Below are 72,089 nucleotides of genomic sequence, written 5' to 3'. Positions count from 1 at the left end.
GGTCCGCACTCCACTAGGGAAAAGAAAAGGCGGCTCTTTCAGTATTCTTCTTCTGCGTCTCCGATAGAGATCGGCGTCGTTGTCCGTGATTTCCCGGCCAAGTAATGGGCGCCAGCAGCGATCCCAACCAGGACGGCTCGGACGAGCAGCAGAGGCGGTCGGAGATCTACACCTACGAGGCGCCCTGGCACATCTTCGCCATGAATTGGAGCGTCCGACGAGACAAGAAGTACCGCCTCGCCATCGCCAGCGTCATGGAGCAGTACTCCAACCGCGTCGAGATCGTCCAGCTCGACGACTCCAACGGCGAGATCCGCTCCCATCCGGACCTCTCCTTCGAGCATCCGTACACTCCGACCAAGGTCATCTTCATCCCCGACAAGGAGTGCCAGAAGCCCGACTTCTTCGCCACCTCCAGCGACTTCCTCCGCCTCTGGCACGTCGTCGGCGAAGAGGGCGACCAGCCGCACCGCGTCGAGATGAAGAGCCTCCTCAACAACAACCGCAACAGCGAGTTCTGCGGCCCGCTCACCTCCTTCGATTGGAACGAGGCCGAGCCCAGGCGCATCGGGACCTCCAGCATCGACACGACCTGCACGATCTGGGACATCGAGCGGGAGACGGTCGATACGCAGCTCATCGCGCACGACAAGGAGGTTTATGACATCGCCTGGGGCGGTGTCGGCGTCTTCGCCTCCGTCTCCGCCGACGGTTCTGTTAGGGTTTTCGACTTGCGGGACAAGGAGCACTCCACGATCATATACGAGAGCTCGGAGCCGGACACCCCGTTGGTGCGGTTGGGATGGAACAAGCAGGACCCGAGGTATATGGCCACAATCATCATGGATAGCGCCAAGGTTGTGGTGCTGGATATCCGCTTCCCGACGGTGCCGGTGGTGGAATTGCAGAGGCACCAGGCTAGCGTGAACGCAATTGCGTGGGCGCCGCACAGTTCGTGTCACATTTGCACTGCTGGGGATGATTCGCAAGCTTTGATTTGGGATTTATCGTCCATGGGTCAGCAGCCGATTGAGGGCGGTTTGGATCCGATTCTGGCTTACACTGCCGGGGCGGAAATTGAGCAGCTGCAGTGGTCGTCTTCCCAGCCTGATTGGGTTGCTATTGCTTTCTCAACCAAGCTTCAGATTCTGAGGGTATGATTTTAGGTTTTTCTTTTGTTCCCCCCCCCCCTCCCCCCGGGGGGGGAGGAAGGGGACGGGGTCTTAGTTTAGCATTCATTCCCTGTTGGAAATGGTAAAGCAACTAATGGTCCTTTATCTCAGCCCTTTCACAGACTAAATAGTAAAAAAAAATAGTGTATTGCTCTACTGGTGCTATTGCTTTTTTTAGCTTTGATAATGGCAACGCTTGTGCATTCCTCTCTTTAATTGTTCCATCTTTGATGCTTGTGCATTCTTCTCTGTCCAATTGTACCCATTGTGCCTTTCCAGTTAGATGTTATCTAGAGAAAGTTGGTGAGGTATAGTCTAGGTTGTTCTGTGGTTGAATCCTTATCTGAGTTCAAAAAAGTTGAGAATGTGCTCTTCCCATTAAGTATCAGAAATTATTTTTCTTCCACAGGGTTTGTGTGAGCTTTTCACGTGAATAACATCAGTTGGCATAAGAGAGACAATTTGTTTTCTACAAGAAATAGAGTTTTAGGACTGGTTGAAATAGTTTTGCAAAGCAAATTGAATTGGATTAGAAAGGAATTTGTTTGAAAAACATCATCTAGTTGTTAATTCTTGGACACACAATGGGAGGAAAAAAAGGCTTATTTCTCTTTGTTACTATCTATTGCATCTCTAGTGATTATAGTCATTTGATATAAGAATATGGTGGAGGTCAATCATTCTTGGCTGTGCCTTTGTACAAGAAAGGATATTGATAGAACATTTCTTTGCAATATAAATCCAGAAATGTTTTTAGTGATTTTGCTAGGATCTCTATGCTGTCTGTGGACACAAGCATCCAAGGAAGGGTCAGGTTTCCTGGGTACTTCTTGTAGGAGATCAGCTTTATTTTTCTGAACACTTTTATGTATAATCACAAAATCATTTTTCTTTCCATTCTCTATCAAAAGAGTGAATGTGGTCTCTCCTTGAATTCTATGCAACTATACTTAATTTGAATTGTTTATTAGAGTATTGCCACCATCCTCATGGTGACAACATTCCCTTTTCATAGAGACATTCCCTTTGCATAGAATGGGAGAATGCTAGACAAGCAACTAAGTTTATATTTAAACTAAAAGGAGTAGCTGTATAACGAGCAATTATACACTATATTATACACTGAAGTACTTAAATTCTTAATGCTACTCTTAAGTTGGAGCATGTATCTTAAATGTTCTAAAGTTACAACGACATACCAAGCTGTAGTCTCACTAGGTGGGGTCAACTACATGGATTTCCCGCCAACCTTTTTTATCTATGGCTATGTCTTCTATTAACTCATTATAACTCGTACCATGCTAAAGAGTTCCTCACAATTTTTTTTTTTTGGTTTTCCTCTTTGCCTTTTTGTTGCAAACTGTTTCTATTTTATCTACTCTTTTGACAGGGGCATCTACTGAACTTCTTCTTGTATGATCAAATCATCTTAATTGTGTCTATCACATTTTATCTTTAATAAAAGTCACTTTAGCCTTATGATGGGTCACTTTTTTTTTTTAATTTTATACTTCTATCATATATATATACATATATATTTAGGCCACACATCCACCAGGACATCCTCATCTCAGTTACACTATTATTTTACATATGTTTGTGCTATGCTATCTAAGCCTTTGTGCTATACAATAGAATTGGTTTTATGGTTCAATAGCTCTAAAGCGATTATACTATTGCATAAAATTCTGGATGCACTTCTCCATTTTCAGTAACCTTGTCTTAATTCTGTGAGTAACATCCCCAATGATCTCTCTTATCCTTTTTAACAATTGATTCAAGATATATAAACTGATATTTCCTTGGAGTGACTTAATTTTCAAGTTTCACCATAATATCATCCACACTTTTTTATTTTAACAATACTTAATATTATGTCTATTTGATTTTTGATCTGCTCAATTTGAAGCATTTGGATTTCAAGGTTTCCCTCTATATCCTGAGTTAGTTATTCTGATTTTCTTTTGTTTCATCCACAAAGATATTGTCATCTACAAATAATATATGCGGAGACATCTCATCTTGTTTGTGTTTTGTGAGTTTATTTTTCCACACTGAGGAAAACTATATACTTTTTCTGCTTGTATATTACTAATGCTTGTTTAATTATGTTTAGTATTGTATTGTAGGTAAAATAACAGTGGTCATAGTTTTGAAATTGTAATAACCTCAATTTGTTTCTGTTATTTGTATTTACCTGTCTTCTCAATAAAGCAAGGAAGATTAGCCAGCTTTTGTTGCACTGCATATGTTGATTGGAATCAATATTCAATCAAGTAAACAAGTCCTTAATCATGGTCTTGTCTGCATAAATGTTTGTCTAATTGGGCACATACGATATACTTGAAAATAGTTTTTCATGTTTTCCATTCATTTGCTATTGAAATAATGGGGTTCTGTTGATTCTGATATCATTTTCAATTTTTTGGTTTTTGGAAAACAGAAAATGAACACTTTCAGCTTTTGGGGGAAAAAAAATGAAAACACCAAAATGGTGCCTTTGTTTACATACTTTTGTTTCCATTCAATCAACTAATCACCCCCATAATCAACTCAACCTCTAGCAACAGACCCAGCCACACACCCTTCATCAATCTAAACCAAAAAAACAAATAAAAAAGGAATATTGAAAACAAATAAGTAAAAAATGACAGCAAAATTGAACAGACAGTAATTCTGCACAGATTTTCTGTACCTAATTTTTTATATGAATACGCCAAGTAAAATGATTTATAATATTTTTGTCTTGATTAGGATATTTTAGGAATCACAAGAGAGAAACATTGAAAGTAGGATGAATTGAAAACACAATAAGATAAGGACATATTGAGAGGGAGGTGAGATCTGGTGAGGTTAGGGCTCTGCCTGGTTTTGCATTTAATTCAAATTTTTCCAATGTGTTCCTTTTCTTTTCTTTTTTCTACTTACTAAATTCTCTCTAAATTTTGACGGTGAAAAGTAATAGCTGGACTTCTTTGGTTGACTTGATTTGAGTTGTGGGCAAGTCACTTAAGAGTGATGGCCAACTCACTTGGAGTGATGGCTGAGTTTTAGAGGGCTATAATTATAGCATTTTGGAGGTTGACATGGGTAAGCGAAAAATTTTGAGTCACTTATTTTGGATGTGAAAACATTCAAGGGCTTTGGGAAACACCTTGTGCACTTATAGTATTTCTTGTTCTGTAAGGACTCCAGAGGGATGAGAGAATATTTTTCAGTTTATACAAGCAGGTTATAGAAGAATGTGTTGGGTTTTGGGGTTGGGATTAACTCAAGAGAAGCTATAATTTTCTTGTATTGTATTTTGTTCTCGCGTGATGAAGAATTTTTATCTGTTCATGGGCGTAGGTAAATCAAGAGCCAAACCACATAAACCTCGTATGCGCTTTTTTTTTTCTGAATTTTGTATTTGTGATGTGTTTCATGTTCTTCCAAATAGTTGTTTCCCTTTTATTTTTGGGGATCTGTTGAAGAATTGGTATCTGTTCACTGATGTATGTAAATTAAGAGTCAAACCATGAAAATCATGTATGCATTTTTTTTTTTCCTGAATTTTGCATTTGTGGTGTGTTTCATGTCCTTCCAAGTTGTTGTTTCCCTACAATTGTGGGGATCCATTGCCCCCCCCTCTTCCTCTGTGGAAAGGAAAAAAATCCTACTGAACAACCTTGGCCTTGACTATAAAATGATGAATGGTTGATCGTAGTTTTTGTATTTTTGAAGATTGTGTAGCTCCCCTATGTTCCTTTACGGCTATTTTATTTTCTTTTATAAATTTTTGTATCAAATTGTGGGAGAGCACCCAGACTTGACAGTATGAAAACATTTGACTATAGTGTTCAACTCTGTTTATTAATTTGTGGCTTTATTTCAAGTTAAGATGCTCTCTACTGTTGATTTAACTGGCTCATAGAAATGCTGGTCACCATATTATAGTTTTGCAACATGGAAATAAGTTCACACTGATGACTGAACTATAGCTGCATATAATTCCATCACAAAGGGGCTTTAAGGGCAAGCACTTTCCATTCTCTGTTGTGTTTTGTACACCCCTTTTGGGTAATATATTAGTAATTTAATAATATCTTTTAGAAGTAATAAGTTGGTGAACCTTATTTGGCTTTCTGCATACCCACCATACGGGTCATTGTATTCGTTGATTACTTGGTACTTTTATCTGTTCTGATATAGGAAGAGTACATTTTTTATTTGCAAGAGCTTTGTACAGCAGTGAATGCTTACAAAAAATTGTGAATTGCCTAAACAATGGCATGTGAATTGTTTTTTGTTCGCCTATATTCTTGAAAATATTTTCACATTTGCAAAAATATTACCCAGGGTTCTTGAGAGGAAAAGTTGTGGAAGAATCTGAGTCTTACTAGTAGCCTTCTTACACCACTGAAGTCTATTGGACAATTTGTAAGCCATGCATTTCCCTTAAGTACTTGATGTCACAACCGTGTTCTTTGTATCAAAAAATCATCTATTGCTGTCTAAGTGAAACAATCCTGTTTGGATGTTGTTGAATTCCATTCATGGCATTACTCCCCATACTACCTTCTGTTCATGGCCCATTTTGATGAAATTAGTTGGTTTTATCTATCATGTAGACTAGGAAATTAGTGCCTCACCGAGAATTTGAACCTGATGAGACAAGATTACTCATGATGATGAGAAATGCTAAATAGGTAAAATCTTTGTGAATGTGGCTGTCTACTGGAATAGAAACTCATTAAGAGACTACAAAAAGCTTTGGTGGTTCATCCATAAACCCTAGTATTGAAATTTTCCCGACGTTCAAATGAGAAGAAAGCACTCTCTTCTTCCTAAAATTGAGCACTGGAGACTCACATCACATTGCATCCAGAGGTGTTCTCATCACTGAAATACTCTCCAACTGTCACAACTGGCATCTGGATATATGGTTGAGATTCTGGCCCTCCATGGTAGCAGTAGTGGTGGTAGTGGCAGTAGTGTTCTTGGCTGCAACATGTTGGCAAACAAGGAGGTGCTTGATGTGAATGTGCTGCGTAACAAGGTGAAACAGTAGTGCTAGACTCGACCATGTTGCCATCCTCTATATTTGTCCTGGCTTTACCCTTGTCAGACAACATGCTTGGATGCACAGAACAAGTTACTTCTGGGCGTGGGGAAAGAACTTTTTCACTTGTAATGACTTTGGAGCCAGGTGCATTGGCTGTGCAGTTTGTATCCTTATTAGAGGATTTGTTACTACCTTCCTGGCCTCCAGTTATACTTTCTTTGATCATACGAATGGGAGTGGTACTTGAATTTGAGCATTTTGCTGGGGCACCCTCTGATTTTGATTCTTCTTTGTGTTGCTCTTTTGTAATCACAACTTCTACATCCTTTTCCTTTCCTGCTTTCTGATTCTCATTGCTCCATATTTCTGCCTGTTTTCCAGCTTTTACTAGCTTCCTTATTACAGTTTGTGGCTCCACATTTCCTAGAACTATAACTTTGGGCTGCAAAGGGTCAATTTCTGTCTTGTAAACCCCTGAGATCCATAAAAATATGAACATTAGCGAGATGAGGAGCTTTAAGAAGATCGAAAGGTGGTCTGGAAAGAAGTACATCTTGCTCCAAACCTTCAATACTTCGTAGTGCTTTCTTTACTCTCTTCTTGCATCCGTCACAACAGTTGACTGAAACTTTCAATTCAATCTTCTGGAAGAAGGGCAATAGTTTGGCTTCAGACTACTAGATATGAAAAGTTGCATACAAGAATAGAAAAGAAATGGAAATAGTAAAGTTGAGAAAGGGGTTTATCAGCCTTATCGTCGACCTTTAGATCTGTTTCCTTTGCCATGCCTTGATTCAGTTTCTAGTTGGAAGGGCTTGAAATAGAGGTCAGAAGCAAAACAGAGAGAGGGAGAGAGAGAGTGAGAGAGATGTTTTTAACTACTAGCTGGATTGTCTGCCTGTATATATTTATATTTATATAAATGAAAAGACTTATTAAAAAAAGGACAATCATAATGGCCTAGGTAGGAGGGTTTTGAAGGTTGCATAATACCTTTCATTTTTATACATAATTGTGTGATGCTGTGGTGTTATTCAAAGCAAAAGGCATTTGTGGACAGCTTTCTCCGTAAGCAAAAGTATGCTGCAATTTCGTCCTTGGAACGTTCAGAAGAAACCTTTTGCATATCCTTCTTTACTACATACCACACTTTTTTATGCCATTGATTTAACTGAGATGTGGTCAAGGCGTCAAGCAGCAGTGGTGAATCATATATTTCCTCTCTCTCTCTCTCTCTCTCTCTCTCTCTCTCTATTGCTTCATATATTTCCTTAGGAACTTGACATTCTCTCTCTCTCTCTCTCTCTCTCTGTCTATTGCTTCATATATTTCCTTAGGAACTTGACATTCGCATTCACTATTACATATATTAGTAGTTCAGTCAATTTTCCAACACATTGGAAGCTGAGATGTCTCCAGATCAGGGGAAGTCCTGTACTGCAGGGTTTCTAGTTGGTGGTTATGTTAATCTTGGAATGACCATGAGGAAATGCAAATGCGTCTCTGATTGCATGCGCGGTGTCTTTTATTTGCATTAGCATTTCAGCTCTACCTGCTACTAAGTTCTTTTGGTATCCACTCTATTTGCTGTTCTCTTTATTCCACCTTTTGTTGGGCACTTTTACTTTGCAAGACTGTTTTTGATGACTGGTTTTGATTTGGGGCCTTTGTAATGACAGACAACTAGGGGGCATGGTTGGGCCAATATTCGTTTGTTTTTTTTATTATCAAAATCACTTTAATTGGTACCTTGTTTTATGTCCCAAATTCGTCTATAAACCTGGTCTGTGCATATCTATAGCCATTTGTCTATATTGGAGTGGTGGAGTATTTTAGCGTTGCATCCCTTGTCTTATTATACTCCTTTCTTTGCTGCTTTTGCTGTTGCTTTCTTTTTTACTTCTGAGGGTTGGCTCTCTGCAACTTGTCCCTCCCAAGAGGATGAGAGCCATACACGTGGACGGATTGAGGTGTCAGCTTCTTGGAAAAGTTGTCAGAGAAGCAGTTCAAAGCTCCAACGGGTGTAGCGATTGGCTTTGATGAATTTTACTTCAAATCTTCTATTCTATTCTATATTGGATCTTTGAAGCCGGCAGGTAGGTCCAAGGCCTTCAAAACCTGCCACTAGACTTAGAATAGAAGTACTCTTTTATATGCCTAACAATAGTTTCGTTGATTGATACATCGCAAAAATAATTAGTTAACAGTATTTGAATAGACTGATTGATTAGTTTGTTATGTTCTTTTAATAATTAAAAAATATAAATTGTGTTCTATTTATTTTTTAATTTTTAGTTTTGAATTTTAAATTTATTTTTAATTTTTTATTTTAATAGTTTATTTTTAAAATATTAAAAATATTTTAAAAAATTATTTTTTAAAATAAAAAATTAAAAAATACATTCTCTTTGAAATTTTAAAAATAATTTTTTAATGATATTTTATTTAATAAATTTGATTATTTAGTAAATTAAAAATATTTAATATTAATATATTATTAAAAATATATATATTTTTTAAAATTAATGAATTTTATAATATTTTTTCTCATTATAATAATAAAATATAAATAAATAAATATATTTTGAGTTTAGAATTTGTTTTGGATGAAAATATTTAAAATAAATTTTTATTGTTTTGAGTTTTTTTATAATTTTTTTTATTTTTAAAATATATTTTTAAAAATAGTGAAGATAATGCTTTTTTATTATTTTAAAAAATTTAAAATTAAAATGACTTGAAATGTAGTTATATTTCTTTATTTTTAAATGTTAAGATTTTGTACCTTTTAATTATTAAAAATTATTATTTTAAGTGTAACTTTGGTAAAGAATTTAGGAGTTGGAGAATGGATAAGAGATAACACTCTTAGCCATGCCACTATTACAATTCATCTATGTAATTTACCAAATTATCCTTTACAAAGAACAGTTACCTAATTCCTAACAACTTAAAACATAAAATTAGATAACAAATGCACACAATCTAGCACTGTTATTTAAAACAAATAAATTGTTATCTAAAAACAGCATAAAAAAAGAAAAGAAAAGAAACGAGCAAACAAATTAGTTATAACAAAAAGATAAATTACATTGCTAGTTTTTAAACTTTGTATTTTATAATAAATTAGTTTTTATCTGTGTTATCAAGAAACAATAATAAATTTATTTGTAGTGGAAGAATATCTTTGGTATAGTCTTTGAGAGATTTGTGGAGAAAGAAATTGAGTAGGGGCATGGGTAAGCCTCTTATGCAAATTTTCCGATGCTTGATTAGTCTTATGTCTAAGGTGTAGAATGCAAAAGGTAAGTGGAGTTCTACTATGAGTAGAGTTGTGAACATATATTTACTAAAGGTGGAATCTTTTATTTATAGAGGGAGAAGAGATTAATAGGTAGAGAAAGAGCCATGATCTCCAACGGACATCTTTGGCTCTTTCTCAGATTTGTGAGTGAGCATTTTGAAAGTATGATTGATTATGTATTTCATGATCTCGTATGAGTAATATCTGGAGATTAAGTCTATCGGGGTTTGTCATTTCCTGAAAATGTCTCTTGTGCAATTGGGAAAGAGGCTTTCTCGATCTGAGTGGCACGCCAAAATTTTCTAAATAATTGTTGTCGAGTGACTCATAAATTATAGAGAAGGTCTTTTGAAGGCATCAACAGATGCTCTGGATAAGGTCACTTGATTTCTATCTCAATCACTCAAGTGAAGGTCCTCGATCTTGGTCTCAGTCATTCGGATTGAAATCCCTTGATCTTGGTCATTCAATGACTTTATGCATCTATGACTTATTTTAGTGAATTTTTTTTTTATTAGACTTTTGGGCCTCTTTATTTGGATTTGGTCTTGTACTTAGACATGAACTCACTTTCTTGGAGTTACTTTATTTTTATCACTACAATCACTAAATTTTGATTTTTTATTAAATTTTGTTAACAAAAATTAATATTGTATTTGTTAATATAAATTTCAAAATCACTTAATTGTGATTTTAACACTAACTTTATGTTAATTTTAATGTTAAGTAATTCTTCTATTTATATGAGTATATATTACAATAATTTTTGTTAACGGAATTTGATAAAAAATAAATGATATTATAATAAAAATTAAAATTTAGTGATGGTAATAACAAATATAAAATATAACATTTAATTGATAACGAAATCTAAAATTTAACAACTAATGGAATTTATCCCAATAAGTATGACGTCACCATGACACTTACCCCAACTCGCCAAGATCATATTTTTAAAATTTTTTGAGGTTTTGCTTTTGTTTTGAAATATGATCGAAATATTAAAATTAAAATAATTAAATTTAAGTTAAAAATCAAACTGAATTGACAGAACAAATATAAAAATTGAACAAATTTAAAATCAAAAAAATTAAAAAAAATATGAAAAAAACGAATTAACAAAAAAAATAAAAAATATTTTAATCAATTCAATTATTTTGATTGTTTTAATATAGAAATTAAATTGAATCGAAATAACTAAAATTGTCGAACTTAAAAATCAAACTAAACCAACCCTTAACTTAATTAAATCGAATTGAATTGATAATATTAATTAATTTAATTTAATTATTTTGATAGAACTAAAATTTTGTACAAACCTAATTATAACTAGAGAGGCACTTAAATTAAAAATCTTAATTGATTATAATAAAATTATTTAGTTTTAAAAATTAGATTAGTTGTCTTCCTTTTATTAGTTCAGTTAGTTTTGTTTGATTATGATTTTTTTTTTTAATTTAAAGATTAGATTAGATTTATTAGATTAAATTAGATATATTAATATATTTTAAAATAGATGCCGGCCTGGCCGGGCCGGCTGCTTCCTTGGCTACCGCCGCCACAGCCGCCGTGGTTTGAAGTTTCCACTTCTACCGAATAGCGACGGCGCGGTCTGGCTTTCGCCCGCCATGGTGACGCCGTACAGGTTCTACAGGTGTTTCTGTCGGCGCGGACTCGGAGGCGATCGGGTCCCTGAAGATGCTTATTTTTTACTGGAGGATGGACGAGATAGCGGCGGTGGAGAGGAGAGGGATATGCGGAGGGCGAACTACGTGCTGTATTTGGCTCAGCAGCGGCTGGCAGAGGAGGTTGCGTGGTTCGTCGACGGCAGGTGTCCAGGCGACTGATGATGCAGAGCGGTGGTTCGGTTTGTTGTTTGGGCATCGCAATCAACTTCAAAACATTCACGGTTTTTGATGTTATGCTTTTCTAATTTGCAAAGAGAAACAGTAAAAAAGAAACGGGTTGAGAATATTGAATGATAAAAATGGCTGTTTTGTGCAATGAAGTTGATTTAATCTTCCCTTTGATATAGTTGCAGTAATTGAGCATTCATCTCCAAATGTGCCCATTGTGCCTCCCCAGTTAGGTGTTATCTTCAGCAAGTCGGTGAGATATTGTCTAGGTTGTTCTATGGCCGGAATTTAAATCTGGGCTTCAAAAAAGTGGAGAATGTGCTCTTCCTACCAAGTATCAGAAATTGTTGCTATCTACTGCATCTTCAGCATCTTCAGTGATTCTTGGCTGGTTGAACTTTTCTTCACAGTTTAGATTTGGAAATGTTTTTAGTGATTTTGCAAAGGACGGGGAGCTAACACAAGGATTCCATCTACTTTCACCTCTTAACTCAATGCCTAGGACAAGGATTCTACCAACATTCCTCAAGTCTAAAAAGTAGAAGGTCTCTTACATCAATTTTATTAGGATTTGGGATTTGGGATTTTAACTTGGAAAGACTTTGCTTATTGTTTGTTCTCATAATTAAATATTGTTGGCTTTGTTGAATATCTTTCTTAAGTAGTTTATTATTAAGCCTATTAAGATTGCTTTACTATTGGTACAATTAATCAATTTTATTTGGTGTTAAGGTCTATTTATATTTACTTTTATGATTTATATCCTCATTCTAAATGAACAAATTCTGTTCCAGTTGAGACTGAATTGCATTCCATATAAGCAAATTGTGTTTGAAATTTTTAGTAGGAAATGTTCTGTGTTCCTTTTTCCTATTCCCTGTTCTTGTTTTGTAATACCTCAGGAGTCTAGAGAAGGGTAATATATATCGAGGATAAGTAAAGAAGAAAACAACATTAACTGAATATCTTTTGAGCTGAATGTAGGCAAATAACTCTTGGATTAAGCGTGCTTAAGGTGGGGAAGCTGAAGGATAGGTGACTCCTAAGAAATTCACGTATGCTTATTAGGGTAAGTTGTTCTGATCCTTCCTATCGCTCGATGCAGGATGTTACATGTTTCATGTTTCCTGTTCCTATTTCCGTTCTTGATCCGAAACAATCCCCTCTCTAGCTAACTCTGGTTCATCCATTATTAGAGCAATGATATAAAGCATTTAGTGTAGATCCTTGATATAATTCAATTGTAATGGAAAAAGTCTAAATATCTCCTATACCAATTTTAGCGCATGTTTTGTTCCATGATACATGTAAATAATAATCTGTATATAAATAATTTACTCCCTTCTTATTTGAAACATTTTGTAAGATTCTTTAGAGAGTTATAAATTTTTCTTGTTAAATCTATAAACACCATGTACAGATCCTTTTATTTATACCTAAACCTTTGCATTAGACACTTCAACAATTATATAGCTTCCATTTTTTAATTACCAAACATGCAACTAAATTGACTTTTAGACACCTTGCTTTTTAACTGTTGCTTAACCACCATCTCGAAAAATTTCAGTGTAGTTCATTAGCTTGATTCTTTATTCTTGTAAATGGGCACTTACTTACTCCTCCACTAATTTAAAGATTAAATTGAATAATTTTGTTAATCACAAAAATGCTTTCGTCTCTCATGCATTTCCATGCCTATATTAGAATATTATCCATTCTAATTGCTTTTCCATTCTTTGTATTTTTATGGTTGCTTTTTCATGAATAATTTTTACACATTTAATCATCTAATAACAATAAAACAACATTTTTTATCAGGCATCATTTTCAGTTGTTAATTTTAAAATTTTCAAAAACAATATTATCAAACGAATATTTAGTTTCTAATTTTTAACAGGAAAAAGAATACGAGACATGAAAAAGAAAAAATGTTTCTGTACCCACTTGTTTTTAATAAGAAAATGGAAAGTAAAATGATTTAAAGATAATTTTATCTTGATTAGAATTATTTTAAGAGTCGGGGAGAGACATTGACAGAAGATGAATTGAAAACACAGTAGATAAGGGCATACTGGAAGGGAGGTGGAGATCTACTGAGGTTAGGACTACGCCCCATTTTGCATTTAATAGAAGTTTTTTTTAATAGAAGTTTTCCTTTTATGTTTTTCTAATAATTAAAAGAAAGTGTTATTGGTACATCATGGGTTACACCTTAGATTAAAAATGGTGAAGCGGCATGAGCAGATGAGACACGAGGAATATTTTTGTCATTTGTGATGCATTGTGTAGCCCAAATTGCATCTCAAAAAATATCAATAACATGGTCCATAACTAAATTCCCTTCAAATTTTGATGGCTAAAAACAAGAACTGATCTGAAATAAGTAAAGTTGGTGTTGGGTTGACTTGAACTGAGTCATTGTGATAGGGATTGATTTATCTTGTTTTACTTATTATTATAGTTTAGATGATAGAGTTATATTTGATTCATGGATTAAAAATCATATTTTGATATTCAAATCGTATTTTGATTTTAACGATTTGATTTAGCTTAGGACTTTGTTTTCTTGTTATTTTGATTTGTTTCTGTTTTAGATGATAGATATTATAGGATTTGAATTGAAATCATATTAGATAGGTTCCTAAACATACTATTGGCCTATGAATAAGGTGTGCTGCTGTTTATCACAAAGAGTTGTTTCCCCACTATTTTTGGGATCTTTTTTCTTATGTTTTATAGACAAAGCTAAACAATCCATCTATTGTCATATTTTATTGGAATACCCCCTCCCAAAAAAATAATATAAAACAAATTTTGCCTTGTCTATATAATGATGAATAATTTATCATATTTTCGAAAAGGGAGAAAGTCCTCATTGATGATTGGGTCGACTTGAATTGAGTTGTTGTGATAGGGATTTATCTTGATTTGATTTATCATGATTATTTAGATGATAGAGTTATATTTCATTTATATATTAGAATTATAGGCTAAATACATATTTTAGTTCCTCTATTTGCATGTTTTCTCCTTTAGACACTTGAACTTTTTGTTGTTTTAAGTACACCTCTGAATTATGCAATTTCACGTCAATTGTATCTTTGAATTTTTTATTGTTTTAATTATACTCTTGAACTATACAATTTTGAGTCAATTATACACTTCAAAATTATGGAGAATAATGAATTCAGGGTGTAATTGAAATAATAAAAAGTTTAAAAGTGTAATTAATTCAAAATTATAAGTTCAGGGGTATAATTAAAATAACAAAAAGTTTGAGTGTCTAAATAAAAAAAATGTGTAAGCATAGGGGTTTAAAATATATATTTTGCCTAAAATCATATTTTGATATTTTTTCGTATTTTGATTTAAAAGATTTGATTTAGATTAGGATTTATTTTGTTTTCTTGTTATCTTGATTTGTTTCCGTTAAGAGTATTATAGCTGTTTTAGTTTTTAAATTGGATTAATATTAAAATTTAAATTCGTAATCACACTATATTTAGGTTAAGTTTTTGCCTATAAATAAAGGCTTATTATGTAACTTTTATTCAGTTCTCATTATTGATACGTTGGTACTAATTTCCTCTCCGAGCCATTCTTCCTCTTCTCTTCTTCTCCTTTGTATTTACTTCTCTCTTTTCAAGATTCCTATTCTTCTTCTTCTTTCTAATCTCCTGTTTCTTCTCAACTTTCTTCAATTTTCCTTGTTGTCCCGCATCAGGTTGTCAAGTAGTTTAGAGTAGTGGCTACTGGTCAAGTCTAGGGATTGATTTTTCTTTTTTTGATTTATCAATATTATTCAGATGATAGAGCTATATTTAAAATCATATTTTGATATGTTTTCCTATTTTGATTTCAAAGATTAGAATTAGAGTAGGATGTATTTTGTTTTCTTGTTATTTTGATTTGTTTCTATGTTTAGAGGATTGTAGATATTATCGGATTTGGACTGGAATCATATTCTGATGTAACTTTTTATTCAGTTCTTGATTATTGATACGTTGATATTAATTTCCTCTCTTTCCTATTCAATCTCTCCTCTTCTTCTCTTTTGGATTTGCTTCTTTTCAAGGATCTTCCTTCTTCTTCTTCTTCTCCCTATTCTCCTCTTTTTTCTCAACTTTCTGCAATTTTCTTGCTGTCCCGCATCAGGTTGTTAAGAGTAATATATAGACTGATGGTCAAGTCCCTTCGAGTAGTGGCGACTGGTAGCATTTTAGAGGTTCACAAAGTAGAGAAAAAAAAAAATTGAGTGTTAGGTATTTTGGGTGTGGAAATTTTCTGGAGGGGCTCAGAGAATATTTTTCAGTTTATATGAGTGGGTTATAAAAAAAAAAGGCTTTTTTGGGTTTAAATTAACAAGAGAAGTTACATTTTTCTTGTTCTGTATCTTGTTCTTTTATGTTAAAGAATTGGTAAGTTGTCTTTATGGACGTAGACCTATTATGTGTTCTTATTCTTTTTTCTCTAAATTTTGTATTTTATGGTGCGCTGCAGTTTATTCCAAACACTTGTTTCCCCAATATTTTGGGGATCTTTTTTCCTATGTTTTATGGACAAAGCCAAACAATCCATCACTTGTCATATTTTATTAGAATTCCCCCTCCCAAAAAAAATAAAAAACTAACTCTTCCCTGTCTATATAATGATGAATATATCATATCCTTGGAAAGGGAGGAAACCCTCATTGATGATTGAGCCGACTTGAATTGAGTTGTTGCGATAATGATTTATCATATGATTATTTAGATGATAGAGTTATATTTGATTTATGTATTAGAATCATATTTTGATATTTTTTCCTACTTTGATTTTAAAGATTAGATTTAGGATTTATTTTGTTTTCTTGTTATCTTGATTTGTGTCCATTTTTAGAGTATTATTGCTATTATAGGATTTAATTTGGAATAATAATATAAGAATTTAGATTTCTAATCTTACTATAGTTAGGTTTAGTTTTTGCCTATAAATAAAGGCTTATGATGTAACTTTTTATTCAGTTCTTGATTACTGAATACATTGGTATTAATTTCCTCTCTTGTCTATTCTTGCTCTTCTCTTCTTCCCTTTTGGATTTACTTCTCTCTTTCAAGATTCCTATTCTTTTTTTCTTCCTAATCTCCTCTTTCTTCTCAACTTTCTGCAATTTTCCTTGCTGTCCCGCATCATGCTGTCAAGTAATATACAGGTTGATTGTCAGAGATTTGTGATAGGAAAAAAGATATGATGAGTTGATAAAGAAGACCAAATTAATCTCTGGGAACAAGTTAAGCGATCATTACTATATTGTCAGTTACCTTGGTAATACACAATTTGTTGACAAGTCAGACTGGGATCCGCCTAGGATATCTTCAGTTCAATTGGCTGCTGCTACTACTGCTTCAGCTCGTATTCACATGTATAAGTTCGTTAAGAGACCAGACTGTTATTATACCGATACTGACTCTGCAGTTCTAGGAAGTCCACTGCCAAGATGATGAAATTTCTAGTGAATTGGGTAGCTTTAAGCTGGAGTACTTTGTAAGTAAAGGTATTTTCCTGTCACCCAAAACTTATTCCTTAAAAAATCCTAAAGATAATATATAATTAAGCATAAGGGTTTGGCTAAAGAATTCGTTGATGCTGAATGGTTTGTGGTTCAATATGCCAATAAGTCGCTTAGAGTAGTGGCTACTGGTAAAGTCTTAGAGGGCTATAAATATAACATTTTACAGGTTCACAAAGTAGAGAGAAATTTTGAGTGTTAGGTGTTTTGGGTGTGGAAACTTTCAAGGGCTTTGGGAAACACCTTGTGTGCTTCTGGTATTTCTCGTGGGTGAGAGAATATTTCTCAGTTTATGAGTGGGGTATACAAAAGATTGTGTGCTTTTAGGTTTAAATTAACTCGAAAAATTACATTTTATTGTATTGTACTTTGTTCTTGTATGGTAAAGTGGTCTTCCTTTATGGACGTAGGTCTATTATGTGTAATTCTTCTTTTCTAAATGTTGTATTTTATGGTATGTTGCAGTTGTTTTCCCCACTATTTTGGGATCTTTTCCCCCATGTTTTATAGACTTAAGCCAAACAATCCATCACTGCATCATTTTTTTATAAAACAAACTTGGCATGAACTGTATAATGATGAATAGTTTATCATATTTCTGGAAAGGGAGGAAGTCGATCTGATTGAACATTTGTGCACACTTCCCATTCCTATATTTTCTTTTGACATATTGTCTAGAAATTCTTTTATATACTTGAGAGTATGGAAACATTTGACTACAGCATTCAACTCTGTTTATTAATTTGGCACAGTACACGCACAACTTCTAAGAATAATAGTTTGGCATAGCACAAAATGTTGCTGCTCCATACAGCAAACCCATTGACGCCGGCATACTGAGGTCCCAACATCACGGGACTAGTTTGATTGATCCATGTATGTTGGTTTAAATTTATGAAAGATGGAATGCATCTTCTTTTTGCAGCAGAGCAGCAATGAAAGTATTATCATTGTGATGAATTTGTTGATAATCTGCTTAACCAGAAATCAGTGTAGGAAATGCAAAAGGTCATGGATGGTTTGTTTTACTGGCCATCATAAGCCCAATGATGCAACTGGATTAGTAGTTTCTATTTCCAGGATTGTAAAGTTGGATAGGTGGCCCTATAAGATAAAACAAAATAAGAAATAAAATCATACCTAATAAGATTAGAATGATGCCTATTGAAGATAAAATGTTAAATTTGTGATTAAGATGGTTTGGATATGTAAGAAAAAAGACTAATAGATGCAAGTCAAGCAACTGTAAGGTGGGTGGATGAAATAGGGAGTTTGTGGCAAAAGTGGGAGAAGATCAAAACAAACTTAGTGAAAAACCCTTTAACATGACACATGATATAATAGCTTTACAAGGATATGGCCGTGAATAGAGATGGTTGGAGGTCCAGAACTCATGTAGCCAATCCAAAATAGTGGGATTTAAGGCTTGTGATTGTTGTTGTAGGTATGATACAGGACAACGGCTAAAGGTTATTGTGAAGAAGGCATCCTACCACTCAGGTTCTTATTCTGCAACTCAATTAACACACTAACCGCAGTAGTTCAGATGCTACCTCTCAGGGTTTTATTCTGTTTCTCAATCCTTACCAGAAGATTGCAATTAAGTTCCATTTCATTAAGGATTTTAATCTCCCTTTATGAAATACCATCTTTAGGTTTGGGAGAAAGTTTTGTACCCTCAGGAGTGTAACACAAACCAAAACAGGTTGCAGGGGACATTAATTCTAGCCTCACAAAATGCACGAGCATAAAAGATTTTTGGCCACTAAGGAACTGTTCTATAACAACCTGTTTCACGGCCTCTTTGCAAACATGCTTGTGATACTCGGGCGACCTATACATCTGGTCTGAGAGAGCACAAAACTGCCAAAAAGAAAAAGAGAATTGAATTAACATCTAATTAAACAATAGTCACTACATTACTGCACAAACCTGACGATTGTCTATAACACCAATTATTACAAAACAGCACAAACCTGTCAATTGCCATCCTCAGAGACCTTCACTTCATACAAACTATAAACATTTAATCTGGAAAAAGAGAGAAAAGGAAACCTTATTTTAAGAAAAAGAGCCAAGATTATAACCACAATGATACACAGCTACCTCACTAGGTTCTAGCACTTAAAACAGGAGCTATAACTTCAAGTAAAGGAAGCATGAAACTGTGGTTCCTGCAGCACTGTTAGGCACAGTCATTGTGAAGCTTTGGGCTCTTGAACGATTGCATCAAAAAGATAAGAACAAACACAGATGGATTGAACAGAAATAATATATCTTTCTGAAACAGGCACATTTGCATGAGCATATGTTTATCACACCCACACCGAGGGGGAGTGAGTCGAGGGGTTATATTCTCTACACAAACCCCTCTTCCCCAAGGAGCTGATTTGGTAACTTCGACTTCACAGGTAACATTTGACGAAGAATAGTGATCTTGAGGAACTGAAAGTAGTCTTGAAAACAAATTATTACTGACACCTACATGCCCAACCATTGCTGTATATTCATAGAATAACAAGATCTGACATGATTTGGAGGTAATAATTTAACGAAGAATGACTGACAAGATCTCACTTCATTTATACGTAACAATTGTCAGATTAGAAAATATGTCTTTTCTATAATTGAAACCTCTTAAGTAAACTATCTATTGAGTAATATTCAGGAGGAGTGGGTTAAGAATGGATAATATTTTTATTCAGGTTTGGAAGTGCCTGGGCAATGTAGGTCTGGTTTGGTCAACAAGACTATTGAATGAAATTCAAGAATTAAGAACCAGACTAGATATTGGAGGAAAAGTCATATAATAACTTTATATAGAAACAAGAGAAATATACATCTGAGTAATTAACAAAATCCAAGATGAAAGGAAGAAAAATTTCAGAAAACCAATTTCAGTTTATGCCTACAGGATGAACAAGCAATTCGTCAATTGAGGAGCCTAATAGGAAGGTATAAAGAGAAGAAAGATTTCATATGGTTCGAACATTCTTGGAAGAAACCTATATTAAGGTTCCTTAGAAATTAACGTGGAAGAATTTGCACAGAACACACACTCACACACACAGAGGAACATGTGTATGTTGAAGTGATAAAAGATTTATGGAGCCACAACAATAGTGATGGAAGCCATAAAGGAAATCAATGCATTAAGCCCTCATCATTTTCATTAATTATTTATGGATGAAACAAGTACCATGATATATATTCTTTACTAATGGTTATTGTTTTAGTGGATTAACGAAGTATGGTAAATGCTATAAAATACAACTTTGGAGCAACAACCAAGAACAAAGAGGATTCTATGTAAATAAGACTAACTAGAAGCGCAACCAATTGAATAAGACACGGAATATTCAGAGGCCAGCTGGGGAGGGTCAGCCGTCCACTTATCCCCTCATGGGAAGGAATTTTTTTGTCATTTGAGGACACAATGGAAGAACGTCCACCATCACTACAAGGCAACCCTTCAGACAAATACAAAGAAAACTGAATATATCGCTTAACTGAAAAACATAAGTATTAATGGTGTGGAAGTCGGTACAAAGTACAGAAAGTGAATAACTTTATACTTGTGTCAACATACATAAGGAAGAAGAATTCATATAGTGGAGTAAATAAATCAATCTCTAGGTGGCATGTGCAATTGATATTCAATAAAGCAAAATGCAGTGAAAGAGTATTAGTCCATGACACTAAATAATATTGTGACTCTCCCAACTCCAAGTCTAAATCTATCCCAAAAGAGTGGGGGCAATAGAGAGTTACCTCTAACCTTTATTGTTGGCAATCTCCCAATCTCTTGTAAAACAGCAGCCACCAAATTGTACAGCCCATCCTTTTTTAGAAACATTTGACAACATGCTAATTTTGTAACTTTTTTGAGTCTTTAATGTTCTAAGATTTCAGAATTTATTTATAGGAGAGGGTTACATTCTTTGATGCACCATTTTTTCCAGAGAAAAGACAGCTTCAAGACCCTATTAGTTTAGAGCTTAGCTAAAAATATGATGTGATTTAAATCTTATTTTCAGAAACTAAAAGGAATATGCATTACATACAAAAGCTCTAGCAATAAAGTAAAACTTTGCAACTAACACATATGGGACATAACTCTGCATCTACCGTTGGTGATTCAAACTAGCATCATTCAGATTGGGGATGAATGAATTTATTCTTGGGATGTGCTGACAATTTTCAGAAACACCAACATTAGTAGAACATTTACTAGAGGTCATTCCAAAACTGAAAACCTCTAGTAAAACTATAAGAGAACTACAGATTCTTTTTTATGCAATTAGTACACATAGCTTGCTATCAAGGATAAACCATCCCAAAAGTCTTGTTTTACATCAACACCCCACAAGCAGAGTTTGGGTGTCAGTATGCCAAATGATGCTTATTTCACGAATACCATCAAATTCCAAGATAGCAGCATTCTTGACCTCCAAGCATAACTTGCAATAGTTTGAGGCCTTGGGGTTCTTTATAATATTCAATTAGCAAATGTACTAAAGCATCCAATGATGGATAAATAGGACAAAATATGCACATCAAAAGCAAAGGATGATGGCCTCCATTTGCATGCCCAACAAATCAAGAATCACTTGCCACAATTTTAGTACACAACCTCTTACATTATAGTCATAACTCATCCAAAAATAATGTTTTATTTCGTATAAGCTAGGGAAACATAAACTTGTTTACATTAATCATCAGGCCAATTACAATTATGTAATAATAAATAGTATTTGAATACCAACTGTATTCCTTGGTTAAAGAGTTGATAGCTTTAACCCAGGACCCAGGAGCAAAGTTGTTATGTGAAGGCATGGGCACCATAAAAGAACTTAGTTGACATAAGTGAAGGCTATGAAAATTGGAAAAGAAAAATACAACAAATTTCTTCTGCCACCCGGCCAAAAACAAAATTGAAAAAAACACTTGAGGAGTATGTGCAAACATTGTATCTGAAACCGGGATTGGATTTAAACATTCAGTAATAAGAATAGCATCTGCCGTGGATTTTAGTTTAATAAAGCATGAAAAGGCCACTTTCAGTAAAGTGAAAAACAGATTTCTCATATTCATTTTACTTTTCCCTTTTATGTCAATTACTTTGGTAGTTAAAGGTTAACTTTACAAAATGATAATATCTAAGCTTTACGACCGATGGACGCTTCAATGTGTTATATTGTGTAGGGAACAGAAACCCATTGGACTTCAATTACTGATAACAAATTGTTGAATTTTCTAAACTGTCATAAGCACTTGTATCTAACCAGGTAAGAGATTTGCATCTATCATATGTCTCCTTATGCATATAATTTGAGTTTGTGACTGCATCAAGATAGTCATCCTTTTGTATCACATTCATGTGTCACTGCTAGAATCTCCTTGCAAGAAATTAGATAGTTGATCAGTACACTGCCGACGATCTTTATGTTAAACTTGCTTTTGAGTTTTTTGGCAGGGTGTTATGGTGACTGGTCTTGTGGTATGGTGCTTTCCCATGTTGCATTAGCTTATATTAAATTTAGGAGGATCTCAGTAAAGTTCGTAGCATGGTTCTCACATATTTAACAAAGTAATGATACTAAAACGGTTCCACACGTACAACAGTTGTAGATAATACCACCCTAGAAAGTCGCTCTTTGTAATTCTATTCATTTATGATCAGCATGTTTTTCATGGCCAAGTTGGGCATGCTCAAAACGTGACATGAACTTGAAATTGGTGTCACCTTCATTACAGTGTCAAGAAATCCATATACGGTAAGTAGTAATTACTTGAGTGAAGCTTATTATTGCACTTGGCTCTGACTTTTCTTTGGTTCCTCTTCATCACTTGAAGAAGCTCGAGGTTGTGTGAAGTTAAATCATGAGAACTGGAACTGAGAGCATGGGTGAATGTTCTAGCTCAACTTCATTAAGCAGTCAACAGGATGTTGACGATGACAGGGTGATTGCTATTGTACTGTCTGACGAGTATGCAAAATTAGATGCGAAATTTTATTGAAGTTAAATACTGTGTTGAGAATGCAGAGCTGTGGTTGAGTTTTTGGTCAGAGGTGCATTACAATTCACTTTATGACATCCAAGGTTTGTTGTTATGCTTTTGCAAGTTGAAGGAAATAAAAGAAAAGAAAAGCGAGGGGTGGAGAATACTGAATGATAGAAATGTGTTGTTTTGTGTTGCAGAGTCTCCCATACACCAGCATAAGCAGAAGAGGAAGCACTGGTTGTTTTAGCTGGAGGATACTTGTTCATGTTGCTACATTGTGTATAGTTTCCACATATGTACGTACACTTGATATAGTTGCAGTAACATACAAGAAGTAATCTCCATGTGTCGATGTCTGAGACAAAGTGAAGAATATTTGTTTATTCAACACAGTTTATGGTATATTGTCACATATTCTTGTTATAGATTCTATTGATTGTATTTGTATGTCAAACCAAAAACTGTGACCATATACCATAAACTGTGTTATTGTATAAGAATAAACAAATATTCTTCACTTTGTCTCAGACGTTGACAAATGGAGATTACTTCTTGTATGTTACTGCAACTATATCAAGTGTACGTACATTATGTGGAAACTATACACAATGTAGCAACATGAACAAGTATCCTCCAGCTAAAACAACCAGTGCTTCCTCTTCTGCTTATGCTGGTGTATGGGAGCCTCTGCAACAAAAAACAACACATTTCTATCATTCAGTATTCTCCACCCCTCTCTTTTCTTTTCTTTTATTTCCTTCAACTTGTAAAAGCATAACAACAAACCTTGGATGTCATAAAGTGAATTGTAATGCACCTCCGACCAAAAACTCAACCACAGCTCTGCATTGTTAACACAATATTTAACTTCAATAAAATTTTGCATTTAATTTCGCATACTCTTCAGACAGTACAACAAAAATCATCCCGTCATCATCAACATCCTGTTGACTGCTTAATGAAGTTGAGCTAGAACATTCACCCATGCTCTCAGTTCCAGTTCTCATGATTTAACTTCACACAACCTCGAGCTTCTTCAAGTGATGAAGAGAAACCAAAGAAGAGTCAGAATCAAGTGCAATAAAAAGCTTCACTCAAGTAATTACTACTTACCGTATACGGATTTCTTGACACTGCAATGAAGGTGACACCAATTTCAAGTTCATGTCACGTTATGAGCATGCCCAACTTGGCCATGAAAAACATGCTGATCAATGAATAGGACTACAGAGAGAAACTTCCCAGGGGGCGGCATTATCTACAACTGTTGATTTTGTGGGAATTGTTTTAGTATTGTTTACATTGTTAAATATGTGAAAACCATCTTATGAACTTTACTGAGATCCTCCTAAATTTGACGCAAGTTAGTGCGACATGAGAGAGCACCATAACAGAAGTCAAGTCATGATGACACCCTGAGAAAAGAGAAACTGAAACTGAAAAACAATTTTAACATAAAGAGATCTGCATTGTCCTGGTCAAGTATCTAATTTCTTGCCAAGAGACTCAATAAGTAAAACAAAAACATAAATAGAAAGACAACCATCATATCCTTTATGCAGTCACAAATCCAAATCATATGCAGAAAGAGACATACAAGAGAAAATCTATTACCTTGTTAGATAAAATTGTTTATGACGGTTGAAAAAAAAAAATCAACAATTTTTTACTAGACTGGATCACAATGTCCCGCGATAAATGAGAGAAAAATTAAAGCAGAAGCAGCCTACCCTACCCTTGCAACAAAGTGAAAACAATCCTGTAAGGGCATGGGCGATTAAGCCATGAAGAAAGGATGCCAAAAGAAGAAATCAATATTAAGAGACACGGGTATCACCCAGACTATTTCATGAGACTGGTGAATGATTAAATTCAGCATAAACTTCCACTCCAGGAATTTCAGTGTCTCAGCTGATCACACTTGGTCAACATGACCCTTTGCAAGACAGTGAAATTTAGGCAAGGGTAACGTCATCTTATGTCGAAGACTAGGATTTTTTACTGCAAAATGATTTGCCAAAACATCAAGAGATCTTATATGTATAATTTTTTATGCATAAGTGATCCCCCTGTGAAATTTAACCTACATGTAACTCAAGAGAAGTTACATTTTTATTGTGCTGTATTTTGTTCTTGTATGGTAAAGTGGTCTTCCTTTATGGTCGTAGGTCCATTATGTGTAATTCTTTTTTTTTTTTTTCTAAATGTTGTATTTTATGGTGTGCTGCAGTTGTTTCCCCACTATTCTGGGATCTTTTACCCCCGTGTTCTATAGACTTGAAGCCAAACAATCCATCACTGTATCATTTGTTTATTGGAATCGCCCCCCCCCCCCCCCCCCCCCCCCAACAAAAAACCGACCTAAAACAAACTTGGCATGGACTGTATAATGATGAATAGTTTATCATATTTCTGGAAAGGGAGGAAGTCGATCTGATTGAACATTTATGCACACTTGCCACTCCTATAGTTTCTGACATATTGTCTAGAAATTCTTTTACGTGCTTGGGAGTATGGAAACATTTGACTACAGTATTCAACTCTTTTTATTAATTTATGTGTTTATTTTAAGTTAATATGCTCCCTGCTGTTGATTTAACTAGCTCATAGAAATGATGGGGATAAGTTGGCACTGAACTGTAGTTGCTTATAGTTCCACCACAAAAGGGCTTTAAGCACTAGCAGTTCCCATTCTCTGTTGTGACTTGGACACCCCAATTGGGTAATATATATATTTTTTTGTTTTTAAAAAAAGGTAATTTAGTAATACCTTTTAGAAGAAATAAGTTGGTTTGGAGAGCCTTAATTTGAATATCTGCACACTTGCAGTAGTGTTCATTATGTTTGCTGATTACTTGGTACATTTGTCTGTTCTGTTTTCAGAAGAATAGATTTTTCATTTGCAAGAGCTTTTTACAACAGAAGAATGCATGAAAAAAAATTATTTTAGATTGGGCCTAGACAATGGCTTGTGAATCGTTTCCTGTTTGCCTACATTCTTGAGAAGATTTTTGCCAGTAGTGAAAATATTACTCAGGAGGGTTCTTGAAACGAAAAGCTGTGAAAGAATCGTAGTCTCCCCCTGTTTTAGCATTTTTATGTCATTGATGATCAGATTGTCAAGACATTGAACTTCACAAATAGATTGATTGTCCTGTAAAATACTCAATCTTGAATGTAATTGTTGCTCTTATTTGATCAAAAGATAGAACTTGGGCACTTTAGTTCGTGGATTACTGATAGATCTATTCATTGCATATTCCGGATGATAATTGCTAATAAATTAAATTTTGCTGTGAAGATATATGTCTTTTGACTTGAGATTACCGTCCTTGTGTGGTTTTTCGTCACTCGTGCTCTCGATTTCAACAGAAAAGGTAAATCGCAAGCGAACCTTTTACCCTTGCCTACACCGAGTATCGAACTCATGACCTATTGATGCTAACCCCAACGTATCACTTGCCCGCCACTTAAGTTATACCTTGGGGGCGAAGATATATGCCTTTTGACCTGCATTGAGGGATGCTTATTTCTTTGAAATTAGTCTGCAACATCAAGCACCCAAACGACCCTAAGTGGTTGTAAATAACTCTAAAATCCCTCTCTCTCATGTATGTATACAGACAACAATAATTCATGGGTTCTCATCTCGTTCTGCTGGTTCATCTCGACGAATTTTATTAAACATTGTGTACATGATGTAGAGCTGTGGTTGAGTTTTTGGTTTGAGGTGCATTACAATTCTCCCTTTTTGTGTTTTCAAGACATTCTCTTATTTTTTACACTGCATCTTTTAAATATCAACACCCAAGGGTCCAGAGCCCCCTTCTTTCTTTGTATTTGATATTACATGGCCCAGGAGGTCAATTCCTAATAGGCCCACAATAAGATAAAGCCCGCGAGTTCAGAAGTCTGTCGAAAAAAGGATTTTGGAGACCCTTTCCAATAGATCCACGAAGGAGGTTTTGAGAGACTCTCTTGTTGGGCATTCCATTGATACTTAATACAAATTATAATTTGCAAGATATTTTTTTTAAAAGTTGGAACAAATAATTTCAAGATTCAAGAGAACTTGTCATATGTCATTTACTGCCTTTATAAATAAGGGGTGACCCTTTCTCTTCAAGTACGTAAAAAATATTATATAATATATATATATTTTTTTTTTACTTTCGATAGATCTAATTTAGGCATCGGAGGGCTCATGCGAAAGACACCCTGCACCCTTTGACCAACTTTTTTTTTTTTACAAGTCTTCCGAAAACTAAAGACTCTCCTATAGCTATAAATTTATTATTGGAAGCAAGATTATCACTTTTAAGTATAATATCGTTGGTCTATATTTTATGGATTAGTGTGCAAAAATTTGTTGAGAGACTAATCAAGCAGAGTTTGGAAGCTCCTTCATTACTAGAGAGAAGTAGAATTCATTCAAGAAGTGTTAATATAAATTCATTTATTCTTTTTAGGAGCTCCTTATGCGAGTTATGCAAAGTTGCATCAACTTATCATCGAAAAATGTTCTCTAATTAACGGTTTGTAATCATCACTAACCTTAATTTTAATGGTAGCCGGTATCGTCATGTGGTGTGCTGCTAATGATCTGTAACTGTAACCATGATGATCATCTTCATCCTTCCTGCATACAGCATGAATATTGTCAAGGACCCGGGTGGGTGGGCTGTGATCATATCTTTCTAATGTTCATTAAGCATGCACAATTAATTAAGAGAGGGAGCTTCCTTAACAAAGTCTGTGTGTCTTTGTAATGGCGACTATGGGTGGCTCTCTGAAGTATGTTCCCATGCACGTGGGCAGGATCCAAGAGCCGATTTGTAAGAGATTCAATCCAAAGTTCAAACGAGTATTATTCTACAACTGATTACAAGAAGAACTAAAAATCCGGGGAGGATATTGTCTTGATTACAGTTTTATAAGTTCACCAATTCTATTTGATCGTATTTTACATTAATGTTGAGTTTTTTAAAGGTTTTTTCCACGACAAAAGAATAAGAAACAGCCCCTTCACCCTCATAAGCTCCCCATGCAACCATCGATGTGGTTGCCAAGAGTCGTCTGGGTCTGGCAAGAAAATAGAAACAATACGAACACTTATTTTCTTGCTTTCCTTTCTCTCAAAAGTTTCCAAAATCTTGAAACGAAATCAAATAAATGCTATTTTCTGTTTCTTTTTCGAAATAATGAAAGAAAAAAACAGTAAACTGAAAGTAGTGAACTGAATCATAACAGGATTTTCAAGGCTGATAAAAATTAAATTAAAAAAAAAAACAAGCGTTTATTGCTGCATTAATTATTTGTATGGTTTGATTGTTTATGTATATCTTTTCCTAGTAATGGTGAAATGCAGCCTTTACTTATTTGACATACACATACAATCAATAGAATCTATAACGAGAATATGTGACCGACCATATACAATAAATTGTGCTGTTGTATAAGAATAAACAAATATTCCTCACTTTGTCTCAAGACATCAACACATGGAGATTACTTCTTGTATGTTACTACAACTATATCAAGTGTACGTACATCTGTGGAAACTATACACAATGTAGCAACATGAACAAGTATTCACCAGCTAAAACAACCAGTGCTTCCTCTTCTGCTTATGCTGGTGTACGGGAGCCTCTGCAACACAAAACACATTTTTATCATTCAGTATTCTCCACCCCCTTCTTTTCTTTTCTTTCCTTCAACTTGAAAAAGCATAACCAACCTTTGATGTCATAAAGTGAATTGTAATGCACTTCTGACCAAAAACTCAACCACAGCTCTGCATTGTCAACGCAATATTTAACTTTAATAAAATTCTTGAGATGACCAAACAGTACAAGATGAAAACCAATGAATTTTTGTGCTAGACTTATTTCTAGCAACTTGAGAGAGCCTACCTCGTTTGGGTGCCTGATGTTGTGGACTGATTTCAATGAAACAAGTATCTCGGAATGAAGTCAAAAGGCATATCTTCGCAGCAAACTGCAAACACCATTTAACACAAGAAATTCTAATCACGGCACACTCACAAGCACAAGAATTGACATCATAAATCAGCACGACAACAAAACATCTCTCTCTGGGAGAGGGGGTGGAGTTCTGATTTTGGTGCTACAACTCCTGGCTTCATGGTTCTAGTTACCCAAGAGAAGCAAAGGACACGGTGCAACAATAAACGTTGGGCACCATTACACCAGATGTACAGTAAGTGACTGACTTAATTCTTGTACAACTATCACAATTATCCCTCCAACTCAGAGGAACAAACTGAGGAAGAGAAAGACGCTCCAACTCTCCCAACTAAAAATGAAACGCATTAGTGTTTTGCTCACAAAAAAAAAAAATGAAACACATTAATTGCTTGAAATTGGCTACATGAATCTATCTTCTCCAGTTGGCATACTTGGGGCATATACTTCTAGCTCAAAGGAATCATGTAATTCCTATGTTCAGATGGGTAACAGCATGAATTGTAACTCAAATACTTCTGTAAATTATTTAATTAGCTTAGGAATTTAAATCATTACCTAACTACTTGACAGCAATTACTAGGTATCACGGAGAACACCCAGGCATACTCAACTTCTCGTGCTTCCAAATTCCAACAGTGGTACTGTTCCAACTTTCCATCTGCATCTTATCACCCCAAATTTTTCCACAGTTTTACTTTAACTCTCATCAACAAATTTCTCTATTATTTTTACTATAATTAAGAAATTGCAAGTTTTTTAAAGAAAAAAAATGCAGATGTGAAAGTCATTATGCTCACTATCCCACCCCACAATGTAGCTGTCCGGATGGGCTAGTCACAACCACAGCATCTCAGTTTCACAGTTTTTAGTAATTAAGATACACCAGCAATTATTATTTCACATGCGATCAATACTTTTGGTTTGTAATTCAACTACCAAATAGTCAGTCATCAACACATCATACTATGGCTTCAAGGTCACAGCCACTTAATTCTTGTACTCGGTGTGAAAAACTCCTGCAAGCTCAATTGGAGGCACATTCTAGAATTACTTCCAAGTAAAGATTCAGGGATTACCACCTCACATGATAGTTGAAATCATTACTCACAGAATTGCAAAGGCGTCATTACTCACAAGTTCTTTTTTTTTTTTTTTTTTTTTTTGGGTGGGGGGGGGGGGGGGGGGGGGGGTTGAGTTTTAAACAGAACAATACCAGACCTTATCTGCTGCTGCTTGTAAGGTAACATGGTCACCCCATTCACCAGATCTGTGTTATACAGGACTAAGAGTCAGATCTTCAGGTGGAATTTAGTGTAATATTATTGAAGAATCCTGTACAGTAAGCATACAGCGGTAGAAGTAATGATTTTAAGTAAAGTATCCTACTTCGCCATTTTCTTGTAATACTGTTTGTACTTCATTGGAACATAGCCTTCATACAGGGAGCGGTAATCTTTAAGCTGGAAATAAAATGTCATAAAGCATTAGTAAAACAAGATAGTCCTGGTTATTTTATGTTGAATGCAGCCACCTAAACCCATCTGTTAGGCAGGTGTAGGAAGGTTTTATTTATTTTGGGGTGGGGGGGGGGGGGGGGGCGGTGCGGTTTGCAGTTCAGGTGAATACACAACTTCTAAGAACAATAGTTGGCCATAGTACAAAATGTTGCTGCTCCATACAGCAAACCAATTGACACCAGCATACTAGATGTCCCAACATCACGGGACTAGTTTGATTGATCCATGTATGTTAGTTTAAATTTATGAAAGATGGAATGCATCTTGATTTAGCAGCAGAGCAGCAATGGAAGTATTATCATTGTGATGAATTCATTGATAATCTGCTTTACCAGAAATCAGTGTAGGAAATGCAAAAGGTCATGAAAGGTTTGTTTTACTGGAATCATAAGTCCAATGATGCAACTGGTGAAGGTTTGGTAGTGAATTATTAGCAGTGCCGGTGGCAATTTAGTTAATGAAAACCATGAGTTAGTGGTGGAGCCAGTAGTAGTCTCTAGGGTGCCAATGATGATTACTATAAGGCTGCATCATGTTTCCAGCAATACTCTTGAAGCTTGCAATGGTAATGGGAATAATCAGGATTCGTTATAAATTACAGGTATGCATGATAGAAGATTGTAAAGTTGGACAGGCAGCCATACAAGAAAAGACAAAATAAGAAACAAAATCATAAGTAATAAGGTTATAATAATGCCTATTGAAGATAAGATGTGGGAGTCACGATTTAGATGGTTTGGATATGTAAGAAAAAAGACTAATAGATGCAAGTCATGCAATTGTAAGGTGGGTGGATGAAATAGAGAGAGCTTGTGGCAAAAGAGGGAGAAGAAGATCAAAGCAAACTTAGTGGAAAACCCTTTAAGATGACACATGCTATAACGGCCTTACAAAGGATACAGCTGTGGATAGAGATGGTTGGAGGTCTAGAACTCATGTAGCTGATCCAAGTTAGTGGGATTAAGGCTTGTGATAGTTGTTTTAGGTATGATACAGGACAACAGCTAAAGGTTATTGTGAAGAAGGGATCCTACCACTCAGGTTCTTATTCTGCTTCTCAACTAACACACTAACAGCAGTAGTCCAGATGCTACCACTCAGGGTCTTATTCTGTTTCTCAATCCTTACCAGAAGATTGCAATTAAGTTCCATTTCATTAAGGATTTTAATCTCCCTTTATGAAATGCCATCTTTAGGTTTGGGAGAAACTTTTGTACCCTCAGGAGTACAACACAAACCAAAACAGGTTGCAGGGGGCACTGTAATTCTAGCCTCACAAAATGCACCAGTATAAAAGATTTTTGGCCACTTAAGAATTGTTCTATAACAACCTGTTTCACGACCTCTTTGCGAACATGCTTGTGATACTCGGGCGACCTATACATCTGGTCTGAGAGAGCACGAAACTGCCAAAAGAAAAAGAGAATTGAATAAACATCTAATTAAAAAATAGTTACTACATAACTGCACAAACCTGACAATTCTCTATAATACGAATTATTACAGAACCACACAAACCTGACAATTGCCATCCCCAGAGACCTTCACTTCATACAAACCATAAACATTTAATCTGGAAAAAGAGAGAAAGGAAAACCACCTATTACCTTATTTTAAGGAAAAAAAAAGCTAAGATTATTAACATAATGATACATAGCTACCTCACTTAAAAACACAAGCTACATAATTTAAGTAAAGAAAGCATGAAACTGTGGTTCCTGAAGCCCTGTTAGGCACACTCATTTGAAGCTTTGGGTTCATGAACAATTGCATCAAAAGGATAAGAACAAACATAGATGGATTGAACAGAAATAATCTCTTTCTGAAACAAGCACATTTGCATGAGCATATGTTTATCACACCCACACATAAGGGGGAGTGAGTTGAGGGGTTATATTCTACACAAACCCCTCTTCCCAAAGGGGCTGATTTGGTAAATTTGACTTCATAGGTAACATTTGAGGAAGAATAGTGATCTTAAGAAACTGAAAGTAGTCCTGAAAACAATTATTTATGACACCCACGCACCCAACCCTTGCTGTATATTCATAGACTAACAAGATCTGACATGATTTATAGGTAATAATTTAACAAAGAATGACTAGCAAGATCTCACATCATTTATAGGTAACAATTTAACAAAGAATGATAATTCTAGAGTAATAATATAGAAAAGAAACATGTTGAATGCCTGAAAAATAAGGAATGGGAAGGACAATGCATTTATGGAAAGCACTTGAGACTTCTAACTCTTTCTCATGCAATGAAAGCCATCTCTAGAGTCAGCTGCCTTGCTGAGTTGGTTTTCTTTTTCTCGATATGTAAATAAGATGGATTTATTGAATCACGTCCAATTTAGATGCCCAAGTGGACTTATTTTGAAAAGTTATTGATATATATAAAGACACACATATATATATATGTATGTGTGTGTGTGTGTAATATAGAACTTAGCTTTAGGGAGGAAAGAGAAAGAAAGAAAAGGAAAAAGGCAATAATTGGCAGATTAGGGAGTGTCTTTTCTATAATTGAAGCCTCTGAAGCAAACTTTCTATAGAGTAAGATTCAGAAGGAGAGGTTTAGGAATAGATAATATTCTTATTAAGGTCTAGAAGTGCCTGGGAGATGTAGGTCTGGTTTGGTCAAAAAGACTATTGAATGAAATTCAAGAACTAAGAACCATACCAATTGTGTGGAGGAAAAGTTATATAATAACTTTATATAGAAACAAAGGGGGATATACTAATTATAAAACTGCCATGCCAAGAAATTAACAAAATCCAAGATGAAAGGAAGAAAAATGTCAGAAAACCAATTTCAGTTTATGGCTAAAGGATGAATAATCAATTTGTCAAATAAGGAGAAAGAGAATAAAGATTTCATATGGTTTGAACATTCTTGAAGAAACCTATATTAAGGTTCCTTAGGAATTAACATGGAAGAATTTGCACAGAACACACACTCACACACACAGAGGAACATATATTGTTGAAGTGATAAAAGATTTATGGAGCCACAACAATAGTGACGCAAGCCATAAAGGAAATCAATGCATTAAGCCCTCATCATTTTCATTAATTATTTATGGATGAAATAAGTACCATGATATTTGCTTTATTAATGGTTATTGTTTTAGTGGATTAATGAAGTATGGAAAATGCTATAAAATATAACTTTGGAGCAACAACCAAGAGAAAAGAGGGTTCTATGTAAATAAGACTAACTAGAAGTGCAACCAATTGAATAAGGCACTAAATATTCAGAGGCCTCGGGAGGGTCAGCTGTACACTTATCCCCTCATGGAAAGAAATGTTTTCTGTCATTTGAGGACACAATGGAAGAATGTCCACCATCACTACAAGGTACCCTTCAGACAAATACGAAGAAAAGCTTAACTGAAAAACTTAAGAATTGATGGTGTGGTAGTTGGTACAAAGTACAGAAAGTGAATAACTTCATACTTGTGTCAACATACACAAGGAAGAAGAATTCATATAGTGGACTAAGTAATCAATCTCTAGGCAGCATGTGTAATTGATATTAAATAAAGCAAAATGCAGTGAGAGAGAGTATTAGTCCATGACACTAAACATGATTGTGACTCTTTCAATTCCAAGTCTAAATCTATCCCGAGAGAGAGAGAGAGAGAAGGGGGGGGGGGGGATAGAGAGCTAGCTCTAACCCTTATTGTTAGCAATCTCCCAATCTCATGTAAAAGAGCAGCCGCCAAATTCTACAGCCCATCCATTTTAAGAAACATTTGACAACATGCAAATTTTGTAACTTTTGAGTCTATAAGGTTCTAAGATTCCAGAATTCATTTATAGGAGTGGGAAAAAAAATCATACTGTGACTTAGTGATTAAACAAAATATCACATGTCTACATTCTTTGGTGCACTTTTTTTTCCAGAGAAAAGACAGCTTCAAGACCCTAATAGTTTAGAGCCTAGTTAAAAATATGATGTGATCTAAATCTTATTTTCAGAAGCTAAAAAAGAATATGCAATACATAAAAAAACTTTAGCAATAAAAGTATAACTTTGCAACTAACATATGAGACATACCTCTGCAGCAACCGTTGGTGATCCAAACTAGCATCATTCACATTGGGGATGAATGAATTTATTCTCGGGATATGCTGAAAATTTTCAGAAATACCAACATTAGTAAAATATTTACAAGAGGTCATTACAAAACTGAAAACCTCTAGTAAAACTATAAGAGAACTACACATTCTTTTTTATGCAATTACTACACATTAATAAAAAGAATACACAGCTTGCTACCAAGGACAAACTATCCCAAAAGTTTTCTTTTAAATCAACACCCATGAGTAACATTTGGGTGTCAATATGCCAAATGATGCTTATTTCACAAATACCATCAAATTCCAAGGTAGCAGCATTCTTGACTTCAAAGCATAACCTGAAATAGTTTGAAACCTTGGAGTTCTATATAGTATTCAATTAGAAAATATAAGAAAAAAAAATGCAAATCAAAAGCAAAGGATGATGGCCTCAATTTGCATCTTAGTTCAGTTATTTGATGTTAAATAAGTTGATAACAAAATAGCCAAAATGCACAATAAATCAAGAATCACTTGCCACAATTTTAGTACACAACCTTTTACATTAATCATTAGGTCAATTACAATTATGTAAAATAAATATTATTTGAATGCCAACTGTATTCCTTGGTTAACGAGTTGATAGCTTTAGGTCCAAACCCAGGACCCAAGAGCAAAGTTGCAATGTGAAGGCACAGGCACCATAAAAGAACTTAGTTGACATACATGAAGGCTCTGAAAATTGGAAAAGAAAAATAGAACAAATTTCTTCCGCCATCTGGCCAAAAACAAAATTGATAAAAAAAACGGAGTATGTGCAAACATTATACCCGAAAGCAGGCTTGGACTTCAAACATTAAATAATAAGAATTACTTCTGCTGTGGATTTTAGTTTAATAAAGCATGAAAAAGGTCACTTTCAGTAAAGTGAAAAACAGATTTCTCATATTCATTTTACTTTTCTCTTTCATGTCAATCACTTTGCTAGTTAAAGGTTAACTTTGCAAATTGATGAATATCTAAGTTTTATGACAGATGGACACTTTCTATAACGTGTTATATTCAGGAGGAAACAGAAACTCATTGGACTTCTATCCCTGATAACAAATTGTTGAATTTTCTAAACTGTCATAAACACTTGTATCTAACCAGGTAAGAGATTTGCATCTCTCATATGTCACCTTATGCATATAATTTGAGTTTGTGATTGCATCATGGATAAGATGGTTTTCTTTCTATATCATATTCATGTGTCACTTCTAGAATCTCTTTGCAAGAAATAGATAGGTGATCAGTACACAGCGGACAATCTTTATGTTAAATTTGTTTTTGAGTTTTTGGGCAGGGTGTTATGGTGTCTGGTCTTGTGGGATGGTGCTTTCCCATGTTGCATTAGCTTACATCAAATTTAGCAGGATCTCGGTAAAGTTCATAGCATGGTTCTCACATATTTAACAAAGTAAAGATACTAAAACTGCTCCACACGTACAACAGTTGTAGATAATACTACCCTAGAAAGTTGCTCCTTGTAATTCTATTCATTTATGATCAGCATGTTTCTCATGGCCAAGTTGGGCATGCTCATAGCGTGACATGAACTTGAAATTGGTGTCACCTTCATTACAGTGTCAAGAAATCTGTAACCGGTAAGTGGTAATTACTTGAGTGAAGCTTATTATTGCACTTGATTCTGACTTTTCTTTCGTTTCTCTTCATCACTTGAAGAAGCTTGAGGTTGTGTGAAGTTATATAATGAGAAATGGAACTGAGAGCATGGGTGAATGTTCTAGCTCTACTTCATTAAGCAGTCAGCAGGATGTTAAGTTAAATGGTGCAGTGGAAGAAACTACAATGACTTGAAAACACATCATACATACAATCCAGAATGTGAGAACACTGCAGGCATGGGCTTAGTTTTTTGATAATTCGCATAACCCATGGACATTCTTATCACTGATGTGCAAGTGGTAATGGGAGAGAGAAATTCTTTAATTAGCACGTAAAAGAATTCCAACTGAATCCCCGAGGACATATTTATCTCGAAAAACTTAATCTGAAAGCAGCGAAATTCTAAATCAGAAGAGAACAGAGCCAATCAATAATCTTACAGGAACTGGTGCAAGGTTGGAAAGTCGTCGACCAACTGCCCCATCTAATTTCGCATACTCTTCAGACAGTACAACAGCAATCATCCTATCATCATCAACATCCCGTTGACTGCTTAATGAAGTTGAGCTAGAAGATTCACCCATGCTCTCAGTTCCAGTTCTCATGATGTAACTTCACCCTACGTTGAGCTTCTTCAAGTGATGAACAGAAAAAAAATAAAAGTTAGAACCAAGTGCAATAATAAGCTTCACTAGAGTAATTACTGCTTCCCATACATGGATTCCTTGACACTATAATTAAGGTGACACCTATTTTGAAGTTCATGTTAGGTTATGAGCATGCACAAGTTAGCCATGAAAAACATGGTGATCGTAAATGAATAGAATTACAGAGAGAAACTTCCCAGGGCGGCATCATCTACAACTGTTGAATCTGTGGGAATTGTTTTAGTATTGTTTACATTGTTAAATATGTGAAAACCATCTTATGAACTTTACTGAGATCCTCCTAAATTTGATGCAAGTTAGTGCAACATGAGAGAGCACCACAACAGAAGACAAGTCATGATGACACCCTGAGAAAAGAGAAACTGAAACTCAAAAACAATTTTAACATAAAGAGGGTCTGCATTGTACTGGTCAAATATCTAATTTCTTGCCAAGAGACTCTACAAGTAAAACATGTACATAAATAGAAAGACAACCATCATATCCTTTATGCAGTCACAAATTCAAATTATATGCAGAAAGAGGCATACAAGAGTAAATCTATTACCTGATTAGATACAATTGTTTATGACAGTTTAAAAAAATCAACAATTTTTTACTAGACTGGATCACAATGTCCCGGGATAAATCATAAATGAGAGAAAAACTAAAGCAGAAGCAGCCTACCCTACCCTTGCAACAAAGTGAAAACAATCCTGTAAGGGCATGGGCAATTCAGCCATGAAGAAAGGATGCCAAAAGAATAAATCAATATTAAGAGACACGGGTATCACCCAGACGGTTCATGAGACTGGTGCATGATTAAATTCAATATAAACGTCCACTCCAGGAATTTCAGTATCTCAGCCGATCAAATTTGGTCAACACCCTTTGCAAAACAGTGGAAATTAGGCAAGGGTAATGTCATCTTATGCCGAAGACTAGGACTTTTTTTTTCACTGGAAAATGAATTGCCAAAACATCAAGAGATCTTGCATGTATAATTTTTTATGCATAAGTGACCCCCCTATGAAATTAAAATACTTACATGTTTAACTGTTCCCTCTCTTAAATATGCTCTTTCTTGATAATATATGAAATATTTGTTTAGCCCTTTCTAGAAAAAGCTCTCTCTCTCTATGAACTTGAATCGAAAGCACTGCTCAATAGTGGTTACTGTCTACTTTGCTGCTCAGCAGGCTTTCTTCAGCAGTAGGAGTGTGCAGTAATGCGTCTGTAAACAAAAGAGCCAGTAATGATTGATGTTTTGAGTGGCAAAGAAGTTGCTCAAATGCCAAGCCATGATGGAATAATTGAAATTTAAAACACAAGTAGCAAAATTGGAACAAAATTATGCATGCCAGAAACAAAATCTAGAATCTAGCTTTTATTATATTATTAGAACTTTAGAAGATTCTCCTCATTTTTCCATTCCTTTTTGTAACTCTTTGACTTTCCTGCAGAAAGCCAAGTTCCAAATAGGCCAGGGGTCAGTAAGGATTGGGGAAAAAAAAAAGGTGGAGGCAGACTATAGAACCCCAAACAGCTAAATTGAGAAACAAGTTAACCCCTATAATAGAAATACCAGGGTTCAAACATATCACAGAAGGGAATTAGCCTTCTTCAAGAATCCGAATCACAAAATAGCTCAATCCTTTACATAGCTACAATATATCCAGCTGATCATAATATAGGTAAATAATTAAAAACTGAGGAGAAAAATAGAAAAGTGCAATATAGTGCTTACCTGCGCCTACAGAAACAGAAAAATCCGTGAAATGTGGGCATTCCAATCAAAACGAACTATTCAAACAGAAAAAGAAACACAAGTCTCGGATGTTGAACTTGCATCATAGTTTCAATCTCCAAACGCGGTAACAAGAACATTTTAATTATCTTGCAAATAGCCAATCCTACCAAACCCTAAACCTTAAACGAAGTTCAGTAAAATGCAGGCAATCCTACCAAAACCTACAAAGCCAAAGAGAAAACGAAAAAGAAGCCTTGGAGCTTGAATTTACATTGCAGAATTTAATCTCCAAACACAAACGAGAACTTTTTAATTTCCTTACGAATTCCAATGGGTGAACTTCTATGCCAATTTTTATAGGTCAAAAACTTACGCAAGACAACAGAAACAGAAAAATTCGGTGAAATGAAGGCAATCCGATCAACCTACAAAAACCTATAGAAAAAAGAAAAAGAAGTCTTGGATCTAGAATCCGTACCACAAAGTTTAATCTCCATTGCAACAAGATCATTTTAATTACCTTGAGAATTGCAATCGATACGGTTCTACGCCGATTCAAATAGATAAACAATAAAAAATTTAATGGGAGTATAACAGATTCCTTATGCGCGACTACAGAAACAGAAAATTTCAGTAAAATGCAGGCAATCCGATCAAAACCTACTAATTCGAACAGAAACAGAAAAAGAAGCCTTTGATCTTGAATTCGCATCACAAGAACAAAAATAGTTCAATTACCTGGCGATTGCAATGGATGAACTTCTACGTTAATTTTGATCGGGACGCGTTATCGTACACACTAGAGAAAAGAGAAGCGATCCTCAGACGGGGATCAGAATCGGCAGATGATCAAACTATCCAACTTTGCGTGCGAAATTTCTGATGTCGGTACAGTTAGGACTTGTATTGTATTACGGTAGTTGGTTGATGCCGACCCCGTATTTGAAGAAGCGGCGGAGAAAAATCGGGCCAGGCCGACGCGTTTCCCATTTTTGTCAAAATTTCATTTCAACCCTCAATTTGTCAGTATATTTAGTCTTTCCCCTTTCGAATATTCTGATAAGTCCTACCTTTCTAGTGCTTGACTTCTTGTTGCAGTTTCAAACGCTATGAAAGATGGTAAGTTCCATACAGCATCCTTGATTTTTGAGAAAAAAAGACACTAATTATGCATATATTTTAGAAAAAATATCAATTTCTTTAGTCATTAACACATTGCAACTATTTTATCTTTCTCCCTCTCTTTTTATTTGTCATATCTATAAAAAAATCTTTGACTTTCTTTTCTCATCATCAATTATCTAGTATAGCTCATCAATTATTTCCTCATTTCTCTTTTTTACTTATATTTTGCAATCTCAATGTTAGGGTTTACTTACGAACCCTAATAAGAGTTGTATATGACCCCGTAAATTCTCAATCCACACATATATATATATGTAGAAAAAACAAATAGCAAGTCTCAATAATTTTATCGCATTATGATAAGGTTCTATAATATTTCAATTATGAAACAATCGATTGTTCCAAGTTCTATGATTTTTTTTATTCTGCGATATCTCAATCAATGAATTCACCTTTGTTCTTTAGTGCTCCTTGATAGTATAATCAATTGATAACTTCAAAGTTTAGACTAAACCAAGAAAACAAATGTAGCTCTCGGAGTTTGAAAGATGGAAAGGATTAGAAGAATTTCAAAGAAAAATGACAAATCATGATGCGTGCCTTGAGCTCTAAAAGATTAGGTTGCTATAAGAAGATTTCCCTAGATCGAAAACAAAGAGTTTAATCTCAAACTCTAAGAATTGCACCTACTTTCTTAATTTACTTTAAAATTGGAGCAATTAGTTTGATTATTCCATCAAGACAAAAAGAAACATACACACACACATATATATATATATATAAGTGAACTCTATGGCTAGAAGATCGCATAACAAAAATCATAAAACTTGAAGCAAATTAGTTGTTTCATTCTTTAAAAGATCATAAAACCTTGTAGCAATGACAACAGGGGATGTAAAGAGAGAGAAAAAAAAAAAGAGGCTTGCATACATCATTATTATTTTGACTAACGAACCTTACCTTAATTAACAACCAAAAATCACATTTTTCTTTTGATCATCCCTTTTTCTTTTTCTATATATGTGTGCATATCAATTGAGAACCCTACCATTGGATTAACAGACATGTCTATTACTAGAAAAGATGAAATTTATTACAGAAGTTAAAGATAATACATGAAAGTATTCTTTTCTCTCTTTACCATTCTTTCATTTTCCTTTTTTGTAACCCTATTGTCATGGAAATAAGGCTTTGTGATCTTCTAAGAATAAAGTAATGATTACTCTAAGTTTTATAAGGTTTTGATGGGTGTCCCAAGCTCCAAGAGATTAGGTTATTGCAAAAAAAATTTATTGTATTGAAAATAAAGTTGTCCAATATTAGATTTTGATAAAATCAATTGATTATTCCATTGAAGCAATAAAAGAAAAAAAGTGAACTCCACGATTGAGAGATCACAAAACTTGGATTCATGTCAAAAAATCATAGAAACCTATCATAATGGTAATGGGGTTGTACAGAGAAATAGGGGTTGCATGCATTATTTTTATCTTTTTTGATATACCTTATTTTTTTCAGGAGCTAGCAGCCTTATCTTTTATATAATTATATAACAATGACACTACAATCCATGAGATATGGGTGAATTGGATTATTTAATATTTCAATTGAATTTTGAAATTTTGTTGAAAAAAAAGGATTTAGGGCAAATGATGGTGATCGGTGGAAATGTTCAACAAGATATATGGAATGAAAAATAAAATCATTAGGAGTTATAGTGGTTCAATCAAATGACCTAATCCACTACCTTAGTTCATCACTGAGAATTTTAAATATTTCACTATAATCTTCTATTTGATTCCAAGTAGGCTTACAACTTTTTACAATTAATGTATGCCTTCTAGCAACATTGGTAGGAAAATATAACAATAATTTGATAAGAGAGAATATGAAAGAGGAATCTCTTGGTTACAAAATCTCTCACAAAAATACAAGACTTGAATGCAGTTAATATAATGAAGGATCAAATCCTTTAAAAGAGAGAAAATTAAACACTTTGAGTACGAGTAGATGAACAATAAACTCTTGTAATAAATTATCTTAAGAGCTTTAAATGATCCATCAACCTTTTATTTATAATGCTTGATGAGTGTTTCTAAGAATATGGTTGTTGCTGGTAGTTAGGGACATTAAATGAGCCATCACAACTAGTCGTTGGAGAAGTCTGCGAGAAAAACGATTGACAGATTCTAAGAATTGATCAACAAGTTAGTTCAAAAATTGAAAAATCAATTGATAACTTGAAAAATGGTCGACCGATTTTGATGCAGTAGCTGTCGATCGCTTACGACCGAGAGCCACAAAATAATTAACTGCATAACCAGTCAACAGTTATTGAAGCGGGTCGACAATAAGAACCAAAGTGGTCGACAATTTTTTAAAACCGATCAACAGCTTGTTCTTTGCTTCTTAAAATATTTTGCTCCATTTTCTCCAATACTTTAAAATCAATTTTGAAACATATTTTAGGATATTATTTTGAATTATAAAACTTTGTTTTTCCAATCTCCAATATATTTTGAGAAAGACATGATTTGCATTTTGATGAAGAGTTGAAATTGATTTTTATTTGATTTCAAACTCATTTTATGAATTTGAATTAGGGCATAGATAAGAAATTAATGTTATTTTAATGATCAAAACTAAAACCAATAGTAAAATAACAATCTTTCTACCGCTATCTCTCCTTCTATATACATATAGGATAAATTAATTGTACACCCTCTGAACTTTGGCTATTTTTGCTTGGACACCCTTTGAATTTTAAAAGCCACCCAATCAGTCCTTAAATTTTCTAAATTAGCTACCACACCCCTATATCAATAACAACGTTAAGTAAATTAACTATACAACCTTAAACTTTGAGTTTTTAGCCCAAGCATCCCTATGAACTTTTATTTTTTGTCAAACTAGTCCTTTAAATTTCTTTAAATGGTCAGGACACCAACTACATAAGAAACAACATTAATTAAACTAAATTAAGTAAAAATTATCCTTAATATAGATTTAATTAAGTTAGATTAAGTCCAAATTTAGTATAAAATATAAAATAAAATTTGAAAATATCAATTATGATTTGCTAGAATCCGTAGTTGTTGACCGGTCTTTTTTTTTTTTTTGTCAATTTCTTTCCAAGTTTGTTGGAACCTATTTTATCAGCCTAAGAAGACGATAATTCATTTTATGTTTTGTTTTATACTATTTTGATTTAACTTGACTTAGTTAAATAGATATAAGTGATAATTTTAACTTAAATTAATTTGAGTAAATTCATTTCTTACATAAGTCAAAAAGTTCAAAGACTGACTTTGTGAAAGATACAAATTCGCGGAGTATTCAAACTAAAGACCCAAAGTTTAGGGGGTTTATGGTCGATTTACTCAACGCTATTAGTAAAAAATAAGGTATCGTGAATAATTTTTCAAAGTTTAGAGATTGATTGAGTGAATTTAAATTTTAATAAGTATTTGGCCCAAATGGTTAAAGTTTAAAAAATGTATAATCAATTTACCATATACATATTATTTGTTGATTAAGAACCCCCTCCCCCATCATTGGGTTGAGAGACATATCGATTATAAGAGAAGGGGAGTTTACCAAAAAAAAAAAAACAAACAAATGATGTATGCAAGTCTCTCTCTCTCTACCCATCTTTTTCTCTTTCACTCTTACGCGTTAAAACCTCATCGACATTGTTATAGAATTCTGTGATTTTTCAAGAATTAAGCAATTGATTGCTCAAAGTTATCTTATCATTCGACATTGGAGTTTGCTTAAGAAAAAAAATATATAAATTCTCAATCTATTGTCCTAAGTTTTGCATAAACCAAATAAACAAATGTAGCTCTTAGATACTAAGACTATATAATTTTGCTTTTGCTTCAAGGAAATCTTTTTGCAACAGCCTAATCTATTATAGTGTGTTTGATTGTACATATTTATTATAGAAAATATGTAATTATTACACATTTTCTATGAAAGCAATCAAACATTTTTAATTTATTTTATGAAAAATATATGTATGGTACAAACATTTAATTTTTTTTTTACATAGAATTCATTTTTCAATGGAGTGGGGTGATTTTTGTTTTCGAGACAATCATTATCTAGAATTAAACTCTAAATAATACAATCAAACACATCTTTAGAGCTTAAGCATCTTAAGATTTGTGATATTTTCTTTTGAAATTATTTTGTTTTCTTCATTCATTGAGTTATAATTTAGTGACGGTAGTCTAGGTTAATGTTGAATGTTTTAAAATATGTTTGGTTTGAAATTGGTCCCATCAAGTGGGGTGGTTTTAGTACTTGAATGATGATCAATTTCATACCAAATTAATCATTTTTGGAATATTTAAAATTGAGATTGATTGATGTCCTTGAATTAAAACTTTAGGGTGGAGAGGAATAAAAGAATTTCAAAGAAAAATACTACAAACCTTGATCGATATCTCAAGATCCAAGAGATTAAGCTATTGCAAGTAGATTTTCTTGGACCAGAGACAGAAAATATCAAACTTTGATAGGTGCACTTGCTTCCTTAGTTTATTTTGAGCTTCGAGCAATAAATTGATTATACTATTAATAAGACAAAAAAATAAAAAAGTGAACTCCATGGTCGAAAGATCACAAAACTTGGATTTATGCCTAAAAAGTCATAGAAACCTATTGTAATGGCAATTGGGTTGTACAAAGAAAGAGAAAAAAAAAAATGAAGGATTGCGTGTATTATTTTCATCTTCTCTGATATACCTTTGTTTGTCGAGAGTTAACAACCTCATATTTCTCCTGTTCATCATTCTCTCTCTCTATATATAGGGTAAATTAATTGTACATCTCCTTAAATTTGGTCTTTTTTTGTCTATACACCATTTGAATTTTAAAATTCATCCTATTAGTCTTTAAATTTTTAAAACTATCCATCACGCCCCTCTCTAATTAACAATATTAAGTAAATTGATTGTACACCTATAAACTTTGAATATTTTGTTAAACATCCTTTTAATTTTTATTTTTTGGTCAAATTAGTCATTTAAATTTCTTAAAAATGGCTAGAACACCCATTACATAAGAAACAAAGTTAATTAAACTAAATTAGTTTAAAATTATCCTTCATATCCATTTAATTAAGTTAAACTAACTCAAAATTTACTACAAAATAAAAAAGAAAACTGAAAAAGAATGACAATGGTTTGTTGGAATTCATAGTTGGTTGTTGGTTTCTTTCTCTCTTTTTTTTTTCTCTTTCTCTTGGTTCACTGGAACCCATTCCATTAGCTTGAGATGATGATAGTTTGTTTTATTTGTGATTTTCAATTAAATTTAACTTAATTTATATTAATAAAATAAATATAATGGATAATTTTAACTAAAATTAGTTTGACTAAATTCTTTTCTTACATAGGGTTTACAGGTGTTGTGCCATTCTTTGAAAATTCAGGAATTGATTTGATGAAAGCTAAAAATTCATGAGGTGTTTGGGTCATAGTGCTAAAGTTTAGGGGTTTTAAGGATAATTTACTTAAGTAATGTTTGTTAAAATGAGTAAGATAAGGGAGTATCAAGATAATGTCGGAATATTTTTCGAACCAAGATACGGAATGGTTACGATAAGTCTCAGAAATATTTCAAGATTTTTATTAAAATGTTTGTTAAATTTTTTGAAATATACTAGAGAACACAAATGTCATTTTTTTAAAAATTAAGATATATTTCTCTTGAGGGAAGTGAAGGGGGAGGAGATACACATATCTAAAAAAATCAAGATAATAAGTCACTTGACTTTTTTTTTCAAGAATCGCCAGATAAGTTTAACAAATAAGTTAGAAATGATAAATATTCAAAATACTTCTCATATTTAATATTTTTCACATTTTATCTTGATTAACAAATACCACCTTAATAGTGTTAGTTAAGAACTATGTTACACGAAAACATCTCATAGGAGCCGTTTCCCCATTTTCGAAACATTTCCTATTTTCGTTTTAGACCTTATTTATGTATAATTTTTTAGAAAAATGTAAGTTTCTACGTTACGATTTCCTATTAAAAACGTTTCCCATTTCCGTTTCCGTACAACATAGATTAGGAATGAACAATATTAGCAAAGAATGAAGGGTTGCGACTAATTTTTAAAAGTTTACAAATTGGCTGAGTGAATTTAAAACTCAATACATGTCCATGCCAGATGATCAAACTTCAAGAAATGAATGATCAATTTATTAGATACATATATTTGTTAATTGAGAACCCTTTCATTCTTCAATATTTTTTCATATATTTCTTTCCTCCAACTATTAATCATTTTATTTTTTTTATTGTTGACTTTAGCAAAATCTTGGAATATCTTTTTATATATACTTTCACCCTAAATTGCATAGAAAGGAAAATGAGAAACGAATATGATACGAAACAAATAAATATTATTTTAAAAAAAAGTAAGAAACTACAAAAAAATATGTAAATAACAAAATTTAAGGGATATTTTTATAAATATAATTTTTAATATAAAAAATTATAAAAAAATAATTATTCAATTTAAGAATAAACATAAATTTCATAATGCATTCAAACAAATTTTGAAAATAAATTCTATAAAAAATTAAAAATTTTGAGTTAGAGATGAAAAAATTTCATTTCTATTGGTAGTTAAAAATGAGTTTTCAAATCGAAAACACATTTTTAATATTTTTTATATTATAAAATAGCTACAAAAAACTTTCTAAAATTATAAAAACAACACAAAAACGTTTCTTAATCTTTCAAAAATGAAAACATTTCGAAAATATCGAAACGACGCCCTCAAAAAAAATTTCTGTACATCATAGCTTTCACCTATAGCTAGCCAATTTTATTATGTGAATAGAGTTGAATTGAGAATGCACATAAATTATATTGGAAGTTTACTAAATTAAAGGATAAAACTTATATTACTCGGTATGTTAAGTTTCTTTCGTACCCGTGCCCCCACTTTAGGCGGGTAACTACCATGTGACCAATTCCTTTACGAAGCGGCATCGACCAAAATGCCCGATTGGGGTGTTAAATGTCATAGAATGATCGTTGGAGGATATGACAGCAATTACCCCAAAATACAGTATATACTTCTGAAAATCAATTTCTCCGACTTCTCGCTCCCCCTCTTCTTCTTCTTCGGCGGCCCATTTGTTTGCTTCTTTACGCGACACGATATTTCTCGTCCGGAAATTAGGGTCTTCGGAGATCGTAGAGAGAGAAAACAAAAGTGAAGCTACTCATCTGGTTCATCAAATCATCGCAAGATCATCGAGGGGAACGAAGGGGATTCCGCCGTCTCCATTTCTGGTATATTTATCTCTTTTTTCCACCTGTTTCTGGTATCGCTTCCAATTTCTCCGTTAGTTTTTCTCAATTATTAGATCATTCCGACGGTTGATGTGTTTGGTTGAATTCGACCTGATATGTTGGCAATATTGGTTGTTTTAATGGCATCTCAATTATCAGGCTCTAGGGGGATAGCCTACATTTGCATTCTGTTGTTCTTGCATTTATTTTTTCTAGGTTGGGTAAATCACTAGTTTTGTCTTGATTATTTTGTGATATTGACTGCTTATGGAACGCCTGTTTGCTTTTCCTCTTGAGTTTGTTGTATTTCCGCTATTTATCTGGCTAATTAACGAACTATATGCCATCTCTCGAGATTGCTTGGTAATTTGTGTACTGCTTTACCTATTTGTACACGAAGAGCAAGTTACACTGGCATCCAATAATCGTTTGCGTGAACATGTATGCCAATTTGTTGAAAACATTCAATTCAGCTGCAGTTTTCGCCATTACCATTTTTACCTCTTCTGCCGGAAATGGTTGTAGTGCTGATAGAATTTGACTTTATTTCTTCTTCTTCTTCTTCTCTTCTCTATCATTAAATTGGTACCAATTTAGACGCATAATACAGCACTTTTGCAGGTAATTTACAATAATTTTGGAATTGGATATGAATGTTCACTTGAAGTGGGCCCTTAAGCAGCAGTGAAGGACGCAAGACATAGGTCTTTCTTCATTGCAGATGCATCTATATAAACATCCTCCTCGACACAATACGTAATTTTGTCATTGTTGCGGATACTTCTATAAACATTTCTCATTCCAGTGACTTCCCAAGGACACTATCGTCATGTTTTAACAACAGTTAAAAGGAAGGTCATATATAACTCCATGGGAGAGTGGGTAATTGGAGCCTTTATCAACATTTTTGGCAGCATCGCCATCAATTTTGGTACCAACCTGCTCAAATTGGGTCATGATGAGGTATTTTCTGTGTTTCTCCTCCACTCACCTTCAGGCATGTGGGAACTATTTGCTTGCTCAATTGCCATAGACTGAATTAAAAATATCTAAATTCAACAAGTTTTACTTTGGCTGTTGGCTACCTTACACAATCCTCTTCCTTTATTTAGGCTCGAGAGTGGCTGAGAATAGGAGAAAAACTTTCAACACTAGAAGTGTTGAGGGGGTCACTCTATCCGTAGGTGGCATTTCTCAATTCTTGTTGACTCATTTTGATTTTTTTTTTTTAACAAATCTCCAAAGAACTGTTTGTTTCTCAACTAGATTAGCTTGTATGCTTTGAGTGATACACCAATCCTACCATAGCTTGAGGAAGCATATTTGTTTCTATTATCTGCCTGTTGTTCTCATTGTTGGTAAATTTGATTCAGAGCAGGGGAATAAAAGATATTTCACTGGGGTTTGCATGCTGCAAATTAAAATAAAAGATATTTCACCATGGTTTGTGCAATGCAAATTAAATGCTAAGTTTCCTATGTTAGTGTGGCTGGGCATTAAATATTTTGATGTTTGGTTGAAACAAAGAGAGGTAGAGTGAGAGAGAGACACTGGAATGGATCCATAGCGAAAATTTGTCTGTGCTTATTTGCTCCTATTTTGCATGGAAATTTGAGCAAGGGATAATTGCAGGTTTGGCAAGTCCAATTTTAGAATCCATTATCATAATTGGAGAAAAATGACAAGTATTTGTAACTAATTCTCTACCCCACTTATAGAGTTCTGTTTAATTTATTCAAAAGTCCAATCTTGAGTAGTACAACATATCAAGTCTCAATCTGATTATGTGGGGCAGTACATGAATTCTAGATTGCCAATGTTTTGTCAATTTCTGATCTGATGAATTTTATGCTGGTTGTTGACTTCCTAACACAATTCTCTATCTGACTTGGGATCTGCTAATTGGAATCCACAACTGGAGTTTTTGAGCAAATGGATGATTTTTTGGTCTTTGTGGTTCACAATTCTGTGGATCTGCATGAGAGTCCACTCTATGCAAAACCAATCACTTGTGATTTTGTAAAGTGGAATGAGGTTTTAGACCAAATTGAGGAAATAAGCATGCTATTGACGCACACGTATTAGTTAAAACAACTTCTTGTAACTATGATTCCAACAAGTCAGTGTTGGAACATGAATCATGCATTTGTAACTTTACTCTTAAAATAGCTGATTTTTTTTTTTTTTTTATAATATGTCCTACCTTGTAACTCCTGTGTCTTGGATTTCCTTTGTACTTTTGACTGCTACACTTGTCCATATGCCTTTTGTGGTTATTTTGATCAATTTCTTTCACCTTACCCATAAAGATTTTTCTTTTTCTTTTTATTTGCTAAGTTAAAGATTTGTATTCTTAACTTCTCATATATTTCTTTTCCACTCTCTCTTTCTCGATAAGAAAACATGCATTAACAACATGACTCAAATGTTATCAAGGAATTGCACAATGGAGGGCAAACGAAGAGGAGTTTCTTTAATGATCCCGTTACGGGTTTTCAACAATTATATCGCGACCCGAAGTTTTGGACTATTATACTTTGGCCTTTGTGTTATCGCACCTTGACCCGAACCTTTCAAAGATTGCACTCTTACCCTCAAACTTTTTGAAAACTACATTTTTACCCGAGCTTCAAAATTACGATTTTGCCCTTTGACTCTGATTCTTTGGAGATATTCTATTTCCTTGAATATGACAAATCTCGGGTGTTACATTTATAATATTATATATATGATAAATAAATAAATGAAGCCATACTTTTTAAATGAAAAGGAATTTTATTTTGCAAATAAAAAAGTAATAAGTAGATAATTAAAAGTTTTCTATGAATATTATTTTGCATATATGAATTTAGAATTAGTTGAGATATTTAAATGTATTAGTTTATTATGGAAAATGACATGATTATGATGAGATTGAATGGTTATAAAAGTAAATAGTCTTTTAATGATTGTGGGTTCCACTAAAAGTCACATTGCTTTCCCTGCATTTGCTTAAAAGCAGCTTGACCTGCCTTTTATGAAGAGCAGCTGTCCTTTAAAAGTAAAGTAGCACTTTACCAAATGCTAGTTTTCCGAAGAAGTTGATAAAAAGCTGCTGCGCACAGCAATGCCAAACAAGCTCTTCAGCCTATTGTTAGACATAAGAATAGAACCAATCAAGGTTGTGCAAACACAAAAGGCTACTCTGGAAGGAGCTTTGACCACCACAAATATTTATAGGGAAAGGCCAGTCTACTTGCATGCAATAGGGCCTCATAGAATGAAACAACAGAAAGGTGCTAAATTTTTCTGTGTTAGTGCATTTTAAAGGTCATATTGATTATGCTGTGTTCTTTCCCAGTTACTAAGATTCTGTTGTTTTATAATTTTATTATTCTTTTACCATCAACCTTTGCGAATGTGACTTACTGATTTTGTTTTCCCCCTGCCAGAGAGAAAGGCATTCTGTGCCAGGCAGTAATGATGGGAAAATTGTAATGAAACCCATCATACACTTCCAGACTTGGAGAATTGGTAAAGATTATTGTCATAGTGATTGTTTCTTTACAAGGGTTTGTCTTGTCATACACTATTTATCGTAAGGCAACTGTACAATTGCTTGCATGCAGGTGTTCTATTTTTTGCTCTTGGAAATTGTCTCAACTTCATTTCCTTTGGATATGCTGCTCAGGTCTGTATGAATATAATCTCTGGCTCCTTGTTGGAACAGATTATCAAATGTTAGAATTGTAAAATAGTATCATTTCATTTTGATGACTAAGACATGCTTTGCTTGCTGTATTGTATAATTTACTTTGTCAATCCTGCTTTTTATTTCTTCTAATTTTCCATCATCTCTTTCTTTTGTTAATTATATTTTATCTTCTATTTTGCAGTCACTTCTTGCAGCTCTTGGGTCTATACAATTTGTGTCCAACATTGCATTTGCATACTTTGTTTTGAATAAAACAGTGCCCGTCAAGTATGTCATCTTATAATCTTAACTTGGTTCATGTTTTTGAATGATGATGTCCAGTTGTAATTTCCTCATTACTCTTACTGAGTTTCTGCAGCAAAAATGTGCTTTCTTCTACAGGGTACTTGTTGCCACAGCTTTTATTGTCCTTGGTAACATTTTTCTTGTTGCTTTTGGTAACCACCAATCTCCTGGTACGTCACTCCTTATAGTAAGGTGCTTTAATTTTCTAGTCTTACTAATTTGTGCGAAGAATCCATTTCTTAGCTATCCTTTTCAGTTAAGTATAACAGAGGACTTGATTTCTTAGATATTTCTTGAAGCATTTAAGTATTTAAGGTAAACTTTTAAGTCTTTTTCTGAAACTTAATTAGAATGTTATGGAAGACATTGTCATGTAATTTACACTAAAAATTGGCAGAAAGACTTGTCTATAATTAGCTGGTGAACTATTATTGCAGCATTACAAAAATGTCACGAGAAGGATTTTTGAACCTGATAAATCTAACCATCACAAAAATTCTTTAGCAAAGTCCATATTAGAAGATAAATGGCAAATCAACGTTCAAATCCTGTTCACATAGTGTCTTGTCAATCAAAGATTTATTTAGAAACAATTTGTTTGATTAATGCAGCAGCAAACTGTGGTTTGATTCATTAGAAGAATACTGCAAACAGTTATATGGTATTTTTTGTTGAGAGAAAGTAATAATAAAAAAGATAAAGTTAGCTCTCTATCTATCAACTTAAGCTTTTAAGGTGTGAACATTTCGGTTTTTCAAAAATGGTTTGCTTTTGGTTCTCCTTTTCAAAAACCTGAGGAGTTCGCTTTGGTTTTGGTTAATAGCGTTGAGAAACCGAGCGATGCGTCAATCATGTTGTTTCAAATTATGCTTCCTTCTTTACTACCAGAAAACTTTTGTCTTTCTTCATTATTGTTGATCTTGAAGTTACTTGAAAAATATACTGGATGTAAATTTTGCATGTCCCTAGAATTGGGTATTGTTCATCTTTAATCTTTCTTGATGATTCTGCATCTCACTGGAGCCTTCTGCAATGGCTCAAAGTACAAGTTCCCTGACTGCATCTAATTTTTTAGAGTCTGATTTTATTATGGATGATCAAATTTGGAGTGGTTGATGGGAAACATCAACTGCTCACATGGATTGTCTTTGGTTTCTTCTTCGGAAGCGAAGTAAACCCACATACATCAGACTCAGGCCCAGGACTTCCCCAAACGTGTGCCTGTATTTCTTCCCAGCTTCAGGGCTGACTCAAGGATTGGTGGGGTCCTAGGCGGCAATCCAACAGTCGGCAGTCGACAGCAGGCAGCTGTGCAGCAAGCGACCCTCCCTCTCTCTCTCTTGCCTGTCACTGTCCCGTCCTGTGTTTGCGTGAACCCTGACCGGCAACCACGCGTCTGCCGCCGTCTCCTTCCTCCTGCCGGCGATTGCATCCCGTTGACATTTTCCGTTTCTGTCGGCATCTCCTCCTCTTGGGTGGTCAGTGGCCTCCTGAAGCTTCTGGGGCAGAGAGATATCTCTAATTGAGCTTAGGGCAGAAATCGGATTCCGCAAGGCACGCTCTGATCTTGCCCCAATTATCTGAATTGGTGACATGGTTCCTCAGCCAGGACGGGAATCCAGCGAGTCGGTAGTTGGAGAAGGCACAGCTGGGGGCGGGTAGGCGCTGTCGGGGCGGGTGATGACAAAGGTGAGGACGAGGACAACGATGAGAAGGGCCATGGCGAAGAGGTAGAGGGTGAGGAGGGACTGCTTGTTCCAGTAGGTGCTGACAAAGCTGACCAGGGACACCAGGAGGATGGCTCTGGCCCAGCAATTTTTTTGGCACACACCCCCCCCCCCCCCCCCCCCCCCCCCCGCGGGCGGCATAGGCCTTAGTGGCCCATGCCTTAAGCTGGCCCTGCTCAGCTTCTAGTGGCAAAGCCATTCCTATCCCTTCAAATGCATAAACAGTGACTACCAGGTTGTAGAAGGCATAGAGGCTGCCATTCCTAAACCCTAAACTCAAAATGGAAGAAGGCGATCTTAGTTAATACGGATTTTTGGTTCGAGACTTTTCAAAAACTGAGCATTTTGATTTGGTTTGGTTCAGTTCATTTTTTTTTTCCCTCCAAAATCTGAAGTTTGCACCCCCTTACTTTTAGGTGAGATGATGGTTAATAATTTAACATGGTATTTAAACAGACAAAGGTCATAAATTCAAACCTCACTACTAACCCAATATTTAAATAGTTACACATGCAGTGAAAGAGTGGCCACACATGAGAGGGCGTGTTGAGAGTAAAAATAATAATATAAATGATAAAGTCAACCCTCTACTAGCTTAAGCTTTTATATGCGATGCTGGCTAACAATTTAACAATTTGTTCACATCATTTCATACTTTTCATAATATTCACATGCAACTTCGTGAAAATCATTGAAAATAGGGTAAACTGCCCCTAGAACTCCTGTGGTTTGGGTTGAACACCCCCTCCGTTAGTTTTTGGTACAAATGACGTTAGTTAAAATCAAATTAACAAGTTTCTCCTAATCTCTCTCTAATTACAAAAAATAAAAGATAAAAAGCAAAAAAGGCCCAAAGTGTTGAAAGCAGTGGTTTCTGGTGGCACCGTCAGGAAGAAGAAGAAGGGCAGCTGTCAGCAACTGCTCCGGGAGGGGGTGGGGGGATAGGGAGGGAGATGCTTCCAATCGACACTGTGTATTTGTGGTTTTTGTCCTTCTTCCAATTTACAATTATATTTGTGCTTCTTCAACCTCCAACAACAGTGGCAATGAGGTTTCAGATCTCCCCCAAGAGCAGTATTGGGTGGCGGTTTTGCTCTTGGATCATGGAACCCATCATTGGAACCAACAACGGAACCTAGTGATGGGTTTTAGATTAGAGATCCCTCTCTCCCATATTCACTGCACAACAGCGAACCAATTAAAAATCACTACGATTATCTCTCTCTCTCCCTCCCTCCCTCTCTTGTGCGTAAACGCAGCCGTTGTTAGTGGTGGTCCATCTTCCTTGTGGTGCTGTTGGCAACTATTGCTTTCTCTAAAGAACATAACCTTTGTTCTGTGTTTGGGTCTTTTTTTCATTTTTTATTTTTTGTAATCAGAGAGAGATTAGGAAAAGGTTGCTTAAATATAACTTAATTATTTTAATTAACGCTGGCTGTGCCAAAATTAATCGAGGGGGTGCCCAAGCAAAAAAGGTAAACCGCAGAGACCTCTAGGGATAAAAATAAACCATACAATCTGTGCCCAAAGCACAGGGGGTCTAGGGTCAATTTACCCTTGAAAATTTCTCTTAGATAATTCACACTGTTAAAAAGAAGGATTAAATTATAGTTGACATCCCCTGCTGTTAACAAATTAGGTAAATTGATGACTTTGCCCCTGTTTCAAACTCTCTTTCTCTCTCCTCTCTCTTACCCTAAATATATTTTTTAATTATAGAGAAATTTTTTCTACTGCCAAAAATATATAGACTAAAATATATAAAAATATATTTTCTAAAGCTCTCTCTCTCTCTCTCTCTATATATATATATATATATATATATGAACATTTGAATATCTATGTATATAAATTAAAACAATTTCTCGCTAGCCACTACCCACCACCATCGTTGGGGTTTGCTGCAGATCTGTCCCTAAAACCACGTCGCCACTGGTGGTGGCTCTTGGTTGGGGGAGGGAGTTGCTTGAGGCAATTTGTATGACAATTGTAAACAATCTCCTTGAGTATCATCAGGCACTCTTTGACTACATGAATTTGTGCATATTGTTATTTGGTGGGAGCTTTTATTCCTGGATCTACTTCTCTTTATAATTTTATAAAAGGTATCCAATTTGTCTTCAGAAAAGGAGTTGAACAAGATTAAATTAAGATCAGCCAAGAGGAGCTTGATAAACCATAGATCTGATAAATCAATATTGCATTGAAAGATTGACGACCACTGCAAATACAGAGTCAAGATCAAATAGTTGATTGGTCGACAGGTAGTGAGATTCAGATAATGTAGAAATAACAAATAGAGATAATAGATGATTGAGTGTGAAGATTGAGGGAGTTGATGAATGAGAGGAAGTGTGGAAAGTCCATGGTGTCAAACGGTGAATGCTGGGCATGGAATTAGTGTTGTATTGCCTTTAATCTTGAAGCTTTTATTTCTGTGTGCAGATCCTCAAATTTTTACATTGATGTATGTAGATGCAATGTGTTTACAAAGTTTGGAAAATAAACACGAACAATTAGCATCTTGGTTTTTTATATTACTTACACATGCATATACTGCCACATTACCCACCCCCCTCCTGTAGGTTAATTCTTGAAAATATGGCTCATTGCCCTTGTTTGTTTCACAAACATGAAAGGATGAGAGGGGCTCCACTTCTGTGTGTGGGTTCACTAGTGATCCTAGTCGTGCTGGATATGGATATTTGACAATATAAAGTTACTTAATCAAAATGAAAACTAGGATAATTGTTCATTTTAAAAAGAATGTTTGGATAATGTTGAGCTTAGTTATGACAAACACCCACTTGATAATGTGCGTACAAAAGGCTTTGCAAATGAGTGGTATCTTAGGGACAGAATTGTTGCTCTTACTCCTATGCATCCAGTTATGGCACACAGTCTCTAGGAAGTGTGTCCCTCTGGTATCTATCTAAGCAATTCATGTACTTGCACAGACCATTGTATGCTCATTGTTGCAGTATGGCTTTTGTTTATGGAAGATTTTCCTCTTCTAGTCATGAAGTGAAAAAGTTACTGTCTCTTCTACTCTCAACAGTTTACACACCAGAGCAGTTGGCAGAAAAGTTCAGCAACATTACATTCCTTCTTTACTGTCTCATTCTGGTCTTGGTTGTTGCCTTGCATCACTTTCTGTACAGGTAAAGGCTACTTATCCATTTCTAGATTAGCATGCAACTGAATGTGACTTGTATGAGCTGTCTCTCTCCCTCCCTACCTGCTCCTCCTCCTTAATTACCCTCCTTCATACGATAATTTTAATAAATAAGCAACTAGTCAGTCATAGTTATAACTACAATTGGAAAATGCAGGAGAGGAGAAGTGCTGCTTTCACTTCCTGGCCATGACTTGAAGCCCTATTGGCAGATGCTGCTTCCTTTTTCCTATGCTATTGTATCTGGTGCAGTAGGATCATGCTCAGTGTTGTTTGCAAAATCAATGTAAGCTGAAGCTTTACTTTTTATTTCCATTTGGGATTGTAAAAGATCTTATGATTGTAATTAGTTTTGTGGCATTGAGTACCCTTTCTTTTATTTATTGATTTATTATTATTATTATTTTGTTTTGCAGCTCTAACCTGCTAAGGTTGTCCATGTCCAGTGGCTATCAGTTGCATGGCTGGTTCACATACTCCATGCTTCTGTTATTTCTCAGTACAGCTGGCTTTTGGGTAACATCTGCATGCATAAGCCATGCTTATTGTTTTCACCTTTGTTACAATACCATGAGTATGATGAGACATTGAACCTTCAAATTTCTGATTATGTTTGTATTTGTTACAACTGCAGATGGCAAGGTTGAATGAAGGATTATCACTCTTTGATGCAATACTCATTGTTCCAATGTTTCAGATTGCTTGGACTTTCTTTTCTATTTGTACAGGATTTGTGTATTTTCAGGAATATCAGGTTCTCTCTTTCTCTCTCTCTCTGCACATGCCAGCTTATTGATTTGGTCTTAGTGGATGTTTCTGGTAAAATGTCCAGCTCCCATAATCACTAAAATTTAAAGTCTGTTGCTAAAATAAAATTTATCCTTCATAACTTTGTCTCCATCTAGTGCATGCAATGCCTATCTGAAAAGTTACATAGTATATGCAAAACTAAAATATTGTCATAGTAAAGTTTCTATTAACTGTGCTCTGAATGAGTCACCTTTATTTGGATAATCAGATGTGTCAAACCATTGTACAACAACAACAACAACAACAACAACATATCCAGCCTTTATCCCACTATGTGGGGTCGGCTACATGAATTCTAGACTTCCATATATTTCTGTCTTTTGTCATATCCTCATTTAGATCCATATATTTCATATCAAATTTTAATGTCTCTCCCAAAGTCTTCTTGGGTCTACCTCTACCTCTTTTTGTGATTAATTGTTCCATTTCATCAACTCTCCTCACAGGAGCGTCTCTTAGTCTCCTTCTCACATGACCAAACCATCTTAGTCTAGTCTCTCTCATCTTCTCCTCGATTGGCACTACTCCTACCTTATTACGAATAACTTCATTTCTAATTTTATCCTTTCTTGTATGTCCGCACATCCATCTTAACATCCTCATCTCCGCTACACTCGTATGTTGCTCATGCTGGTATTTGACTGCCCAACATTCTGAGCCATATAGCAAGACTGGTCTTATAGCTGTCCTATAAAATTTTTCTTTCAATTTTAATGGGATTTTACCATCACATAACACCCCCGATGCATTTCTCCATTTTAGCCAACCTGCCTTAATTCTATGTGCGACATCCTCGTGGATTTCTCCATCTTTTTGAATCACTGATCCCAAATATCGAAAATGGTCTTTTCTTTGTAAGATTTGGTCTTCTAATTTTATTATAACATCATCCATTCTTGCATTTTTACTAAATTTGCATTCCATATATTCTATTTTCTTTCTACTTAATTTAAATCCCTTAAATTCTAAATTGTTTCTCCACAACTCAAGCTTAGTGTTCACTCCTTCTTTTGTTTCATCCACCAACACTATGTCGTCTGCAAATAGCATACACCATGGCACATCTGTCTGAATATCTTTAGTGAGTTCATCCATTACTAGGGCAAATAAGTATGGACTTAGTGCAGAACCTTGATGCAGTCTTATTGTAGTTTAAATGGTTCAGTATTCCCTCCGCATGTTCTGACCCTTGTCTCTACACCATGATACATGTCCTTAAGGGCTTGTATATAGGTTATTTTGACTCATTTATTCTCTAAAACCCTCCATAATACTTCTCTAGGGACCCTATCATAGGCCTTTTCTAGATCTATAAACACCATATGTAGGTCCTTCTGATGATCTCGATACCTTTCCATTAGACGCCTCAGTAAATATATAGCTTCCATTGTTGACCTACCAGGCATGAAACCAAACTGATTTTCTGACACCTTTGTTTCCTTTCTGAGCCTCTGCTCTATTACTCTCTCCCAGAGTTTCATGGTATGACTCATTAACTTAATTCCTCTATAATTTTCACAGTTTTGAACATCTCCTTTGTTCTTGTATATAGGAACCAAAGTACTCTTCCTCCACTCATCTGGCATCTTTTTTGATTTAAGGATGGCGTTAAATAGTTGCGTTAGCCAGGAGATGCCCTCTTCTCCCATGCATTTCCATGCTTCTATTGGTATATTATCTGGTCCCACTGCCTTATGATTTTTCATCTTTTTTAATGCTTGCCTTATTTCATTTGAACTTATGCGTCGATAGAATGTGTAGCTCACATTCCCTTCGGAGTTACTAAGATGTCCCAACCTAACTCTTGTGTCACCACCATCATTGAATAATTTTGTGAAATACTCCTTCCATCTCTCCTTAATCGCTCCCTCATTTACTAAAACATTTTGATTGTCATCTTTTATGCATTTCACTTGATTTAAATCCCGTGTTTTTCTTTCTCTTGCTTTAGCTAATTTATATATATCCCTTTCTCCATCTTTTGTATTAAGTCGTTTATATAAATTCTCATATGCTTTTGACCTTACTTCACTAACAGCTCTTTTTGCTGCCTTTTTTGCTTCTTTATAATTTTTTTGATTTTCTTCATTGTTGCATTGATATACCGCCTTATAGCAAGTTTTCTTATTTTTAATTTTCAATTGTACCTCTTCATTCCACCACCAAGACTCCTTAAGGTTAGGGGCTCTACCATTTGTCTCTCCAAGGACTACATTTGCCGTGCTTCTCAGAGCATTAGCCATTTCTTTCCATATTTGGTTTGTCTGTCTTTCTCCATTCCATTCCCTTTTACCCCTTAATTTTTCTTTGAAGATTAGTTGTTTCTCCCCTTTTAAATTCCACCACCTGATTCTTAGATTTTGTTTTATGTGATTTTTTCTCTTCCAATTTCTTACTTGGACGTCAAGTACTAGAAGTCTATGTTGAGTAGTCAAACACTCTCCCGGTATCACCTTACAATCCCTACAACATAACCGATCCTCTTGTCTCATGAGGAAGTAATCTATTTGGGTGCTTGAGGTGATATTTTTATATGTGATTAAGTGTTCGTCCCGTTTTTTGAACCTAGTATTGGTTATAATGAGCCCATATGCCATAGCAAAATCTAGGATAGATTTACCCTCATTATTAATTTCCCCAAATCCATACCCTCCATGTACCTCTCTATATCCATTTCCGTCTCTACCCACATGCCCATTTAAGTCACCTCCTATAATCACTTTCTCTCCTCTTGGTATCATTTGTATGAGTCCCTCTAGGTCATCTCAGAATTTTGCTTTTATCTCATCACCTAACCCCGCTTGTGGTGCATATGTACTAAAGATATTCATAGTCATTCTTCCTAGACTAATCTTCACCATAATAATCCTATCCCCTATTCTCTTTACATCCACTACCTCATCTATTAAGCTTTTATCCATAATAATCCCCACTCCATTTTTCGCTAGATCAGTTCCTGTGTACCATATTTTATATCCAGATTCTGATAAAGTTTTTGCTTTTTTCCCTACCCATCTCGTCTCTTGAAGGCACATAATATTAATTTTTCTCCTAATCATCACATCCACCACTTCCATAGCTTTGTCTGTTAATGTTCCTATGTTCCATGACCCAATCCCTAATCTATGATTTTGTTTTTGGCCTTGACTTTGGATTTGATTTTGTTTTTGGCCTTGACTTTGAATTTGATTTTGTTTTTGGTTTTGATTTTGATTTTGGTTTTGATTTTGATTTTGGACTAGCTTCTTTACCCACATCCGTCCAAGCAAATACGGGAACCCTTGCTCATTTATACTACATCCGGGCGCCAATGCAGCGGCCCTAGCTCACTTGTCACTACATGGGGGCAGTGTAGCGCGTCACTATGAAGGGTTACGCCCACGTCCAAACGATTTTTCATAATTTGTCTAGAGTTCATGTTTTGGATCCGACTAAGTTTTACGTTGGCTGTCGGCTACCTAACACAACCCTCCTCCTTTATCCGGGCTTGGGATCGGCAGTGGATAACATCCCCAGGCGGAGTTATGTGTCAAACCATTGTACTGAGAAAAAAAAAAACTTGTATTTTAAGCAATTCATGTACTTGCACAGAACATTTCATGCTCATTGTTGCAGCATGCCCTTTGTTGGCGGAAGATTTTCTTTTTCTTGTCATTGTTCTGTGCTTTTGATGAATAATAAAGCTGATTGCGACCAAAAAAGTGGATAGCTACCATTCAAGTTTTAGCAGTAAACTGTAGAATAGGTTTATTATTTATATTGTTCTTGTCTGACCCAGTCTTCCACTAGTTTTGTTACTTGACTTTACCTTGGACATGGTTCTAAATCATGTCTCACATCCTAAGTAAGAAGAATGCAGCAAATAAGGCTTGAAGCACTTGGCAGTAAATTCAACTATCACGTAGAGAGGCAGCTAAGTTGGGAAAAGGTGGGTACAAGGTGTGTTGTCCTCACACATGGTCATGAGCTCAAACCCTCTTCTGGTGGTAATTCTTGTTAGCCATGGGCATTCTGCGAAGCTATATACTTGTTGGGGCTGAGGTACCACCATTTCTATATCCCATTTCTGGGAACTGCAATGGGTTGTAGACTGGAAGTCAACTATTGCTGTAGAGAGGACCACTATCCTTTTTAATCAAAATAAAGAAAATAAAGCAAAAGAAAAACACTCTAGTCCTACTAAAAGACTTAGGGATCTGGCCTGTGCATAAATTAAAGGGAAAAGTGCTAGTGCATGAATTGAAGGGCGAAGTGCCAAATAAGCAATTGCATTTAGGTCTTGAGGTTAAATTGGCCACTGTACTTTAAAAATGGCTAAATAGGCCACTGTACATTAAGACCCGAGGCCAAATTAGCCATTGTACTTTAAAAAGACATAAACTGCAATTGTGTGGGGTTTTTCGAATTTGAATTTGTGGTTTGATTTGGGTGTTTGATATTGTGTGGGGTTGTTTTGATTGGGAATAGAGTTAACATTGTTGATAGAATTAAAACGTTGTTGGATGGTGTTAAGAAAACATCTACAGTAATGGCTAACGTGGCCCCAAGTTTAAAAGTACATAGGCTTATTTGGCACTTTTTAAAGTACAATGGTCAAATTGGCCTTGATTTTAAAAGTACAATGGCTTATTTGGTCCTTTTTAAAGTAAATTGGCCAATTTGGCCTTGGGTCAATAGTATGTTGGCTTATTTGGCACTTCACCCTAAATGAAAAACCTAAGATAGTTTTGTAGAGAAATTGAAATGGGTCGGATATGGAGAGGACCATTTGGGTTGGATTAAGGTTGAGAAAAACTAGTCACCACCCTACTTTGCTGTCAAGACCCTAGTCCTAATTAATGTTTTCTTAGAAGATTGAATTGAAATTGAGGGAGAAATAGGAAGAAGTGGGAGAGAAACAGACAAAATAATTGGGAGAACAGACAGAAATGAGGAAGAAAGCTGACAGAAATAAGGAAGAAATAGTGAGAACTTGAGAGAAAGTAAGAACTTTAATTCTAATCATTGATATTCCTGTAATGATGGCTATAGCTTAATATATAAAGCTATTATAGAGCGGTTACCACTCCCCCACTACCAATAATAACTGCTCCTAAAACACTCCATAGTCTCCTAAATCACTCCATAAGTGATAATAACCTGAAAATACCATTAATAACTAACCCATTCTACAAAAATAAATTACCCAACTGATCCTAGTCGTGACATTAACAAAAAATCTAAAAAACTTGACCAATATTTCTTCATCCAATCCCTACTTTCACTATCTGATACATCCTTCTTAGATTGTAGGGTGCAGAATCCTTGACCTTTATGTAGTAATCACGCCAGTTAGTTTTAGCAGTAAGTATTCTCGTAGCCTCACGATCTTCCATCATTTTTTGAAACACATCAAGGTTCTCCCGTTCAATCTGCTTCAATTGTTCCTTCTGCATTCTCGGCTTCTAGGTCCAGTTGGATTCAACATTTACAGACTCCAACTGTGCCTTAAAAGCATCTTTTGCTTCCTGTTTGCTGGTGTACATCCAAAGTTCATCTTCCACAGATTTCTCCTCCAATGGTGTCCCATTGACTTGTTTGGCAACCTCTATTCCTTTCCTGGCATCTTAAATTGTCTGATCTATTGTCAGTAATTCATCCACTTCTTGCAAATCAGAGGTCTTAGGTAAGGTAGGATTCCAGCTTCTGCTAGAATCGGTTCTGTAGATCCATTAGTATACTGACCTGAAACTTAATTGAAATCAAATCCAGTAAGTCGTCCAGCTTTTGGTTGATGTTAGCAAAACCTTTCTCGAATGTTTTCTCCAATGACTGCCCAACATCTCTAGTGGCCATATTCTCTTCTTGGCAACAATCCATTTCCTCTTGAATCTGCCACAAACCCAACTCCATGACATCCAACCTCACCCCCTTTTGCTTTGTGCAGGTCTCTTTTGCCATCTCCTTAGTTGAATCCTTTTAACTTCACTCTGAACAGTAACTGTAACTGCTTCCAATAATAACTGCCTCTAAAACTGCTTTTAGAAACCTCCTTGTTCTGCTTGCCTTCAAAGTCTTGATCAAAAACACCTAGATCCAGCCAAGAACCGGACTGCTTTGATACCAATTGTCAGGACCTTAGTCCTAACTAATGTTTTCTTTGAAGATTGAATTGAAATTGAGGGAGAAATAGGAAGAAGAAGGGGGAGAAACAGATAGAATAATAGGGAGAACTGACAGAAATGAGGGAGAAAACTGGTAGAAATAAGGGAGAAATAGTGAAAACTTGAGAGAAAGTAAGAACTTTAATTCTGATAATTGATATTCTCATAATGAGGGCTATAGCTTAATATATAAAGCTATTATGGTTACCACTCCCCCACTATCAATAACTGCTCCTAAAACACTCCATAGCCTCCTAAATCACTCCATAACTGATAATAACCTGAAAATACAATTAATAACTAACTCCTTCTGCAAAATAAAATAATCTGCTGCAAAAATAAATTACCCAACTGATCCTGGTTGTGACATATGCCTCCCGTGAATTGATGTGAATATCTTTTTAGTTCCCATGCCAATTTGGTATAGTTGTATGCCCTTGTAGATGGCACAGTTTCTTTCATTGAAAAATTTTGGATGGATGGTCTTACCTGTCTACATAATACTTTTGTGCTGGGAGAGCATGTGGCCATTAGAAAAAGTATTTCAACCTTTGATGTTTACTCAATGTTTAACCTTCCATTGATTCTGGTACCATATGGAGATGCATAATGGAATCAGCATTAGTGTCCTAAGATGTGTAGTCAGTATTGCTTTTTTGGTGAATTTGTGCACACTTAGGGAACTTATTTGTTGTTACTTTACCAGGTGTTTGATGCTCTGAGGACTACGATGTTCATACTAGGATTGATTTCTGTATTCGTAGGCATTTCTTTGCTGGCACCTGATGAGGCAAGAGGTATAGTCATGGTCATAGAATGTTTTCCTGATTCCATTTAGCTATAATGTTGACAGAAACTAATATGGGAGTTTTCCAGGAGAGGAAGTCAGGGATAGGGCTTTATCTTCTGAGGCATCTTCCAGCATTACAACCGATGTAGACAGGTGCAATATATTTTCATGCTCACTGTGGAGTCAACTTTTGTGGATAATTTTGGTGATTTGGGATTCATCCAAATTGAATCCTTGCCTGGAACATGGAAATGTTTTGAATATACTGAATGGAAGAAGAATAGGCAAAATACTTTGCAAAAAATATAAATTATAAAGTGAGAGGTTTCTGAAATTGCACATCATTGTATATGTGCACTTAAAAAGTTTGTTTTTGTTTGTCCTAGTTTTTTTGCCTCTTCCTTTAGACAATTTCTCTATTTTTCTGCTGATCCGAATGTGAGTGTAATTGCCTAATCAATCAACTACTTGTTACAGGCTTGTTTTGCAGTCTGAAGATACCCAAATTAAAGACTTGAGATCATTTGTGAGAGTGATGCTGATGAAGGCTGCCGATATGGTAGTCAAGGCAAAGGTTTTGACAAATTAGTTTTCTCTTGTTTGGATGGAGAATTTGTTGCTATTCTTGCTTATAACGTGGTTTTGGTGCAGGCTGCTTGCTTGTTATCATTGGGTCTAGGAGAGAACTCGATTCATGCATCTTCAGTTCTTGTGATGCCCATGGTCTCGTCAAAGATTACAGGTTTTAGAGGAAGTAGTCTTGAACGGGCCAAGTTTTTCTCCTTAAGAAACTCTAGCTGGAGTAAGATCTCGGGGGATGATGGTGTGGAAGTCCTGGAGACGGCTTCAATGCTTGCCCAAAGCATTGAGTAGGTACAGATATATGACTCAAAAATTAATTGTTTAGCCAATGTGGTTGTTGTTGTTAACTACCTCACGTGTTTAGGATGTATTCTCCTTCATTTTGTATGTATTGTATTAATTTTTTGCCATTCTAGTAGTTTTTGAAGAATGTGATCAGAATGACTCTTGTACTCGAGCAATGGTATTCTAAATATAAATATGAACAACTGTTTCATAGTTCTCCTTATTGTACACTTTATTTAGTTTTATACTGCATTGATAATTTGATATGATAAACAGTCTCAAATTGCTGACCAGTTAGGATCAAATCTCTGATATCATCAAGCTACTCACCCTTGAGTAATTTTCCTTTCCATTGTCGTTTTCCTTTTCATGCGCACAGGGGGGTAGTACCTGTTTTATGAGGGTGAGTATACTTGCAGCGATAAGGCTATTTTAATGACTTTTAAGATCATAGGTTCGAGTTGTTGAAATAGTTTCTTTGCAAAACAAGGGTAAACTAGATATAAGACAACCCTTGTGAAGTGCTTTGTGCACCTTAAAGTATTTCCATGTTTAGTGTGTTTTTAGTGTCAATTTAGCTTATCGCAGTTAGGTCAAATTTTCACTAGGTCAACTCTGGCAAAGCGGATTCAACTCTGGCAAAGCTTGAGAGGCGAGGATGGAACTAGAGGATATAACTGGTCAGACCCTATTGAGAGCTAGTGTGGTATTATCAAATTGCTTGATGGGCAAAATATGAAAAAACTAACTGGGAAAGCAATCACTAGGTGTCACACTAACTTAATTACGTATAAAGTTATTCGTTTCTGATTAAAAGATTGCAGGTACCATTGATGCAGGGCGTGAGATCTATTTTTGTGGGGCCCAAAATAGATGAACTTCAGAAGATTAACAAATTAACTCTCTCTCTCTCTCTCTCTCTCTCTCTCTATATATATATATATATATATGAGAAGAGGACATGCCAAGGAGGAAACCCCGCCGCGGCTGAGGTTTGATGTGTTGAAATAATTTTTTTTTTCTTTTTTTACAAAGAAAAGGTAAGACTTCCATATTAGAGATGTGGGTAAAATATTTTGTATTTTTTGTTTGACTCGTCAATTTAGCCTATGACAGTGAGGAGCCTTATGTGTTTCAACAATTTTTTTTTTTTTTTCTTTTTGGATTCTTTTTGTTAGGTACAGAAAGGAGGTTTGGATATCAAAATGTTTGTTTAGAAATCCTTCAACACACCCAAGAGCACGTGTCCACTTTACGGATTTTCACTAGGTCAAATTTATATTTTTACTTTTGTATTTTTATGCTTATATTTTTTAATTTATATTTTTAAGTCAATTTAATTCACGTGAATAGAATGCTATATGTATTTTATTATCTTATTATTTTTTTTATAGATAAAAATACAAGAGTTAAATTGATTTGAAAACGTAAGTTTAAAAATGTAATCAAAATAATAAAAAGTTTAAATTGTTACACGAAAAAAATATCAAAGTATACGGATTAAATTGACTTAAAAATTAATTTTAAGAATGCAATTGAAATAGCAAAAAATTTAAGTGATCATAAGAAGAAAACGTGAAAATAGAGTGATAAAAATATGAATTTCATCTTTTGGCTGTCATCACATGGATTCTCTAGTTGCTTTTTGTGGTTGTTTGTTGTGAGCCACAGCCAGATTAATTATATCTTCAATTAGGGCATGACATTTTATTATTTTCTTTTGCTGTGGCTGAAATTTAATTTGAAGTTGTGTCTTGTTATATCTCCCAATTTAATTGGTTGATATGATATTTTGCACATTTGTTAAGACATTGATGAAAGGGGAGGGTCAATATTTATATTGCTTCCCGGAATTTCCACCAAACCATTAGGCGGACAGTTGTTGTTCTCTCTCACAAACAGCTAGCTATTGCTTCGAAGCCAAACAAACATGCATGTGCACCCCCTACTCAATTTCAGCTCATTCTTCTTGTTCCTTCCCAACACAATCATATATATTACCAACACAATCATATATATTTATTTGGGTAAATAGTAAAAAAAAACTCAATTTTTTTTTACAAATTTATAAATTTATTTAAACATTTTAATTTTAACAATTTTATTTTAATTACCTCAATTGAATGCAATTTTATCCGACACTAAAAATCAAGTTAGAAGACGTGTGTCATTGCAACGTGACAAGTCATATGTCATAATATGTATATATATATATATATATAAATAGAAGTCACATGTACACATATGGATGAGATTTACATGCATAATTTTATTTTTTATTTTTTTTATGTATATATGTGGGTACTAATTCTTTTTATAGTAGGTGACGTGTCATATTAGTAATGACACATGTCTCCCAAATTGATTTCAAGTGTTGAATTAAATTGTAACCAATTGGGATAATTGAGATACAATTGCTAAAATTGGAACGTTTGTATAAATTTATAAATTTACGAAAAAGTTTAGATTTTTTTTGCCATTTGCCCTATTTATATATATATATATATGTATGTGTGGTGTGTGTTTGAAATGCTATGGTGCTCAAGTGTATTGGTATTGTGAAAGGTGTGTTTATATAACGTAAAAAAACATATTGCTCAACATGAAAGGTATTATACAATACGATAGATAGATGATGTATAATAAGGAGAGATGATGTACAATTAGAAGAGTGATTTATACCATTTGTGTTGTACAAAATAACTTTCGTGTCATACACAATACGCATCGATATCTTTTGAGTATCATTACGTTTCCCATTCCCATATATATGTATATATATACATTAGGTGTTCCCAAAAATATACCATAGAGAAATGGCTATCAAGGATAATTTGAAAGCAACAAGAACAATCATAAGTTTTAAGTCCATTGTTTGTATACACAACAATCATTGCAAGCGTAATCAAAGTTGGATTAATTTGAAATCAAAGAACACAAATTAATTTAAAGTGAGACATTCATAAATATCACGTTGAGTATATAATAGACAGAATATGTAAAATGCCATCATTTTAAAATAAAAGTAATTTCACTAACAAAAAACAACAAATGTAAAAAAAATTATTTTCCATTCATAAATGGAGAATTATTCATTTATTTATTCATTCATTAGAGAAGAAGAAGAGGCGTTGATTAATTGATGTCCTGCTGGAATTGCATGTCTTGATCATACTGGAGATACTGAATCCTACTTTGCAGCCTCAGCTGCTCATAAAACCTTCTGATGAATTCCTCCGCATCGTCGTCCACTTCTCCGTTTCCATCGCCAGTAACCATCTCATCTTCTTCCTCTTCCTCTTCCTCTCCTTCTTCCTCTTGCTGCTGGACCAGAGACCGATTGATGCATGGAAGCTGAAGGAGTCGATGGTGGCGTTTCCTCTTCCACGTCGACGGCCCGAAAAATACAGGACTTGAGTTGTTGCTGCAAGAGAACTCATATTCCCGTAACCCGCGGCCGGCCACCGCCATGCCTCTGGGTTGTTTCCGGTGGTGGGACAACAGATTCCGGAGAGCCCTCTTCAGAAGCTTCGCTCTCTTCTTCACCATCAGATTCAAGTCAGCCACGGCGTTCCTGTTCGAGACCAACCCTTTCCTCAGCATAAACAACGCAACCCTCACCGCGTTCCATAGTCTCTTGCTCATGGCCGCCGGGTTCACCCCGCCGTGGGCTGCCATGATCAACAAGACAGCCCTCGATCGTGCGAGCTGAACTTTAATGGTTATAAGGAAGAATTTAGACATATAAAGATCATGATAGAGATGATCAAGATGATATACATATATCATGCAAAGAGAGGGAAGGGGGGTTTCTTGTTTCTGCGAGGTTTGGGGAAAACCTCGCAGAAGAGAGAGGGAGAGCCCACATAGCGAGATGAGTTCTTTCACCATTTATAGTACCCAACTGATCATTTAATAAATTTTTCCAAAATGTTATTTGGATATGAATTGAATAATGGGTCTTTAGGCTTTGAAGAAACAATCAAGATTTGAGGCCAATTTAAATGAGGTGTAAAGGGTTGGGCTTACTTAAAAGATTGGCTCACGTCTACTCAAACAAACACTAGGGCTGGCATGGCTCCAAGCTCACACCTCTAACTAGCTTGCTCGTCTATTTAGAAGATTAAATTTGACTCTTTATCTAACTTTTTTCTGACTCCTAATAACTCTTCAATTTATCTATATAAAAGCACAATATCTTATAATTTAGATATGATATTTATTACATCTTTTTTTAACATAGTGATTGACTTGGATATAGAGGATCTACCAGGAGACTATACGTTACCCTTTATTTTTTGGGGCGAATTCATATTTGACCAAAGTCAAATGTATAAAATCTTTTTTATACTTTTCATAGAAAAAAAACGTTTTTAACTATTCAAACAAACTAATTACACTCTATAGCCACTTTTATGTAAAATACCAAAAATACCCTTAATGAGATTTTAAAATAGAAAACCCTACTGTCCTTAGCCTCATTTACCAAAATATCCTTATCTCTTTCATATAACCTTTCTTCTCTCTCCTCTTCCCACATTCACGTTACTCTCTTTCTCTCCATTGTCAAACTATCCAAACTCAGTCATTCTTCATACATTCAATCTTTTTGCTTGTTGGGTCATTCAATCTTCTTTATCAATTGCAGCGACCTCACTGAAGTCCCATTCAATAAGTTTCTTTCTTTCTCTCCAACAAATAATTTCACCCAATCTCAAGGTATCTATTCGATTTGTATTTGTTTTATTTTTTTAAAATAATTTTTGTGTTCACATTGCTTATTAAGGTTGTGTAGAATGATTGTAGTTGTGAGCAGAACATATTTTGATAGATATCATTCCAAATCTGCTCTAATTCGGGTGAAAAAAAAAAAATTTCAAAACTGCACATCGTTTATGGGTTTTGTGGGCGATAATAGTTGATCGGGCTTAGTTTCGGAACAAAGCCCGATAGGGCTTTGTTCCGAAACTAAGCCCGATTATGATTTTTGTTGCCTACAAACCTGATATGATTTTTATATATATTATTTTTTAAAATAATATGAGTATTTTGTTAAATAATTTAATATTATATATGAGTAAAATAATATAATTTAATATAATATATTTAATTTTATCATATTATTTAACAAAATTTAACTTTTTAAGCATTTGTGCCTCAATGTGTTATGTTAAAATCCTCCAATGTTTTTCATAAAATTTTTAAATATTTTTCTTAAATTACATATGAAAAATTATCATAACTTGGTTGTTGGTTTATAAGTCAAAAATCATGTTTAATTGTACAAATCATCTCTTTAGAAAAAGAAAATAAAATACAAATCTCAAAAAACAAATAAACTTACTTACTTATAGTTATGACTTGATTTAATAAGGAAATGAACCCGATTTGGGTGTGTGTGGGTCCGTTGCATCCATGGTAATGGTAAGACTAATTTTTTACTCCTTTCAATCTTGTAGCAATGGATTTAGTGCAGTTGGTCATCGTGTGGAACGGGGAATGGAATGATAATAAGTATATTGGGGGTAATAGGATGTGTGCGGGAATCTACAAAAATACGACTTTTACTCAATTGGTTGAGATCGTGTACACAGTAACGGGAATTGATAAAACAAGGTACGACATCACCATTCATTTTGTAACGGAACACTCAAGCGAACTTCCAGCTACCAAGTTCCCTATAAAGGACGACTACGGTGTTAGGTTTATTATGTGCGATGATAGAAAATATAAAGTGATGTATGTTGATATGATTTGTAAAGATATTGGAGTTTGTAACCTACGTAGTGGTGGTAATCAAGATTCAGGTGCCATTCCATTTACATCCGCACGTAGTCCACTGCAAAATGATGATTTTGGTACATATGGTATGGGTGGTTTGTCAGATGACGCTCCACATACGGATGATGATTGTGATAATGAAACTGATAATAATAGTGACGATAGCGATGGTGATAATAGTGATGATGGTGGTGATGAAAGAGAAGTGAGTCCGGAGTACCCAGAAGTAAGATTTTCAGGTTCACAATTTGAGGACAACCATTTACAAAGAAACTGGATCGTTCCTGGTGTAGAAAATTATGCAATTGAGGAAACAAGACCTGAAGTGTCTATTCCATACCAAGGTGATCTTTTACACATGGGTGCACTCTTTAAAAGTAAACAGGAACTAATTTTGACATTTGGACAATATTGTGTTGATGTGAAGATGGACTATCGAGTCAGACGTTCGTGCACAATTCGATTTGAGGCTGGTTGCAAGGATGTGAACTGCAAATTTATGCTTCGTGCAAGATGTAGACCTGGTTGTTCGTTTTGGCATGTGGTGAAATTTATGCCGAGTCACACGTGTACTCCGGACGTATACGATTCACATTTTCGAAGTGTGAAGGCTATTGTCATCGGAAGTTTGTTTTCTGAAAGAGTGGCGAGTAGTGAATATACACCTAGAATGCTAATGGGGGAGTTGCTGGAACAACATGGTGTGCAGATTATGTACACTAAAGCTTGGAGGTCTTTACAACATGCAAAGAGACTTACTTATGGTAATCCAGATGAATCATATCAGCAACTACCCTCATATTTTCACATGTTAAAAGAAACAAATCCTGGCAGTATCACGGCAATAGAGACAGATGAAAATAATTATTTTTTATATTCATTTTTTGCACTCGGAGCTTGCCTTCATGGTTTTCGGTCTTACATAAGACCGGTTGTTGCCGTTGATGCCACACATTTGAAAGGTGAACACAAAGGGGTGATATTCGTTGCAACTTGCAAAGATGGGGAGGAAATGATTTATCCCATCGCTTTTGGATTTGGAGATGGTGAGTCTGACAGATCATGGATATGGTTTTTGACGAAATTGAGAGAGGCTATCGGAGTGCGAGAAGATTTAGTCATTGTTTCTGATCGTCACCAAAGCATTGCGAATGCGATGAGTCATGTCTTCCCTTCTGTCCCACATGTCTTTTGTTTCTTCCACCTTAAGCAAAACTTGAAGAAACGTTGTAGACAGCGAAAAGATGTGATGACTGCATTCTACCTTGCAGCATACAGTTACACCACAATAGAGTGTGATACATACTTGGCAGAAATACAATCGATGCATCCTCAGACTCATCTGACATTGATGGAAGCAGGACCGAAAAAGTGGTCACGTGCATATTGTCCAAGAAGAAGATATTCCATGATGACCACCAACATTGCCGAGTCTCTCAATAAATGCATGATGAAAGCACGTCGGTTGCCTATAACAAGTGCACATGAATTTTTGAGACATATGCTTCAGAAATGGTTTAGTGATAGACGTGCTGCAGCTGCCAGACTCGAAACCATTGTGACCTCCGCTGCAGTGGCACATGTTAACTTGGCGCATGCCAAAACATTAGACCGAGGATGTCGTGTAGTTCCTATAATACAAGGGAACAAATACCTCGTGCAACATGCAAAGGAAGGCGATGGGATAGTTGACATTGTTGCGAGTACATGCAGTTGTCGCAAGTGGGACATTGATCAAATACCATGTCTTCATGCAATTGCTGCTAGCAGGTATCATGGTTTGACTTTTATTTGCGTATTATG

General features: G+C 35.0%; 6 protein-coding genes across 8 annotated transcripts in view; 3 read left to right on the top strand and 3 right to left on the bottom strand.

The window, feature by feature from the left end:
* Positions 1 to 1,394, top strand: part of LOC127798701 (WD repeat-containing protein LWD1) — a 1,439-nt gene extending 45 nt beyond the window's left edge. The window contains exon 1 of the mRNA XM_052332247.1: positions 1 to 1,394. This exon is cut by the window's left edge and continues 45 nt beyond it. Coding sequence (XP_052188207.1) covers positions 105 to 1,160 — 1,056 coding nt within the window. The 5' untranslated portion in view covers positions 1 to 104 and the 3' untranslated portion in view covers positions 1,161 to 1,394.
* Positions 1,395 to 5,980: 4,586 nt separating this feature from the next.
* On the bottom strand, positions 5,981 to 7,072 carry LOC127800500 (heavy metal-associated isoprenylated plant protein 35-like). The gene is made up of 3 exons (XM_052335133.1): positions 6,979 to 7,072; positions 6,782 to 6,860; positions 5,981 to 6,690 (listed from the first exon to the last, which is right to left on the bottom strand). The coding sequence occupies exons 1-3, from the start codon at positions 7,000 to 7,002 to the stop codon at positions 6,020 to 6,022; spliced, it is 774 nt and encodes a 257-aa protein (XP_052191093.1). The 5' UTR covers positions 7,003 to 7,072; the 3' UTR covers positions 5,981 to 6,019.
* Positions 7,073 to 28,321: 21,249 nt separating this feature from the next.
* Positions 28,322 to 39,490, bottom strand: LOC127798815 (OVARIAN TUMOR DOMAIN-containing deubiquitinating enzyme 12-like). Of its 3 annotated transcripts, XM_052332430.1 has the most exons (11): positions 39,305 to 39,490; positions 37,865 to 38,050; positions 36,610 to 36,801; positions 34,500 to 34,573; positions 31,953 to 32,007; positions 31,766 to 31,840; positions 30,304 to 30,377; positions 30,136 to 30,184; positions 28,843 to 28,927; positions 28,668 to 28,724; positions 28,322 to 28,579 (listed from the first exon to the last, which is right to left on the bottom strand). In XM_052332430.1, the coding sequence occupies exons 3-11, from the start codon at positions 36,772 to 36,774 to the stop codon at positions 28,530 to 28,532; spliced, it is 684 nt and encodes a 227-aa protein (XP_052188390.1). In that variant the 5' UTR covers positions 36,775 to 36,801; positions 37,865 to 38,050; positions 39,305 to 39,490; the 3' UTR covers positions 28,322 to 28,529. The 3 variants fall into 3 exon arrangements, with proteins under 3 accessions (XP_052188390.1, XP_052188389.1, XP_052188392.1); XM_052332429.1 differs by lacking the exon at positions 37,865 to 38,050; XM_052332432.1 differs by lacking the exon at positions 37,865 to 38,050 and having other exon boundaries at positions 36,610 to 36,798.
* Positions 39,491 to 46,816: 7,326 nt separating this feature from the next.
* On the top strand, positions 46,817 to 64,690 carry LOC127800387 (probable magnesium transporter NIPA8). The gene is made up of 14 exons (XM_052334972.1): positions 46,817 to 47,014; positions 47,636 to 47,977; positions 50,446 to 50,527; positions 50,623 to 50,684; positions 50,890 to 50,975; positions 51,090 to 51,163; positions 55,779 to 55,881; positions 56,053 to 56,181; positions 56,312 to 56,411; positions 56,530 to 56,649; positions 63,555 to 63,645; positions 63,725 to 63,791; positions 64,116 to 64,212; positions 64,290 to 64,690. Exons 2-14 carry the CDS (start codon positions 47,885 to 47,887, stop codon positions 64,509 to 64,511), a joined length of 1,326 nt encoding a protein of 441 aa, XP_052190932.1. The 5' UTR covers positions 46,817 to 47,014; positions 47,636 to 47,884; the 3' UTR covers positions 64,512 to 64,690.
* Positions 64,691 to 67,640: 2,950 nt separating this feature from the next.
* LOC127799842 (uncharacterized) lies at positions 67,641 to 68,183 on the bottom strand. The gene has a single exon (XM_052334058.1). The coding sequence runs from the start codon at positions 68,181 to 68,183 to the stop codon at positions 67,641 to 67,643; it is 543 nt and encodes a 180-aa protein (XP_052190018.1).
* Positions 68,184 to 70,327: 2,144 nt separating this feature from the next.
* Positions 70,328 to 72,089, top strand: part of LOC127800446 (uncharacterized) — a 2,490-nt gene continuing 728 nt past the window's right edge. The window contains exon 1 of the mRNA XM_052335060.1: positions 70,328 to 72,056. Within this exon, the coding sequence (XP_052191020.1) occupies positions 70,375 to 72,056 (1,682 nt within the window). The 5' untranslated portion in view covers positions 70,328 to 70,374. The remainder of the gene's footprint in view (positions 72,057 to 72,089) is intronic.

Source organism: Diospyros lotus, chromosome 4 (assembly GCF_014633365.1).
Source record: "Diospyros lotus cultivar Yz01 chromosome 4, ASM1463336v1, whole genome shotgun sequence".
In the NCBI taxonomy this organism is placed as follows: Eukaryota; Viridiplantae; Streptophyta; class Magnoliopsida; order Ericales; family Ebenaceae; genus Diospyros; species Diospyros lotus.
This window is presented reverse-complemented; position numbering and strand designations above follow the sequence as displayed.

Coding starts and splice junctions, on each gene's coding strand:
- LOC127800500 (XM_052335133.1), bottom strand. CDS start 7,002: ATGGCAAAGGAAACAGATCTAAAG. Junction 6,861..6,978: donor CAAAGGAAACAGATCTAAAG/GTCGACGATAAG, acceptor CCCTTCTTCCAG/AAGATTGAATTGAAAGTTTC. Junction 6,691..6,781: donor AGCACTACGAAGTATTGAAG/GTTTGGAGCAAG, acceptor TATGGATCTCAG/GGGTTTACAAGACAGAAATT.
- LOC127798815 (XM_052332430.1), bottom strand. CDS start 36,774: ATGAGAACTGGAACTGAGAGCATGGGTGAATCTTCTAGCTCAACTTCA. Junction 31,841..31,952: donor CTGGGGATGGCAATTGTCAG/GTTTGTGTGGTT, acceptor TTCTTTTGGCAG/TTTCGTGCTCTCTCAGACCA. Junction 30,378..31,765: donor GCAAAGAGGTCGTGAAACAG/GTTGTTATAGAA, acceptor TTTTATTTCCAG/CTTAAAGATTACCGCTCCCT.
- LOC127800387 (XM_052334972.1), top strand. CDS start 47,885: ATGGGAGAGTGGGTAATTGGAGCCTTTATCAACATTTTTGGCAGCATC. Junction 56,182..56,311: donor GTGTTGTTTGCAAAATCAAT/GTAAGCTGAAGC, acceptor TTTGTTTTGCAG/CTCTAACCTGCTAAGGTTGT. Junction 63,792..64,115: donor ATTACAACCGATGTAGACAG/GTGCAATATATT, acceptor TACTTGTTACAG/GCTTGTTTTGCAGTCTGAAG.
- LOC127799842 (XM_052334058.1), bottom strand. CDS start 68,183: ATGGCAGCCCACGGCGGGGTGAACCCGGCGGCCATGAGCAAGAGACTA.